The sequence below is a fragment of the Kogia breviceps genome, chromosome 7, assembly GCF_026419965.1.
Source record: "Kogia breviceps isolate mKogBre1 chromosome 7, mKogBre1 haplotype 1, whole genome shotgun sequence".
NCBI lineage: Eukaryota > Metazoa > Chordata > Mammalia > Artiodactyla > Physeteridae > Kogia > Kogia breviceps.
In genome coordinates, this window is record NC_081316.1 from 98,891,813 (window position 1) to 98,963,901 (window position 72,089).

Consider the following 72,089-nt stretch of genomic DNA (forward strand, 5'->3'; position numbering starts at 1 on the left):
TAATGCAGAGCCAATAAGATAGTGCAGAGTCACAGAAACCAACTGAAGGAGATAGGGTTAGGGAGGATGTGTTTGTCACCAGAAAGATCGGGGAGATCAGAGAGACAACGAGCCATTGGGAATGAATTAAGATGTTAGGACCTGGAAAGCCTGGGTGAGAGTTGACTGAAACAGCTGCCTCAGCAGTTCTTTGTGCCTCTGCTTGACGATCTTGGCAGGTCTGCATGACGGGCACCTCATGGCAAATGCCACACTCATACAAGATGAATCATGTTTTCTTCCTGAGAGGTAGCTCACATGCACTCCCAAACAGTACAGATGTAGGTCATTTTAAATTTCAGCAGGAACTGGAGTTTGTTTCCAAACAGAATGGGAATTTTTTCTAACCTTGCTATTGTGAGAGCTCAAAGTCACCCACTGAATTTAGTTCTTTCCTGTGATCAATTATTTATGACAGGGAGATATCCAAATTTCCATTTGGATCAACTACAGAAATCAGGCTTACAGCAACAGAGGCAGCTGGGGGCCTGCATGCAATCAGAGACAGGGCCATGGGTTGACCCCTGAAGTGTGTGCACAACACCACTGTGCTGTTATTCAGTCTCAGCTAGTACTGCCTGTAGACACAGCTCAAGGGCAGACTATCTGGGTAAATAATGGGGGACAGAGAGTGCAGCCAAATCCCAGGACACACCCACGTGATGGAGAGTCAACACGCCCCCTCCTTGGGCCTTTTGGTGTGGAAGTTTTAAGATATCTTTCAAAAGGCCCAGCTCTTGCCAATCTTGCAGCATACCGTACCTGTACTTCTTTAAAATTACAGTTTAAAAATTTGCCCCATTTCTTGTAGCTGTGTGATTCCAGGCAAATCTATTAGCCTGTTTTGGTGAGGCTGTTGCCTCATCTATAAACAGGAATAAGAAAATGCCATCTTGCAAGTAAAATATCCTGCACAAGCAGATGCTTGAGAAATGGAAGTAGTATCATTATTGTTAAAAAGCAGCTCTTCATCCTTCCAGCCTTAGCAAACAAACATTCCAATAAAAGAGAGTACACAGACTGTACAAAGGGAGATTTAACACTTGGATGTTTGATACATCTCCTACAAAAGAGCAGTAAAATGAGTGGAAAGAGGCTGGCTGTTGAGTCCCCTGCATTACTTACAGAAAATGCCGAGGGAGGATGATTGCCCAGGGACCCACCAGAGTTTCAGTTTCCAAAGTGTCAAATCGAGAAGTCAGTCTTTGTTTTGATATAGTGTTCCTAGTGGATTTAAATTTTTTTAAAGAAAGAAAGAACAAAAGCCTTAAACTACTAAATCATTAGGGGGGAACAGGGAGGGAAGATGAATCCCACATAAACTGAAGAAACTTGAAATTAAAGAAGCAGTTGAAGTATGAAATCCAACCAAGCTGAAGGAAATCCCAGACTCCTTTTAGGGTCAGATGTGTCCAGTTACTGTATGAAAGTCAGGGACAAAACTTGCTGAAAAAAGTAAAAGAAAATTATGGTTTCTAAAGCTGATTGTGCACCCAATCTATTGACATTTGCTCCAGGATTTTATATACCACCATTTGAGAACCATGAGTATTTCTCACTATAAAGACCTGAGTGGATGTCTTGTGTCTCCTGCCTTCGGAGGTGCTCAAGTCAGCTTAAATTACCCAGGGCTTAGCCTGGAGCCAGGGTGGAGAATAGGAACCAGCTGAATTTAAAATGTCTAGCTTGGAGTTTACAATCCCTTTAGCCTTAAGGGATGTTGGCTGAAATAGTCCTGAGCAAAACTGGTGGATGCCTTTGCCAGCAGAGAATAAATCTGAGAAGAAAAATGCATTGGAGAAGAGGAAAGTGAGAAAGAGAATACAGACAACATTAGTCAAGTGATTTGGTTGCAAGTAAAAAAAGACCTCTTTGAGCTGAACTAAATCAAGAAAAGTGTGAGAAGTACTGGAGGGAGTTGAATACACGAACTGCCACTTGAGGGTCACCATACCTCAGGACAGGAAGCCTTGCAACGGGTGTTTGTGGACCTTCCCACTGGACAGGACCCAGCTATCAATGTCCAGTGTCTGTGTATTTCAGTGTTGACCAGCCAAAGTCAGGTCAAGTGTTGATTTTGCTGGAGAGTGGGGGTGGGGCAGGAGGTACCCTGAGAAGATGCCTGGGTTACCCGGGACCTTCCCTGAGGGTAAGCACTTCCCAGAGAACAGGAGTCAAACAGCTTCCCAGTGCTTGTCTACCACTTAGAAAAATGGAGAAAGAGATGGGCCAGAGAAGGAATCCTCTGTTGACAAAGTGTCTCCAACAACTGATGATTACTTATGGCATAAACTTTTTAAATCTAAAAATGGCATTTAAGAGATAAGGAAGGTGGAAAGGACCCTAATGTTCATCAATACATGAATGCATCAACAAAATGTGTATACAAAAACATGGAATATTATTCAGTCTTTAAAAGGAAGGAAATTCTGATACATGTTACAACATAATGGACTTTGCAAACATTATGCTAAGCAAAAGAAGTCAAATCCGAAAGGACAAATACTGTATGTTTCCACTTATATGAGGCAATTAGAGCAGTGAAATTTATAGAGACAGTAGAATGGTGCTGATTAGGGGCTGAGGGAGAGGGAAGAATGCGTTGTTGGTTAATGGGTACAGAATCTTAGTTTGGGAAAATACAAAAAGTCCTGGAAATTGATGGTGGTGATGATTGCACAACAATGTGAATGTACTTAATGCTGCTGAACTGTATACCTAAAGCTGCTTAACATGGCAAATTTTATGTTATGTATATCTTGCCACAACACAAAAGAAAGAGACAAGGAAACTACTATGTATGTTATGGCAAAGGGAACTGTCAAAGAGAAAGCAAATATACATGCAAATCTCTGAAATAGCCCATAAGAATGTTTTCTGTAAAAAGCAGGCAAATGTTCTGCCTAGGTCTACACAAACCTGTCATCACATGCTTTGTTTAAATCCAGGCACCAGTCATTTAGGGTTTACATAAGCCATCATTTCCTGTTTTCTTGTGCTTTCTTTGGTACTCTGGAGAGTCTGCAAAAGCTCTCTGCAAAAGACAACACCAGCACTTGAGTGTCTATTACACAGAGAGCCCAGAGCTAGATAAGTAAGTAAAACTTGTCCTTTTTCCTTTTCCCATTACAGCTCTGAAGAATTCAGAAGCCCCAGAGCCTTGCAGGAGGAGTCAGGCAGATTTCTAAAGACTGGTCAGGCCTGATCCAGAGGAGAGCAAGGCTTCAAATTGTAGGAGAAAAGAAAGCTTGATGTAAGATTGGGGTGGATTTCTTAAATTGATTTTTTAATGCCAGGAAGTGACAAGAATGGAGTGGGAAAGGGAGCCTCAGCAGACCAGATTGAAAGGCAATGTTGACAAAAAGCAAAGTTGCTTCCTACTTGCACCCTACTAAATGCAGCTTGCTCAACAGCTGTGGTCAGCTCACATCTAATCTTTTCAGTAATCCTAAAGAGACAGAGATTATTAAACCTTTTTACAAAGAAACCAAGGTTCAAAAAAGTAAATTAATTTACCCAGGATCTCATTAACAAGTTAAAGGGCCAATGTCTCAAGCTTATATTTTTCCCATTATGCTGTGCTACCTATATTAATACACTCGAGTGTATTAAATACTTGTAATAAGCCAGTAGATGAGTATGCAAGGGACAAGAATCCTACAACACCTCCTTTGGGGGTGTTTGCTAGGAAGGAAACTTGGCAGTGACTTTGGGCAACACAGTGCTGCAAACGAGATCAGTTTGGCCTCCAAAATGAATTTTTCTGGAATGTAGGATCTGAGGGGTTATTAGTATTAAGCAGAGACTGCAATTGCACTACAAGTGTTTATAAGGTTTATCTTTCTATTCTGTCCTCATTTAGCGGGTGAGTTGAATAATGGTCGGTGCTTTGCAAGTTTGTATGGCTAAAGGGATGGATGGTCTGAACAATTGGAGGTCTGCACCATCCATTCGTTACCTCTGAACTACATATTTTCCAGGCTCAACTCTGAACTTAGGTATTTTCAATAGATGGCAGACCCCCCTTGTTCTACATACTGCCATATTTATAGCCCCTGTCTCCCAAATCCTCACTTTTCCTTCTGATATCAATGATAGCTCCATTATCCCCAGAAAACTACCGTGGAGGAGGAGGGGGAATAATGAGAGTATTATGACTTTTTTTGCCTTCAACTGCCTGCTCTGTGTCACTCTGCCTGTGCAGTGGGGTAACATCCCATCTACCAATTCACTTGTTAAATTCAGATTTCTTAAAGCCTCAGATTCCAAACAGCCTGTAGGTGTTCCTTCCCCCCACACGTCACCTATCTCTTAGTAACTCTGTTCAGTTCTATTTCCTTTCCCTGAATGGCTAATAAAAGATCCTTTCCCTAAATGGCTAATGGCAAGAAGTTTTTCCAAAGACAAGCTCCTCCACTTATGTCAGCTATACTTATCTCTCAATACTTCGCCAAAGGTCAGCATTAATAATTCACGTCTCCCAGTCCTGCTACAACTGAGGCTAGTAGTTCTTGATCCTGACTGTACACTAGAATCACCAGGGGTAATGCTAAAACATACTGGATACCACCCCGAACTCTCTGAAACAGAATCTCTGGATAAGTTCCTTGTGCATTGGTAAATATATTGTAAAGCCTCCAGGTGCTTCTAATATATGGCCAGCATTGCACACCACTTTTCAAGGCCTTGACTGCTCAAAGGGCAGCTAGAGACTAGTGCTAGACAGTGAACTTGTTAGCCATTTGAGACAGGATATGAAGTTTATGCCAGCATCAACTATGTCATTACACACTTTGGTTCAGGGGCCATTTTCTTTGTATAGCAAGACTGCCTCAGTGAAAGAAGCAGTTCATCAATCTACTCTCTGGTGAAAGCTCCTCATCTTGTCACACATCTGTAACAGAGAATGTGGAGGTTTGTTTCTTTGAGTAGCACTACCATAAGCCTTTACAGTATATCCAAAAATCTTTGGAATTCATCCTTTTCTGTAGCCTCTTTTGAGCCTGGGCATTTAATCTAAACATTTATTGTTATAGTTCTGAGCAGTACTTACCAAGTGTATTATCAACGTCCACTGAGCTGTCTAGCATCACTTTACTAGGTTGAAATTCTTCTGCCATTTAATGGATATTGTCGTCAGACCATTAAAATGTGCAGACAACCAAAATGCTGGGTGGCTGGGGCACTGTGAGTGGGAAGGGGGTTTGAAGCATTGAGAACTTCAGGGATTCCAGATTGATAACATAGATGGGTTCGGTTTTCTCCTCCCCTCTCCCAATCTCTCTTGTTCTTTCACCTCTTTCCTCTTTTACTCAAGGATGGTTTTAAGAGTAGACATGAAAGTCACTGACCAATATAGAAAAGTACAGGCAATCTCAAGACAGACCCTTCCCATACATCCCCAAACCAGGGCCATTGCTCTGAAATATGTTCTTTCTTGATTTATTGGGGTGAAGGAAGTGTGTTTCAAGTGTTCCAGGTAAGGATGAAAATACTCCTGGAATATGTTAAACCTAAGGAACCACCAGTTTAATGAAAGATAGAAGAGTATAATGCTGTAAGGATTGGAGTCAAGATAAGCATTTTGTAGGGAAAGGAGAGAGTGTAAATAGACATTTACGAGGCCCTTAGAAGTTGGTATGAGAGAAGGAACTCTGAATTTGGAACAAGACCTCATTTTATGTCCTGGATCTCTCTCTCTCTCTCTCTCTTTATATTCACTTGATAATGTTTCTTTACATATTCATTCTTTAGTTTCTACATTTGTAAATGGATCACAGAGCGTCTGCCACCAGATTGTTGTGAAGTTTAAATATGATAAGATATGTAAAAGCACATAGCACAGTGCCTGACACCAAGTTATTCTCTGTTCATTCATTCATTCATTCATTCAATAAATATTCATTGTCAGGCACTGGGCAAGTGACCAAGCATGCGTGGGAGAATACCACAATGTCCCCTCATGGGGCTTAGAGGCACGTGGAGAAGACAGAGAAGAATCATGTAATCATAGACATTAAAGCATAATATATAATTACAAGTGGAAATAAGTAGTTTAAGCAAACATAAAATAGATACCTTATCTTGTTTTGAGGATTAAGAAGCACTTTCCTAAAGAAGTAGTGTTTAAGCTAAGCTGTGAAGAAATCAACTTAGTTTGAGTTGAGGAGGAGATATGGCTGTAGAACAAAGAATAAGATTCCTTCTTATGAAGGAAACTTTTAGTTATGATATTAACTCAATTCAAATTAGCATAGATCAAAAGAGTGTACCGACTCAGGTAATTGAGAAGCCCAAGTACTGACAATAGCTTTCAGCACTGGCCCAAAAACATGTTCCCAGTCATCTGTTTCTTTTCTTCATCTCTTGACTTACTTCTTCTCTGCATTAGCTCCATCTCAGGTAGGCTTTCTCTGCATGGTAGAAAAGACTTGCCCTAGAGGCAGACATAAGAGCTCTTTTCTCAGAAGACAAGAAGTCTTTCTTCTCCTAGGTTGCACATTAAATGTCTGAAAAGGGCTCTCACTGACTCACACTTTGGATATAATGCCCAACTCTGAACCAGTCATTGGAGTACTCTGATGTGCCAGTTGGGTCGCTTGTTCCTCCTATGTAGAAAAGATGGAACTAAGTGATAGATAAACTACCAGATCAGGGAGAGGCATTTCTGAAAGCAAAGAACAGATGGAGGGAAGGAGGAGGGAACCTAATAAATATCCACTGCAGGTAGATTTACAGGGTGTTAAACAATTTGGTCTTTACCATAAGAGCAATGGGAAACAATGCAAGGATTTTAAAGGATGAAGTCAAATAATCATATTTGTGCTTTGATAGAAATCACCCTAGCTGCAATGCAGATGATAAATTGGAGGGGACATAGTAGAAGTGGAGAGACAAGTTAAGCTCTTTCAGGCTGGAGATGATGATAAACTAGAGTGGTGAAAACATAGCTATAAATAAGGAAATAGAATAAAAATATTTAGGGATAAAAATGCAGCTGAAGATGAATTGGGAGTAGGAAAGTGAAAGGGGAAAAAGAGAACCGGCTTATGAGGCTGACCAAGAATGTGATCTTGAACAGGTTGAGGTTGGGGTACCTTGGAGACATCCAAGTGGAAATGATGAATAGGAAGTTGGATGTATATGTATAGAGTTCATAGAAGCAATACAGGCCAGAGATGTAATTTTGGAAGATATTTATCAATTGCTGGTAGTCAAAGCCATGAGTATAGATGAGATTGACTAGAGTGATACAAGGCCTATAACTGAGCTTAGAGGAAATGCAATGCAATAAGTAAATGTTTGCACAGTTTGGGCCAGGGTCAGATTGGTCCTACTCATTTACTCAGATTCCCATTTTTCTCTTCTTAGTTGCACGTCTTTCTGTTCTATACACTCACCTACAGCACGCATCCTAATTTGACCCTTTTAATGGGAATGTTTTCACAGATTATTTTAAATTGCTGAATGAACAACAAATTACAAAGATTGAATATACACGTAGGGAGGTTATTGTTGTAATCAAACAAAGTTTGCAACGGAGTTAATCAGGTGCATATTTTAATGTTGTGCATATTTTTTATTATGCTGCATACAAATTAGTTTTAAATGGCAGGCAGTTCGCAAAAATGACTATAATGAGCATTACTATTACAGCCAAAGCAAATTAAAATTTTAGTTTTTTTCTTTTTACTTCATTAGTTCGCAATATTTGTCATCTTTGTTACTGTTGACCTTTTTTGATGTGTATTTTTCTACCACACACAGGTATATATGCACACACACACACACACACAACCTAAATATTATTCATCAGTGACTAGAATTACCTTGCTACTGGCACTCTCTTATAACAGTATAATAGGTTAGGCTAGGTTGAAGTAAGATAACAAACAACCCAAATCATAGTGGCTTACAAAAGAAGTTTATTCATCGGTAAATAGATAGATAGGGACCCAGGCTAATGAAGAAGTTTCTGTTCTGGATTAGTACTGGTCTTTGTGGCAGAAGAAACAGAGAAAGAACATGGATTACCATATGCTAGCCTCTGGAGATTATTTTCAGAAATGACACCAACCACTTCCATACATTTCATTTACCAACACAATTTGCATGAGTGGCAGTGGGGCAAGGAAGGTGATGCTTTCCCAGGAAGGGCAGCAAATGTTGTGAAAAATAGTACAGTCTATTATCACCCCACTTCTATAACTAATCCTTTGAACCCTCACTCTGAGCCTATTTTGCTCTTTCTCTTACTGTCATCTCACCAGTCCTAATACCAGACACTCTCTAACTCTGTTCTTTGTCCTGGCCACCAGGTGGTTTATAGCAGCAGAGATTCTGGGCCGTGAGGCTCTGGGTTGTCTGTCCAGCAGTCACCAAGATGTGGAGCTGGAGGCAGTGGTGGTGGTGGCAGTGACTGACAGTGGTGAATCAGAGGAAGAGTATAGAGCTGTGAAGATACAGGGAGGGAGCACATGGAGAGAGACATCATGGTTAAAATACGGAGTCAGTGCTCAATGACAACAAGTAAATTATCCCTTTGCCTAGCCTAAAATAACTATATTTTTAGAGGATCCCTAGGTATAGGATGAATTTAGGGTCAAGCACAATATTTTATCTATTTTTTAGCAGGTATTGGAGCTACTATTAAAATACACATTAGCTCATATTACCTAATCTTAGGTTTGCTACCCACCTCCTACGTACTCAACCTCCTCAATCCTTGCTATGCCTGTTGGATTCCATGCCCACCTGGCAGACTATTTTATTTGCACTGCACCCTTTTTCCCCATGCCTGCCTTACCCAAGAGGAAGTTCCAGTTCTCTAGGTCCTGGCCCTCCTAGCTTGCTCTGAAAGTCTATAAATAACCATCCCATGGAATAAAGCATCTTTCACAAAGAAAGGTGTGCTGGCTATGGGGAAGGGCATGGTTCACACCTCTTCTCAGACCGGTGAATGAACTTATGTCAAAGGCTAAGAGTGATATAGATCAATGCTTGCTTTTCTTGGAAGAAGGCTCATAAAGCAGTGAGGTCTTGGTACCCAAGAGTGGAAGAGAACACTCATGAAGATAAAAAGAGTCAGAGAAGGAGGCCAAGCAAACAATTATCTTACTGATATGACCATTTCCCTGGCAGAGGTTGGTTATTTTCTGTTTGTGTGTGTATGTGTGTGTGAGTGTGTGTGTGTGTGTGTGTGTGTATGTAGGGGAGGGAGGTGTGCTATGAGTATGTGGGGGGCAGGGGGGGCAGTGTAGCATGTAACAGATTAGGGTGCAAAGCAAGAGCTTTAAGCCTCACAGAGAGGGATTTGCAGAACTTTGAAGGTCACAGAACTTCAGACATTCTTCTCTATGGGTAATTTCTTGTGAGGTTGTCCAGTCCAGCGTTTGACCTTAATTCTAAAATCTCTCAGCAATTTCTGTTCATGCCAGTGCAGCTTGCTTGGAGTTCCTGCCTGAGCCTGTTAGGGCTTTTTCCAGGGCTCTCTGCTCCCTGTAGATCCCAGTATGTTTGGTGTATACAGGTTTATTATCAAAGGGGACTGGCTTTTTACTGCCCAATTTGTGGCTTCTGTATGTATGATTCTGAGGAGTCTCAGATTTGTTTGGTATTTCTGTCTGAAGCTGTTAGACATCCAATGAATTGTCTCTTTCATGCACATAGTTAGATGACCTGAGTTTTCATGTAATTGGATCCCTGGGACAGTGAAATTTTATAGATCAATTTTAGATATTTGTTGCATATGTCTCCTCTAGAGATTAGTTTATAAAAATACTTTTTAGCTTTAAAAAATACAGTTCAGCCACCTTCAAATTAGGAAACCTTGGAATTACTGTGTCAAAATACTCCCATCTGTTAAAGCAGTTTCCATCAAAATCAAGTTCCATTTCTTGTCATTTCTGTAATATTGTCCAGTTAAGAACAATGTGAAACAAGAAGTGCCCAGAGATGCTTATTCTCATTTTTATCAGTCACAAAGGTCAGTGCTCATTTCATCTAATTCCCCTTCTCTGGTCTGAAACCTAATGCTGCTCTGCAATTGAGCAATCGAGTTATACAAATGCAGTGCCTTGTATAAAAATCTAAAATGATCGATGGTGAATTTCACATTAATTTTTAAAGTGCTTTGGAGACTCTAAGTTATTACAACATTGTGTCAAATCATCTTTTTTGAGATAGACATTATCCTTCTAATTTCCCATTGATTCTTTAATCTGTTGATCAGCTGATCTGTTGGTTCATCTTAGAAAATCACTAGGTAGAGCAGAGGCATTTCATAATTGTCTGTCAATTTTACTTTACACTGCTATTCAAATGGTCAAACCTGTTTCAAACCTGTTTCTCCTTCTGAATCTGACAGAGATTAGCCTGGGTCTAATCTCATCATTTCCCCAAAGTCAATGCTGAGGCCTGTAAGGCCAGGGTTACACAGCTAGCTAATTCCAGATCCAGGTCAAAACATGATGAAGAATAAACGACCAGTTCCAACATCACAAACAGCTTAATTCAAATCCCAACTTTCCACTTATTAGTTGTATAACATTTGATAAATTGATTGACCACCTTGAACATGCCGTCTAGTTTTTAATTATTATGAGGAGCTTATGTGAAACATCTGGCACATAGGAGGAGCTTAATGTGTTATTTCTCTTCATTTTCTTCTCTGTCCTAAGTACTACAGGAAAAATATAAAAGAACATCCTTATTTTCTTTGAGCTCAAAATCTTATACTTCTGCCTCAACTTTCTATCTCTATCCTATTTCGTATTCTTATTTAAAGAAGCCGGATCAAGAATAAGAAAAATAATAAGAAAATCTAAATGAGATTAATTAATTATAGCCCAAACATTTATTTTCTTAGGAACTGTCCTATTAAATTTTAAAGCTACTAGAAGAGGAAGGTGGTGTTACTATCTGAAGGACAGTGTGAATGGATATCTCTTCATTCTCCTTGTCCCTCCTAATGCCCCTGAGATAAAATGAGACAGAATTAAGGAGGCAGCAGAGATAGGGGCTATAATTTCCAAGAGTTTGGGGAAATCTCTGAGTGGGATGCTTTAAACTCCAAGTGACTATATGTTGCTGGGTGGGGATGGGCAGGGCAAGCGTGATATTGTCAACTTTAATAGGAAAAGACAGGACTAGAGAGCAGCAAATCTTGGAAGAATAGACTTTAAATAGGGTCTAGGAGCCTGGCTCTGGGACGAGAGAAAGAGACAATGATGCATTCCTGGGCAGAGACCAAAACGCTAGCAAACGACCTGCAAGAACAGCAGATTGTTGTCAGAGTCCTAAGGGGTGGCATGAAGTTCAGCAGGAAAGAACTTGTTCCTTGAATAATTAAAAGGGGTTTGAAGGAAGTAGCTTAGCCTGGAATTAGAAGACATAAGTTCCTTAAAGTCAGGGACCAGTTGCTATTTATTTTTGTATCTTCAGACCTGCCGCAAAATAGCTATTCAATAATTGTTTGTTAAATGGATGAATGAATGAATGAGAAAACAGCTCTGAGGTCTAGGGCACAAGGTCTGGAAAGATCCTTATGCTTTTGGCCAAACCAAGCAAATAATATGTTTGCTAAAAAACGTTTGCATCCTACAGTAAAATTGGTCAGACAATTAACCCATGTTATGTGGGTAACAAAGGTAACAAAGTGGCCATTTCCACTCTGAGAAGCCAACTTTATCCCCAGCCCTTAATAAGCCTAGAAACTGTACTTCTTCTCTGATACTCTCCCATTATTCCCACACCTCAGCTTTTTATAGAATGCTCCAAACTAGAGCTGATCCTTCTGGGATTCAGCTGGTTCTTTTATCTCATCCTGCCTGATTCCACTGACCACCCATCCAACATCTCCAGTGTACCGGGCATACCTGTGAGACAGACATACAAGCCTTAAGTAATCACAGATATCAGCCTTTGGCTTAGGAACTGTCCCCAGTTCACCACTCCTTTACTCCATGCCCTGTGAGTCTATATCAACACTCCTCTCAAGGGCTTCCGCTCACGCTGGGTCCTCTTGGAATTGGATCTGTTAAATCTCACAGCGAGTTTTAGGACTGCTTAAACATCTCATGTTTCTGGAATCTTTTGTTTGTTTCAGCACTAAAATCTTGCCTTACCACTCTTATTCCCTTACCCTCAACCTACATAATAATTTAGCCAGCTCCTCTGAGCTGATACCAGTGACACAGCACCCCAAGGCAAGCACATGTCCACTTCAAGCCTCTGCACTTGTGTTCTCTATGCCCCTAAATATTCATGTAGCTTACATCTTTTCGAATTCATCTCAATTTACATACTTAATGTAATCATATAGATGATGTCATTTAAAGTTTCTGCTCAAAGGGCACCTCCTCAGAGAGGCCTTTTTTGGCAGCCTTTTAAAAACAGCACTCCCTTCCCTCACGCTATCTCCTTACTCTGCTTTGTTTGCTTCATAGCACTCATCCTGAGCTGGAAACAAGGGACATATACACATTTCCTTCTTTCTTGTTTATCATAAAGACTAGAGAGTAAGTTCTGTGAGAGCAGCAGCTTTGTCCACTTGGCTCATCATCATGTCCCCAGCACATAGAACAGCCTGTCACATAATGAACATCAAATAACTAATAATAATAATAATTAATGAACAACCCTAAAGCCCATATAGAAGTGATCCATGACTATTCAATTGGAGAAGAAAATTGGTGGGTTCACTGACCTGATTTGATGATGGTCAGAGTAAACAAGGTAGTTATACAACTTGAAGACAGATAGCTAACCTCAAGCGTACATAAGATACAGTAGGCTATTTTAAATTATTCTTACTAAAAAAATATTAGAAAATATACTGCTAGCCTTTTTCCCAATTTACCCTTCCCCGGTTGAGAAACCCTGGTGACAAAATTAATTAAATCAGTTCTTTTCTACTACTTACCTGGTATAAATCATCATTTGCTACAGGCAAGTAGAAATCTGGCTACTTTCCAGGAGGCATTAAATGTGACTCTGGCTCATGTGTTTGAACGAGTAATGATAAACATGTATACTTGTTGTATGGAATATCAAGATTTATAGTTTCTTTGAGCCAGTATTGATTTTCACTTCCCTTGAATCTAATTTCTTTTCTTTGTTCAGTGTATTTTGAGAGTTGTCTTACCAGTCACCGACCCCTGCTTTAATTAGGAACTATGGATCTGTCTTCCCACAGCTCCTGGACATTATAAGGGGATGAATTCCATTATGGTAGAGGCTCCTACCTTGAAGGAAAACACTGGCCTGGCATGGGAACATAGGAAGGCTCACGGAGACCCGTACACAGATGCATAAATCCTTCTTCTTTGGAGGCATTTGGTTCCTTACATAAATTGTCTTCATCTGCTCAAAAAACATGTAATTCAGTTAATCATTGCAATTGGAGAACAGCAGCAAATGACACAGAGTATAAATTGTAAATTTAAGACATAACATCAGGTAAGTTTTCCAACATATAAATGACCAGCAAATCTATAAATTGGGACTCTGGATGCACATCTTTTCTGAAAAGAATCTGTGATTGATTGAAGTCAGGCATATAAAAATTAGAAGTGTCAGCATGCAAACAAAGGCTAAATGGATTCTCTGCTTTGGTTATATAGTCTCCTTTACTCACCATAGTTATTTCTATCTGGGTAAAAACTTCTGACTTGAAACAACCAATTGGTTGCAGCCAGCAAAAATACAATGTGAAATTAATTGGACATCTCTCCATGAAAAATGGGAGGAGAGGAGATTATTCAGTGAAGCATGGCATTCTAAACAGCTATTCCACACATTAACTGCAGAATCTAGGATCCTGGAAGATACATACACCAAGGGAAAAAAATCACAGTGACCCTTCAGAAGGGAACCCAGAATTTAGCATTCTTTTTCTGGCAAAGACACAAAATAGGCTTCAAGGAATTAGAAAGCAGGTATCTTGCTTTTTTTTTTCCCCACACCTCTCAAGACTTGGGAAAGAAATCTCCTTTAAAGGGATCATTTACTCTTGGGAAGACACTTTACAAACTTTGACCAGGTGATTGGTTTAAGGAAGCCATTCTGGGAGGACTGATATTCATAAACAAATTATTGAAGCAATTAAATTATATATTGACTGGAATTAAATATTTGCATATAGAGAAGTTAATGAATTATAAGAGTTTCCTGTATTTGTCATATTTGCAGTTTGAAATGTACAGAGGTGGGAAGAATCTTTATTACTTGTGAGAGTAAGTTTAAAATGTGTTAAACTGGTTTCCTCTTTCTGTGGCCCATGTGGAGACTGTCCCTAAGCAATAGAATGTCACTTATTGACTCCAAACCAGAGGATGTCTGTCCTGAAGGGCAGATGCTTTAAAACAACTTTGCATTCCAGGAGTGATCATCATCTGGAGGCACTCCCACTGGCAGGACCACTGTCTCCCCACTTAGAAGTAGGAAACACAGGATCTAGAGAGACTTCTGATGTCAGCACCCGAGCTCCCCAATCCCCACCTGCTGGGATGTTATCAGAAAGGTAAAAATATGTTATGTTGTGTTTGTGCTATAAACCTCCACAACCTGCACTGAAGAACTGGGACTCAGGGATGGTTGGAGTGCTCCCTGCTATGAGTCTGGAACAGAGGCCCCCTTCAGATCTTGCTGCTGTTGTACCCACCCCTATCTCCTTGGCTTTTTGAGACCCCCCCACCCCAGGAGGTTAGCTCTCCTCAGGGTGAGGGGACTGATATGGAATATAAGAGCCTGGCCTGCTGGCCCTCAGGTGGGACACCTCTGCACATGATTTAGACTCAGAACCCGCAGGGATCAGGCCTGAGACCACACCCTTTCTGGGCTCTCACCCCGTCCCTTTCCAGACGCTGTTTGCTCCCTTCCTTAGGTGTTTTCAAAGAGCACTTTGTCCCAGGGCCTGTTTCTAGAGAACCTGACCTGAGACAAAACTATTCCCTCCCAGTGCCAGGGCAGACAAGAGCAGAGGGCAGGGTTCAGCTTGAGAGGAACGTTCTGTTGGGAGGAATCCCTAAAATACCCCAGGAGAGAAGGAACTCACTGATGACTGCACAGTTTCCACAGTCATATCTGGCCAATGAGATTCAATCCCACTGGAACCCAAGTGAGCAGTGGCATCCAGATCTGTACTCCCACATTCTGCCTCTGGCTCTTCCCAAAGGAATAGCACAACCAGGCAAGTAAAAAAGACTGGGAGGGCTTCCCTGGTGGCGCAGGGGTTGAGAGTTCGCCTGCCGATGCAGGCGACACGGGTTCGTGCCCCTGTCCGGGAAGATCCCACATGCCGCGGAGCGGCTGGTCCCGGGAGCCATGCTGAGCCTGCGCGTCCAGAGCCTGTGCTCTACAACGGGAGAGGCCACAGCAGTGAGAGGCCTGCGTACCGCAAAAAATAAATAAATAAATAAAAGACTGGGAATCAGAATTCTAGATGTGCCTCTGTTCTCTTGAACACCTAAGAAGCTCAAAATGGCATAAAGATCAAGTAGACAAACCAGCTAAAAAGATATACTTTTTATCCAGTAGACATTTAAGGCACAGAAGATAATATGCACACTGACAATGTATTTTCTTCTTCTGGAACTGATAATCAGTGTACACTCTAAACTATGAGTTGGGATGGGAGGGATGAACCTCAATTTCCTAACTCATTCTATTTCTACAGGTGTACATAAGCTGGTCCCTAAAGCTGTGGACAGAAGCAGAATGATGTAGGGCATAGAGCATGGGTTTGGTCAAGGGCCCCTGTGAAATGCCCTGACAGCATCCTGCACTTCTCTTTCTCAGCCCCATATACCTCTATAAACGTCTAATTAACTGTTTGAAATACTTTGTCTATCTTCCTTGCTTGAGCATAAACTCTATGTTGGTAAGAAATATGTCTTCTGTTTTTTTTAAAACTGTTTTACTCCCACACCCCAAATAATATGATTCATTATCAGCACAGCTTTTAAGACCTCCCATCATTAGAGTTTGAAAACCAAGCTGTACTGTCAACAGGCTGTGTAATCTTGAGTGAGTTACTCAACCCCTCTGAGCCTCAGTTTCCTAATAAGTAAAATGTGGATTATAATAGTGCCTATTTTGGTGAAAATTAAATGAAATGAAGCCTGTGGGGCCCTTAGCACAGTGCCTGGTACATCATAAGCACTCAATACATGGTTATTATTATTATTTTAATTATTATAATATTACTGCATTTAGGTTCTGTTATTCACAGTACAAACAGCTCCTGTATATAACCCTAGAGTCACACGTATATGTGAATTCTTCTTCACACCCCTCCATAACCTCTTCCTTCCCTTTTTTTTTTTTTTTTTTTTGCGGTATGTGGGCCTCTCACTGTTGTGGCCTCTCCCGTTGCGGAGCACAGGCTCCGGACGCGCAGGCCCAGCGGCCATGGCTCACGGGCTTAGTTGCTCCGCGGCACGTGGGATCTTCCCGGACCAGGGCACGAACCCGTGTCTCCTGCATCGGCAGGCGGATTCTCAACCACTGCGCCACCAGGGAAGCCCTCTTCCTTCCCTTTTAATAATGCTTTTACTACATCACGCCAGAATCTTCCCCACTTAATTTGGACGGTTAATTTTTCCTTCCAAGTACAAAACTTATTTCTCCAGTGCACTCAGCTCCAAGTAACAAGATTTGTGGAGGTCATCTGAGTGGGCAACTCTCAGTGCAATATATAAGAGCACATTAAGGACCCAGTGGCCCTGAGGCCACCCTTACTGTGATTTACAAGGTGCAGTGTGGAAGGCAGGGACTGCGGCTCCGAGCCCACACACTTCCCCAAGGGAATGGTAAATGACAGCAAAGCTTGGCGCCAGGCGTGGATCTCTGCTCCTGACCCCTCAGCCCAGATCGCGCCTCTAGGTAGGGTCCCCTTCCCGCTCCTGAGCATGCTCCTCCTTCATCTCCCAACCAGCCTCCACAGCTCTGCCCAGTGCTAAGAGGAGACTGTAATGGGATTGGCAGATTCAGAAGCTCCCTGCTCACCTGTGAACACATTAATGCCAGAAGCCTCAGAGGGAACACATTCTTTCGATCCTGCTCACCGAGCCCACTTGCGGTATTTTGGGTTCTGAGCTTGCTACACTGCAGGCTCCATTGTCCTTTTCATTATCAGTGAAGATTCCCTGAGAAGATTTATTAAATACTGAGCTAGAGGTCTGCTATCAATTTGGTGTCACAAGAATACAATCAAAGCAGAGAAATGTCTAGGCTGATTTGGTTATTAGTGGTCTGAAAATATACCATAATTGAGTATATTTACCTAGCATATGTGGGGTGAATTATATAGCCATTAATTTTACATTATTCAGGATACCCTTTCTGAGGCAGAACTTGTTCTTCATCACGTCTCTGATTGGGAATGTGCTGTACAATGGCTGCAAAAGATTATGGGGGATGAATATTTAAACTATTTAACAGAGCATAGACCCTCTTTCTTAGGTTATGGTGTTTTTCAATGAAGTTTTTGAGAATATCAAGGCTCTTGGAATTTAAGTCTTCTGAAATACAAAGTTGTATATGATATGTCAATCACTAGATAACTTTTCATTCAATGCCTCATATTTGGAAAACTCTTCCATAAATCAGCTAACTTTTTCCTTCACATGACTTGAAGGACTAAATAGAAACACGAAGGAAGCCAGAACAATACCCGCCACATATATAGAGGTTTTGATGAAAAAATTCAAAACTGAGGTACTATTCTCATTTTACACATGGAACAAGCGCAAGTAAAGAACTCTTCATGATCTTAACTAGATCGTAGAGATTTAACTAATCTCAACCATTTGTACAGTGCTAAATTGTGTGATTTTGTCCTAATTATTCCTAAAGTACTGCACAGCGGCCTTTTCCAAAAGGGGTATCTGCAAAACACTCGTCCAAAATATATCCTTGTTCCTTCTTCCTCTAAATGCTTCAAACTAAAAGCACTCCTTAGTCAAATAAGCTTTGGGAATACTGTATTTTATATGCTGTACTCACATATCCATAACTCATATCATAATTTAAAGACTATAAAGTCCTTTAGTGAAGAGACCTGTTTAATTTTGGATTCCTTGTCAAATTTATTTGACAAGGAAACTTTTGTTGAGTCACACTTATAATGCACTACGAAACCAACTTTAGAGAAAGCACTTTTAGGACATATGCTCGTCATTTACTTAAATGTGAAATAATTCTCAGCATTCTTGGAAAACACTTGAAGAATCATTAAACTAAGTAAGATCAACAAGTGAGTACTTTTTCTTTGACAAAGGGATTAAAAAATGAAGGTCTTTTTATTATTCAGTCTCGTGATGAAGGTAAAGTGTTCATATCCATGTTGTCTGCACAGACTACACAAACCATCTGCTGGGCTTGGTGGTAGTCACTTCTAGCCTCATGCTTCCTTTCCCAAGTGATGTGTGGTCCAGGATATGATTCTCAGAATTGGCTATGGTTACCATGGCTACTCCTGAATGGGCCCTACAAGACTGGTGGACCGGGCAATGCACCTGGTACTGATCCATGGCTCCACAGCCAGCACCATAGACCACAAATGTCTTACATGGTTCTTCCCATCCAGTGAAATAATTGGATCCATTGCTCATCTGTCATGCCCAAAGTAGAAACAGATGACAGGCCATCTGTTCCACCTCTCCAAGTTCTTCCTCAGCATGAGGCACCATCTCTGCTGTTCATTGTTACCATGGTAAGGTGCACCCATGGTAACAATGAACTGTGTGGCCTCAGAGCTGCCCACTTAGCTGCCTGAGTGACACTCTGACTCAGCTTCAACTCCTTCATTAGTTAGAGGGGCTGTTCCTACCCAGATTTGGGAGTAAAGACCTAATGCAAACACTTTCCATTGTCTGGAGGCTCTTTCCTTGGGCTCATTTAATGTATTTTATGGTCCATGTGTCCTTGCAAATGGCTGGATTTGTTTTACCCAAGTGTGAAGAATAATTAAGATCATTCTAAGTCAAATTAAGTGTTGAAACACATTGTCAGAGGACCTCAGCACTGTAAATGTCTTGTTACCTCTGACACTTTGTAATGGGGTATGTAGCTGCTCTGTTCATTTCCACTGAAATGCCCTTTTCCTTCCACAGCTCCCTCCCTGTGTGTCAGGAACTCCCCCCCAAAACACATACACATCTGTGATCCAGGAGTCATAAAAATACATCAGGCTGATGAGAAAGAGACTGGTGCTTTGATGGTGCTCATCAAAGCCATGAGGCACTTTCTGTTGACTCATCCATGAGCAAAGGTGAGGGGCAGAAGCTATTGAGAGAAGACTCACCTCCACAGCAGCAAGACAAATAGCAAATGTGTCTCCTCCACTCAGGTAGTGTGCATCCTCCTTCACATTATGACAGGTGGCCTGTTGATCTGGCTGAGCTATCTTCCCCTTCCTCCTCTCTAAGAGGATTTGCATGGTCCTAAACAGCAAAAAAAAAAAAAAAAAAAAAAAAATGACCCTCTCCACACAGGTGAAAACAACTGATTCTGATTTGAAAATAGCTCTCCTAAAATATATATGAGCTAAGAGTTAATGAGTACTCCCTGCTTGTCAGGAGCTGTGCTAATGCCTTACATACACTGTCTAAGTTTGTCTTAACAGTGACGCCTTCAGAAGGTTGCTATTGTCTCATTTTATATTTGAGAAACTTGAAGCTTAAAAAGAGACTTTCATGTATCCCAAATAATACAGCTTTTGGTTGGTAAAACTGAAACTCAAATCTGTATCTCTGTGACCCCATGGGCCAAGTTCATAACCTCTGTGCTGCCTGATCCTATACTGTCTGTCCCCATAGTCTATGTATTTCCCGATATCCCATTGGTCAGTTTCTATACACATGGATTGTGTGTTCTATATGTCAATATATTTCCCTGACTTATTTCCCTCACTTCTGTGGCTTCCGCACCCTCGGGGACAGATCTTTTTCCAGGCCTCAGCCCTTCCTGTCTGTCCCAACCTGCTCTTGTCAACCAGACCACATCTAGTCAAACTCCCAGGTTTGACATCTCCATTTACAAAAAGACATGCTTGAGATTAAAGAAAGTATGGTGCATAAGAAATTACACACAGAATACTGTGGACCACTGCCCATAAGAATGACTGGTAATGCTTACTTTTGTGTAGCACTTTAGAGGGGCAAAGCAATTTAACATAAAACCTCATTTAATTTGAATGAATAGTTCAAGGTTCAAATAGCAAAATGATTCTCTGCAAGAGAACAGTCCGTTTACAAACTGGCACTTGAGACATTCTCCAATCAAGGAGGTAAATATTTGTACCAACTATAAAGTACATTAAAAATATATTTAAATGTAATTAGTAGGCTTTTTCTTTTTTTAATTCAAAGTTTATTTTTATTCATTGACTGATTACATAGAGACATACAAATTCAAATATGCAGTAAGAACAATTGGCAAATTCATTAAACCTGATGATGTTTCTACTTCTCTTTCCCAAAAGTAACCAATTTTGAGAAAATAGCAACCTTAATTACTGCCAGTTGTTAGCTGCAAATACATTTGCACTTTCTCAGACATGGCATGTTTGCATTTCACAAGTCTTCTGTTTTATAACCTGGAGCAAATCTCCATTAACTTTTTCTGAACAGAATAATTAGAAAAGGCAGTGGTTTAGCAAATAAACAAATAGTTACCTTTGTTTAAAAGTACTCTTTTAGACCCAGTTTGGAGATGTGCTGTTATTCTTTCCCATAGTGGACATTAACATCCAAATAACCTTCAGCTACATCATCAGTAAACTATTTATTCTGATGTTTATCTGTGTTGACATTAATGTGCATCCAAATGTCCTCTTGTTAAATCCCAGAGCAGCCTGTCTTGGCCTCTTATAAGTTGTGTCAGGTTGGCAGTCAATCGGTTGCCTCCACTCCCAGCATCTCTTAGCATCCTTTCTGTTTTACTTGGCTGGTTTCAAAGGATTCATCTGTGGAATTATTTCTAATGCCTCTTCTTACCACTTGGAAGCTTTGTTGGGGGTCTCTATGACCACCCTCTAGTTCAATTATTGCACCCCCTGAAATTTTTCTTTGATCAAGGCAATGTGAGGGGAAGTGACATGTGCCACTTCCAGTAGATGTTTCAAGAGCTACTATGTTATTTGCTGTGCATCATACCCTCTGCTGTGGTGGTCATAGAAGCATCTTTTAAAATGTAGAACCCATCATCCCAGTACACTGATGAGCAGAGTTTCCTCCCAAGCCATGTTAGATATATGGCCCAAACACAAAATAAACCTTTGTTGTTATAAATGACTAAGATTTGGGGCTGTTTGTTGCCACAACATAAAATAAAATTTAACAACCATCTTAATTCAACCTTATTATCCATTCTCACCCTGACCCTCTGAAACCCAGTAGGCTCCTGCCAAAAATTTTAAAAGTTTATAGTTGGTTTTTATCCCCATTAAATAGTTTTGAGTCCTCCGTACTAAAGGGCTAAAGTCTTCAAGAGCTGCCTCACGTATCAATCTACCAAACTCCCATTTTCCCATTCTTCTCAGATTTATTGGTGTCCCATTCCTTACCCCAAAACAGTGATTCTTAGGATGCAAGAACCTTGACTTGTACCCTATCCAGTTGGCCCTCATTGCTGCCAGTCCTATTGTTTGAGTTTCCTAGGTGGCCACAAAAAAGCACCACAGACTAGGCAGCTTAAATGACAGCAATCTATTGTCTCAGTTCTGGAAGTCCAAAGTCCAAGATCAAGGTGTTGGCAGGATTGGTTCCTTCTAAAGACTGAGGGAGAATCTGCCCTCCTAGTTTGTGGTGAGTTGCTGGTAATCTTTAGATTCCTTGGCTTGTGGAAGTATCACTTCATCTCTGCCTTCACATTCACATCACGTTCTCCCAGTATGCTTGCCTTTGGGTCCAAATTTCCCCCTTTTATAAGGACACCAGTCATATTGGATACTCTGCTCCAGTATGACTCATCCTCACTGATTCCATATTCAGTGACCTTATTTCATAGTCATATTCTGAGGTAAGGGGTGTTAGGACTTCAACATATGAATTTGGGGGGATACTATTCAACCCATACTACTGATTCTTTCCTAGATCCACTTGGAACACATTTTCCTGAAAGACCCAGCTCTGTATCTGATAATCCTGTCATTACAACCCTTCACTTCCAAAGTCATACCTTTAGCCTGTTCCCAGGTTTATATTCCTCCTTGGATCTTATACCTTGTTAAAACTAGATTATTTTAGACTTTAAAACAAAGTATAATGCTTTTTATCATAGAATTGATTTGTTTACTCAACAAACATTTATTTTAGTGCTTACTTTTATCCATTGGGAGTTGAATGCATTCCCTGTTCCCTAGGAGTCAACAACTTAAATAGGGAGCAAACCCATTTATATACAATTAAGAGAAAGAGTCTTTCCACAGTTAATATTATGTAGCCCTCAACAACCCCTAGAGAAGGTCATTATTTTCACTATTTTATTTTATTTATTTATTTTAAAATACTTATTTGGCTGTGCTGGGTCTTAGTTGCGACACATGGGATATTTTTTGACAAGGGAGGGATCTTTGTTGCAGTATATGGAATCTTTAGTTGTGGCATGTGGGATCTAGTTTCCTGACCAGGAGTCGAACCCAGGCCCCATGCACTGGAAGTGTGCGGTTTTAACCACTGGTCTACCAGGAATGTTCCTATTTTCACTATTTTTAAAATGTGGGAAAGGAGGTCCCAGTAAAAAGTTCTCAGATGTCATTATGATCCAAAGAATCAGAAGGCACAAAAGAAAGAGTTGGAAAGCTGGACCTTACACCAGATGGGGAAAATGGAGGAAAAAACTTAGTACCAAAACTATTGTCAGAAATGCCAGGGACTGCTCATATAGCACTGTTTTTATTGAAAAAAAGAATCCACCTTAAGACACTGGTGATATTGTGATAATTTCCAGAAACACAGCATGGCCTGTACTTGCAATAATTTTTTCTACATACTCTGCTAATGCCACTGAAAGAAAAACCTCCCCATAAAAACCCTTATTTTTTAGGATAGAAGTAAATCTACTGGACAATTTTTACTTTGTTTGGTGTTATGAACTGAACTATGCCCCTGCTCCCAAATTCCCATGTTGAAGTTCTAACCTCCAATATATCAGAATGTCACTATATTTGGAGGCAGGGTCTTGACAGAGGTAATTAAGTGAAAATTAGGTTATTAGGGTGGGCCCTAATCCAATATGCCTGGTCTCCTTATAAAAAGAGGGAATCTGGACACAGAGACACAGAGAGAGAAAGTGATATGAAGACACAGAGAGAAGACGGCCACCTACAAACCAAGGAGAGGGACCTCTAACAGATCCTTTCCTCATGACCCTCAGAAGAAACCAATCCTGGTGACACCTTGACAGCAGACTTCCAGCCTCCAGAACTGTAAGGAAATAAATTTGTTTAAGCCAGCCATTCTATACTACTATGTTATAGCAGCCCTAGCAAACAAATTCATGTGGTTAATTACTTTTAATTAAAAAAATTAGTAATAGATCAGGATTTAAAGGTAATGCAGTCCCCTTCTTCTTTTTTCATTTTAAGAAAATTTCCACTAGTAAGGTCACTTGTTTGTATATCTATACAATAGCAAAAAAATTATAGACGTGTCATATTGTGATTTATAATAAGTGTATATATTGTCTTCTTCCAGTTCTTGGAAACCTTGGACTTTCCTAAGTGATGAGAGCCAAAAAATGTCTTTTGTTATGTTAATGAAGTGACTTTTGGAAAATCCCTAGGTTACCTAAGGATGGGGGTTGGTTGCCAGGGGAACCAACCCTCTGACTAGAGGGTTGGCACTTTCAACCCCACTCCCAACCTCTGGGGAGCAGAGAGGAGCTGGAGATTCAGTTCAAGCACCAATAGCCAATTATTTAATCAATCATACCTATGGAATTCAGCCTCTATAAAAACCCAGAAAGATTGGGCTGGGAGACCTTCCATAATGGTGAATCACAATGCATCAACATAGTGCCATGCTGGCCCCCAAATTCTGCAACTCCATGCCACAGGGTCAGAAACTCCTGCATTCAGGTCCTCATCATATGTATCTCTTCACCTAGTTTATATCCTTTAATATCCTTTGTAATAAACTGATAATCTGTCAAGTAAACTGGTGTCCTGAGTTTAGTGAGTCAATCTAGAAAATTAATCCAACCCAAAGAGGGGTTCTTGGGAATTTCTGATTTATAGCCAGTCAGTCAGAAGCACAGGTAACAACCTGGACTTTCAATTGATATCTGAAGTAGGGGGTAGGAGGTAGCAGTCTCGTGGGACTGAGCTCTTAACCTGTGGGATCTGATGTGAACTCCAGGTAGATAGCTTCAGAACTGAGTTGAATTGTAGGACATCCAGGTGGCATTGAAGAATTGTTTGGTATGGAGAAAGAACCCACACATAGAAGCTGGTGTCAGATAGGTTTAAATGTTGTTGATACATTTGACAAACACCCCAAGGATAGTAGAATGATTCCTAAAGAGTTAATTTGTTACTTATTTCTAGGAAGAAGGTTAATTTGTGCTACAGCACAATAGCAATAGGATGACAAGTCGACAGGGAGAACAACAAAAAAAAAAGATAGGTGAGAGAATACAAAAGAAGAAAGAAATTTGAGAAGTTATGAGGAAAGGAAGAAATTATCTAGAAAGCAAAGGAATTTAAAGGCCAGGAACACAAGATGGAGTCCATCATTCCAATAAAGGGCCTTAGCCTCTCCATGACATGAGCTAAAATAATCTTAGAGACTGGAAATATTCTGACATCCAGTTTGTCTTCCAATCTTGTGGAATTTTCATTAAAACCATTATGGAGGTGATTGTTAATCTTAATTTAGGTGATGTTTACATGCTAGCAACACAAAACCACAAGAACAGAAAGTTGGTTATCATAGAATTATGGTTAAAGATATACAGTTGACAGATAATCTGGGTTTGAATCCTAACTCCATAGCTTCCTAACTATGTGACCTTGACCACATTGTTTAACCTCCTTCCTTATGGCTCAGTTTCCTCATCTGAAAAATAAAGTAATAATATTACGTCATTCTTAGGGTTAAGATCAAATGAGATGGCAAAATGTAAAGTCCTGAGAACATTGCCTGGAATGTAGTGAGTACCGTATAAATGTTCTTTTTGTTGTTGTTGTTGTTTTTAACTTTATTTTTTTAACATCTTTATTGGAGTATAATTACTTTACAATGTGTTAGTTTCTACTGTATAACAAAGTGAATCAGCTATATGTATACATATATCGCCATATCCCCTCCCTCTTGCATCTCCCTCCCACCCTCCCTATCCCACCCCTCTAGGTGGTCACAAAGCACAGAGCTGATCTCCCTGTGCTATGCGGCTGCTTCCCACTAGCTATCTATTTTACATTTGGTAGTTTATATATGTCAATGCTATTCTGTCACTTCATCCCAGCTTACCCTTCCCCCTTCGTGTCCTCAAGTCCATTCTCTACGTCTGCGTCTTTTTTCCTGTTCTTCCCCTAGGTTCATCAGAACCATTTATTTTATTTTATTTATTTTAGATTCCATATATGTGTGTTAGCATACAGTAATTATTTTTTTTTCCTTTCTGGCTTACTTCACTCTGTATGACAGACTCTAGGTCCATCTACAAATAACACTTTCATTTCTTTTTATGCCTGAGTAATATTCCATTGTATATATGAGCCCCATCTTCTTTATCCATTCATCTTTTGATGGACATTTACGTTGCTTCTATGTCTTGGTTATTGTAAACAGGGCTGCTATGAAGACTGGGGGTGTGTGTATCTTTTTGAGTCATGGTTTTCTCTGGATATATGCCCAGGAGTGTGATTGATGGATCATATGGTAGCTCTATTTTTAGTTTTTTTAAGGAACCTCCATACTGTTTTCCATAGTGGCTGTAACAATTTACATTCCCACCAAATGGTTATTATAATCATCATTACCAAAATGAATTTTAAAGAAATTAGTAGCCGTTAGACAACCGTCATGTGTGTCAATTTTGGGGAGATGTTATCCTCTGTCTTGTTAATGTCCAAAAGGTTTTAGGGGATCAGATTGAAGGCAGAGCAAGAGCTTTTTATTAATTTCAAAGATTAAATTGAAAGAACAATATAATTGAAGGAAAATTTTCCTCAGATCAAGAGAATAAAGTTAACAAATGGTAGAATGAATGGCCTGGCCATATATACCTGCTCCATGCTCTGAAATACCTCATTAAAATTTTTTTTCTTCCTGTTTCTTTAGTATTTTCAGATGAAAGTCAACCATTTGAACCTGGATTTCAAAAAGGAAGAAGCGAGTTCTCATTTTTTAGCTTACAATTCACTTTCCATTTGAAATGCTTTTTTCTCTGACTGGAATTACATTACACATATCACAGAGATTTTGCTCATTTTAAGCAACAAGCTCAGGTATTTAGCCTTTGTTCATAGAGAGAACTGATTGCTGCTCAGTTCATGTGCTGAATGGAAACAGATATTGAGGTAATTATGACCACTTCTGAACCATATTCACAGCCAAATTCAGGCATCCATTTGCTGTGGGCCTGCCGACACCCAGAGTAACATAAATGAAAAAGAACAACAAATATAAAGTGGGGGTGCTTCTTAGTGGGCAAAGATGCTGGCAGGAAAGAAGATAGAGCTGTTGCTGGCCCAGGTCCTTGGACTCTTTAATCAGTAGGAATTGATAAGAGGCCAGACGAGGAATTCAGGCAAGGCTTTATTGGTACTTGTGCCAGACAGAGTGAAAACAAGTAACAGGTTCCCTTGCTAGCTTCCTGAGGAGGGTGAGCAGGTGTCTTACATGGGATGAGGGTAGGAGCAGACCCATGGATCCAGCCAGAGGGGAGGCTGAGGTGGTCAGTCCACCCACTTGGTGGTGCTATGTGCTGAGGTCATGTGCAGTATCCTGCTTTTGCTCCCAACACCTCAGAAGTGGCAGTTGGGTTTTGGTCTTTTGTATCTTGTCAGTAATTTGCCCCAACTGTGCATGCACGCAGTTATTTTTAGTCCCATACAGTTTCTTTGTATTCTGTTGCTCAGAGGTGTTTGTCCAGGTTCAAACAGTACAGCAAAGGGTCCCAGGTCCCAGGTCTCAGCCTGTCTCAGAACTGTCAGGGCCTAATTCTAGACCCTATGAGTGCTGGATGCCTTTGTCTGGGGGATCTTTACTGGACAAGCCCTATCTGTTGGATCTGAGATGAAAGTGGACTGGGGACCAGGAAAGACCCAGGCTTGGAAGAAATACCTCTTCATTGTTATCCAAGATTATTATAATAATAATAACTAAAAATGAAGTGTTTTGCTATGTGCCATTTAAAAATTTAACTCTTTAACCAGCACTACCTCATTTATGCCTCACAACAATCCAATGAAGTAAGTACTATTTCTATCATCATTTTAAAGAATAACTCTCGGAAAATGAGAGTAAGTTTTCCAAAGTGATATAAATAGGGATAGAGGCAAGAATTGAAACCTTGTCTGTCTGACTCCAAAGCCTAAGCTCTTATCCACTGGGCAACCCTACCCTTATTCCCCTATGTCACTCACCATATCTCCCCTGGGCTGTCCTTTCTCTACACTGCCGTCAGCTTTTATCCTAATTCTCATCTCCAATCATATTATTCCTTTGCATCGGACATTCTGATGGCCCCACTTCCTCTCAAGCTCTTGAGCCTGGTCTCCAGGATATTCCGATTTGCCTCTCCAAAGTCATCTAATGGACACTGTGTTCTAAGCGAACCACACTGCTGCTCCTGATCATAACACACAATTCCCTGCCTCTCTGCCCTTGTCCCACAGCCCTCTCAGCCTGGACTCTGCTCCATCATCTCCCCTAATTAAACCACTACCACCACAATGTCCTCCTTACTCTGTACTAACTGTTGTAACCAGCCTTTTACACTGCGAGGTAGCTATTATTATTATTCAAGCTCATCAATGCCTGGTTCAAGGCCCCACAGCTAGTGAGTAGAATGGGGAGGATTTGAACCCAGTTGGCTGATGCCAGGGTCTGAGTTCCCAGCCACTACGCTATGCAGGTGAATGATGTCGTGCCAAAGCTTTGGAGACTCACATGTGTGCAAAGCACTTTGCTCAGCCTTCCTGATCCCGTAGTGAGAATCAGCCATCAGCTCCTGCTTCCTGCAGGGGCCCACACTGTGTACCTCTGTTACAAAAATTACTCCACTGTTTCACTTTAGCCATGTGTCTCGCCTACAAGATGTGCTCTGTTTGAGGCCATGCCATTCAGTTTGTGTCCTTCATGAACCTAGTGCCATATCTGAAGCTCAGCACGCACTTACTTGATGTGTACTGAATTCATTCAATGGCTGTTTATTGAACTCCTGCAGAAGTTATCTCACTCCTGCCTGTAAATTCCCTCGTGCAATTGTTCTTATCCTTTCTTGATTCACACACCCCTTGGACAAGCTGATGAAAGCCATGCATCTTTACAACAGAAAAATGCAACAACCAGTAAAATTTTACATCCTTCTTGTTGGCTCATGGATTCTGGGTTCAGAGTCTAATTGATTTGAATTCAATTATCGGTGAAGTGAATTGTTCTTGTTATTTCCTTTTTTCAAGTTATAGAAATCCAACTTAAGCCAGCTTAGACAGAGAGAGGTTTTTTTAGCCTAGAGAGTCCAAGAAATGGTTACATTAAAAAAAAAAAAAAATAGATGTGTGAGCTTGGCTTGTGGAACAAATGGAGCAAGAGAGTCTAACATTTTCAGGATATGCTTCTATCTGCAGATGGGTACTAATCTCTCAAACTCACTTCCTCCACAAATTGGAGAATAAGCTTGCTGATAGGTCCTGTGCCTCACACCCCACCAGAGAGGAGTTACCCCTTCTCCCTCTTAGTAATACTTAAAAAAAAAATCCCAAGGAAATATTCTGATTGGCCAATTTAAGTGACATGTCAGCTCCCAGACATGGGAGTCATTGGAGAAAGAAAAGCTCCACCAAAGGAATGATATTCTGAGAAGAGGTGAAGAGCAGAGCATCACCACCACTTTTCTCACAAACAACCTCTGGGTATCTGCCCCTGCCATCTCTCCCTGGAAGCTCTCTAAGCCCCCATTCTTCTGTGCCCTCCCACCTTCATTCCAGCACCATCAAAACTTGCCTGCTCTATGCCACATCTTTTCAGGACCCAGCTCTTTGCTTTCTAAGATAACAGCTAACAGTGAATTGATCTAGGCTAGACTATGAAGGGGAAAAACAAAACAAAACAATTACCTGGCTCCCTCTCCTGCTTCAATAAGCTATTTCTTCAGTGGCCATTTATAATAATCACCTTAACCTATAGTAGTTCTAACATGGAATTTTGCCTAATTTTACACATCACAGATTTAGACAACACTGACTTTTAGAGCTGGGAGAGTCCCTTGAGATCATCTTGCCCAATACCTCATTTTATAGATAAGGAAACAGGATTAGAGAGTCACTTATTTAGGTCACACCGCAAACTGGTATTAGGCCCTAAGTCGGAGTTCATGGATGCTAACTCCCAGTCTAGTTATCTTTTTCCTTCATTGTAATGCAGTGAAGAAAATATTTGGTCTGTCACAGGCCCAGTGAGGCTCACTAATCATTGTGCCTGTGTGTTTCCTTACTGGAACAAATCATGACTTCAGTATTCCAGAAAACATATAGAATTAGTTGGCTTTATGGGAGGTTTGTGCTGGAGGTGTTGCAAATATGGGCTTGGTAGCCAGGCTGGTTATGTTCATTCTAAGCCTTACCACTTACATGCTTGGACAGGTGAGTTAATATTTTTGTGCCTCAGTGTCCTCATCTGTAAGATGAATCCTCCTCCAGCTCTTCTAAAGCAACAGCCCCACTTAGCATTTGTTGTTCTTTTGGTTCATGTTCCTCTTGGGTACAAGCTGGCCAAATAGATGCCCAAGAGTTGTACCTACCACATTAGGTTTTAGAAGAATAGATTAATTCATGAAAATCACTTAGAATATGATCTGATGAACTATAAGCATTCCATGAGCGTAACATCTGTAATTAAAATGAAGTTGTCAGGAAAAAGGGAGTATTTTAAAGGCAAAGGCCATAAAAGAGAATTTCCTGTAGGTCAAGTAATTCAAACCCTTAATTAGCCTCAATTTCCTTTCTATCGCACCTTCTTATGAAAACAAAGCAAAGAAAACTGTTACCAGGAATTTCATTAAAAATAATAAAGAGAACAATCCAATATAAATAAACCTAAAATATTCCTATATTTAACCCAATCTGCTAAGCAGGTTATCTGGATCAGCTGCCCTTTGCAATCAAAAGTGACATTCAGAAAAATGATTTGTGTCTTCAAAGACAAAATAATTATAATAATTGCTATCATTTGAGGACTGCTTGCCAAACAACGGGTGAGTACTTAACATATATTATACACCATGCAGACACAGGCATGCACACACACACACACACACACACACACACACACACACACATTCATTTCATCATCTTAACAACTTTGGGGGCATGGGTTTATTCTTCTTTTACAGTTAAAAGTACATTTTATGCTTAATGAAGTTGAAGCTTAGAGAAGAGAAGTGAATTTCCAAGTGTATAATTGGTAAGTGGAGCTTGGATTTGAACACAGAGCTTTCTGAATCCACAGCCAGCACTCTCAACAGCTCTGTTTACAGTCTTAATACTCCAGTTACCAAACAAAGAGAATATGGTGATTTATTTTCCATTTTCAACCAGACAACAACAAAGGTTTCTGCTTGGCTCTTAACTGGCCAGAAACTGAAGCAATTCAAGAACTTCATGCTCCTCTAAGAATCCTCTTACAGAACTTCTATTTCCCAGTGTTTTTAATTATTCTTCATCCTACCATTAGCAAGGAAAGCCAAGAATTAAATGGAGACCATGGACTTTGACTCCATATGCAAAAGGACTGTGTTTTATTCATTTCTGTTTCCTCGAAGGAACCAGGTCAATGACTTATTAGTTTTAGTGGAGAATAAATATTTATTGAACAAACAAATGAGTAAACAAATGTGCATATCAGCCTTTCCATCATGGAGCTATGTTTGAAAGAGGAAAAATGTTCGTCCAGAAAAACAGATTGTTTAATGAAAGAAGTACTAACTCAAGTGCTTACTAGCTGTGTCATCTTAAGCAAGTTACTTAAACTCTCTGACTTTGGTTTTCTCATTTAGAAACTGAGGGACTGTTGCAATTTACAAAGAATATCATGTTATCTTTTTTGAACATCTCAATAGCCTTGAAAGATAAGAAGGGTAGAATAAGCTCATTTTATCTCGTTACAGAGAACAAAACCTATTCTGTTCTCATTTATACAGTGAGTAAATCATAGTACCAAGGCTCATATCTAGATTCACTGACATGAATTCTGAGCTTACCACAGTTCTCCAAATTGCTTTTGGAGAGAGTGAGAAAAACCAAATCTTAAATCTTTCAATTAACTATCATATATGTTCTAAATGTAGAACTCCACACTACCACAATTATCATAAAGCCATATGTATTCTTCAGGTTTAGCCTATAATATCCTTCCTTGTAAAAATACCTTCAATTAATTCTATTAAAAAACAAAATTCAGCCAAGTAAATTTGAAAATCTAATTGATTTATTCAACTATTCATGAATAGGGCAGCATCCTATCTAGCAACTAGAACAGTGTTCAGAGGAGTTGTACAAAACGGAAGTCTTTTATAGGAAAAATGGTGGGTCAAGGGAGCTACTAGCAAAACAAAAGAAATTATTCATTTTAGACCAGGACATCTTTTGTGAAGGGAGGGAAGAGCAAGGGTTTTCTCATACTGATGCCTCTTCTTCCTCTTGGGGATGGAGAGGGTCCCTGTGACAGACTACCTTACTGATGCTTGACCAGAAAATTCCAGACTAGTGAATAAGATTAAATTTCTGTGAGAAGTTGAAACTGCAGTTAGATCAGGTATTAAATCTAGGTTTGGTATCATGGGCTTCTAGCATGAGTGATACCACTAGGGGACTGTGATTTTCTTTTCAGCAGTTCAGATAACCAATTATAGCAATTTTTCACCAGGTGTCACTCCAATGTTAATACCTGATAAGAACTGATTATCAGATTTCCTTAACATAGCCATGAATAAAATTCAGAGCTCAACTCTAGGTAAAGTCAGCTATTGTTCTGTGGAGCAAACTGGATATAGGTAGATAGATAGGATAGATTTTTTTTAAATAAACTCTGGTGTTTACACATTGATCAAGAGAATTTCACTTTTCTTTCTGACTTTTGAAAGTGTAAGAACAAATGGGAAAAATTAACGATAAGATAAAGTTTATTTTGAACTAAAAGGTTATTCCATTTTTATATGCGTTGTTGAAGAGCAAAATGATTTGTACAATTATTAAATTATTCACCACTCCACATCTTTCTAGGGTGCCATTGTATAGGCAAATAGATTTCTCTGTACAGAAGGAAAAATAAGTCAACTCTGAGTCACTTCTGACTAACATTTTTAATAACAGCATATTACCAGCATGTGACATCTATTAAACATCAAGAGATGCTCCAGAGTGTCTATTATTTAGTGAGTATTTCAAAGAACAGTGAGTTATGCTAATCTCAGTTTAAAGATAACTCAGGATATAAATTTGACTGAAAAGGACACAAACTGGAAAAGAAGGAAGAGGATTTATAGACAGAGATAGAAATAATGTCAACATCTCCTTGTCTCTGGTGTCCAGTGTGCTGAAACTTCACACTCATGGAATGAGTGTTTCTGTCAGGAAGACTTTCCTCTACCCTTGTAGGTTCTCCTGGTTGGTCTAAGAATTAAATCAACATAAGACATATTAACAGAAGAAAATCAAATTTAATTTCATATATACCAAAACACCACATACATGAGAGGTTCAGAAACAGAAAGATAAAATGAGGAATATAAGCCACCCAAGCTAAGGAATGAGATAGGGGCCTGGGGCTTCCAAGGACAGGTTCATTCATAGGATGATAAGAAGAGCAGATGTTTGGTACTTAGATGTCTGCCCTGCCATATAGATGGGGCCACTTAGATAAAACTTATCTCCAGTAATAAGTCTGTTCAGGGAAGAATCCCCAATTTAATTTCTCCTAAGTAGTTAAGGGTAGGGCAGTAGTTTCTCTTGAACCTACAGGGTCTCAATTGCCTTTAGCACAAAATAATCCTCATACAAAAATGACACATTCTGGGGAGTTCTGAATCCTTATTTTTCTCTTTAACTTTATTAATCTTAAGAGAAAGTCTCCTTTTAGGATGAGAAAACTGAGGTACACAAATGGATACAAAAACAAGACCTGCAAATATGCTGCCTACAAGAGACTCAATTCAGATCTAAAATCACCCACACATTGAAAGTGAGGGAATGGAAAAAGGTATTCCATGAGACTGCTACAAACAACTATATGTCAATAAAATGCACAACTTAGAAGAAATGGCCAAATTCCTAGAAATGTACAACATCCCAAGATTGAACCAGGAAGAAATAGAAAATATGAAGAGACCAATTACCAGGAAAGAAATTGAATCAATATTTTTTTTAAAACTCCCAATAAACAAAAGTCCATTACCAGATAGCTTCACAGGTGAATTCTACCAAATATTTATAGAAGAGTTAACACCTATTCTTCCAAAATATTGCAGAGGAAAAATGCTCCTGAACTCATTCTATAAGGCCAGCATCACCCTGACACCAAAACCAGGCAGTGATACCACAAAAAAAGGAAAATTACAGGCCAATATCACTGATGAACATAGATACAAAAATCCCCATAAAATATTAGCAAAGAGAATCCAATTATGCGTAAAAAAGATCATACACCATGATCAAGTGTGATTTATCCCAGGGATGCAAGGATTTTTCAATATCCATAAATCAATCAATGTGATACACCACATTAACAAACTGAAGAATAAAAACCATAGGATCTTCTCAATAAAGGCAAAAAAAGCTTTTGACAAAATTCATCATCCATTCATGATAAAAACTCTCCAAAAAGTGAGAATAGGGGGAACATAACTCAACATAATAAAGACTATATATGACAAACCCACAGCTAACATCATACTCAAAAATGAAAAGCTGAAAGCACTTCCTCTAAATCAGGAACAAGGCAAGGATTCCCACTCTCAACCACTTTCATTCAACATCATATTGGAAGTCCTAGCTACAGCAATTAGACAAGGAAACAAAAGGAATACAAATTGGAAAGGAAGAAGTAAAACTGTCACTGTTTGCAAATGACATGATACTGTATGTAGAAAATCCTAAAGATACCACCAAAAAACTACTAGAGTTCATCAATTAATTCACTAAATTTGAGGATATAAAATTAATATACAATAATTTGTTGCATTTCTATACACTAACAACAAACTATCAGAAAGAGAAATTAAGGAAACAATCCCAATTACTATTACATCAAAAAGAATAAAATATTAGGAATATACCTGACCAAGGAGGTGAAAGACTTATATGCTGAGAACTATAAAACATTGATAAAAGAAATTGAGGAAGATTTAAGAAGAGATGGAAAGATAGCCCCATGCTCTTAGATTGGAAGAATTAATATTGTTAAAATTGCCATACTACCCAAAGCAATCTAGAGTTTTAATATGATTCCTATCAAATTATCCATGACATTTATCACAGAACTAGAACAAATAAGCCTAAAATTTATATGGAACCATAAAACAACCAGAATTGCCAAAGCAATTCTGAGGAAAAAGAACTAAGCTGGAGGCATAACACTCCCATACTTCAGATAATACTACAAAACTACAGTAATCAAGAGTGTGGTATTGGCACAAAAACAGACATATGGATAGGATAAATGAAACAGAATAGAGAGCCCAGAAGTAAACCCACACACATATGGTCAATTAATCTTTGACAAAGGAGGCAAAAATATACAATGGAGAGAAGACAGTCTCTTCAGCAAGTGGTGTTAGGCAAGCTGGACAGCCACATGTAAATCAATGAAGATAGAACACTCCCTCACACTGTACACAAAAATAAATTCAAAATGGCTTAAAGACTTAAATATAAAACATGACCCCATAAAACTCCTAGAAGAGAACATAGGCAAAACATTCTATGACATAAATCATATATCAATGTTTTCTTAGGCTAGTCTCCCAAAACAAAAGACAGAAAAGCAAATATAAACACATAGGACCTAATCAAACTTACAAGCTTTTGCACAGCAAAAGGAAACCATAAACAAAATGAAAAGATAACTTAACAAACTGGGAGGAAATATTTGCAAATGATGTGACCAACAGGAACTTAATTTCCAAAATATACAAACAGGTCATATAACTCAATAATAAAAAAACAAACAACCCAATCCAAAAATAAGCAGAAGACCTAAATAGGCATTTCTCCAAAGAAGACATACAAATGGCCAATAAGCACATGAAAAGATTCTCAACATTGTTAATTATTAGAGAAATGCAAATCAAAACTACAAAGAGGTATCACCTCACACCAGTTAGAATGGCCATCATCAAAAATTCTACCAATAATAAATGCTGGAGAGGGTATGGAGAAAAGGGAACCCTCTACACTGTTGGTGGGAATGTAAATTGGTGCAGCCACTATGGAGAACAGTATGGAGTTCCTTAAAAAACTAAAAGTACAGTTACCATATGATCCATGAATCCCATCCCTGGGCATACATCCAGAGAAAAGTCTAGTTCAAAAAGACACATGAACCCCAATATTCACAGCAGCACTATTTACAGTAGCCAAGACACAGAAGCAACATAAATGTCCACCCACAATGAATAGATACAGAAGATGTGGCATATATATATATATATATATATATATATATATATATATATATATACAATGGAATACTATTCAGCCACAAAAAAGAATGAAACAATGCCATTTGCAGCAACATGGATGGACCTAGAGATTATCATACTAAGTGAAGGAAGTCAGATAGAAAAAGACAAAGAGACAGAGAAAGACAAGTCTGTATATAAAATAAACAAGGTCTTACTGTATAGCACAGGCAACTCTATTCAATATCTTCTAATAAACTATAGTAGAAAGAAAAAAAGAAAGAAAACTGATGCACAGAGTGACTAAGGATCTGACTCTTATTCACATGGCTCAGGCCTGGTGCCAGTTGGCTGAAGGCACAGCTCACAGGGAAAGTTAATACCCGAGGCAATTCTAACTCCCCCATCTTCATCTTACCCCTTCTGGTACCTCACACCCCAGCACCAGCCCCAGAGGTAATTCATCTGGCAAAACTCCCATGACAACTCTTCCAAACCAGATTTTCTTATCCCCTTGAAAAGTACAGGTCAACCTCAACTTCCCCCTGATCTATTCAGCTCAAAACAATTGTTAAATGATTCTGAAGATTCAGTCATAGGCAAATAGAAATAAAAGCTGAGAGGCAATTTGTTATTAATTTTGCCCCTGGTTCCTGGTGTGAGTAGAGTTACATCAATTTTGTATATCAGAAAGGTTATTTTTCAAATAAACCAAGTCAGACTTCCCTCACACGTATCTCTGTGGGCCATGGAATTCTGCAGCTGTTAAGGCGTGAAGACATTGCTCAGTGCTGAGAGCTCACCCTAAAGTGATTAAAACAGACTGCAAAATTATCTGCCAAATCTGATGAGCAGGAAAATGAAGGCTAATGGAAGAAGTGCACAAAGTCATATTTCCAGACAAATCGCACAAGCTCTCACTCATTAGGGGATGAATCTACAAAGTGTGCTCTATAGTCAACCACTAGCTGAGATTTATGATATCAATCTAATTTAACCTTGAACCCAGCTCATAGGAATAATGAAGTTAAGAGAAAAGATAGCGCTATGTGTACAGTATAAGATACCTGAATTTTAAGTAGAATAGTCACCTATTCTACTAAAATAGTCAGTATAAGTGATGTGACTGTTGGCTTCCTCTGCCCTCAAACATAAATAAGACAGGTGACTTTATACCTGAAATGTTATGATTTGAGACCTATTTCTATAGTTTAGGCTTTGTCCCTATAAACAATATTCTCTTTTAAAATGCAAGAGCTCCTGCAGGTGGAAAGCAGGAAGTCAGTAAAATACTAGTGTGAATCATTATAGGAAATATTTTTGTTTGTTGTTAGAGGACCTTAAGCACCCTGTGAAGCGCTGGACACCCTGGAAAGTAGAGGACCTGAAAGAAGTGAGGGAGAGGAAGACAAAAATGGGGTAATTTTTCATGTGGCTGTTTATCACATCAGAGGACACCCATTTTCTAACTCCTGGACAGAGTCCTAAAGATGAGGTTAACAATATATAGTGTTTACTCATATACAAATTACACTTGTTAAAAATGTCAAGAAACATAGCTGCACTTTTGTGGTAGAAGAAATATATACCTTTCTTCCATATAGATGGTGATGATTTTATGACATTCCTCTTCTTTGTAAACATATTGTCATTTGGGGGCTTCTATAAAACCGTTTCAATCTGATTTGTATAATTCCACTTAAAAGCATTAGAGGAAACATCTGATACTGCCTCACAGGCCTCTCTGAAATCATCTGTTTCTCTTTGTTCTTGTTCTTTGGGCTTTTGTTGCTCCTGCTTCAGTGCCTGCAGTTTGTAGCTAAAGTAAACAAAATTGCTGTCACTCCTGTCCCCACTACTCAGACTTCCACACCTCAAATGCAGCTCACCAACTGCTTGCACAACTTCAGATATGGCTCCCTGCATGGTGCCAAGGCCGCCTGTGAGAGGGCAGCCGAGGCTGAGCCACAGTCAAGGGATCTGTATCAGCCTCTTAGTTATCAGAGTTTATCAGATGGAAGAGATCAAATTGTTCAGCTGCCTTTTTCATTTTGAATGCTGAGCATCTGGTGTTTGATTGTGTATTGCCATGTAAGAACACAATAATCCTCAAACATTTTGATCACAAATAAATCTGTGGGTGAGGAAAAATGTCTTCCTGCTGGTTAATGTCTCCTTAGCTTTGATAAAAGGTATGGAAGACATTACACAGAACCACAAATTACCAAGGAAAGCAGTGGGTCATAGACTTTTTGGAGTTTGGAGAAGCCTGCAAGATAATCTAATTCAATTCCCAGTCTAATTTACCTCTTTCAACTTGCAAGTGAAAAAGCTGATTCCCAGAGGGGAAGTGATCACCTCCTTACGTAATGGTGGGTAATAGCATCAGTGCCAGAATCAAAAGTCTGCTCCAACTGATAACAGGAAGACTAGGGTGGTCTTGCCTCTGGCTGATCCTGTGGACAAAAGAGCTTTCAACTCCCCCACAGGCCAGTGTGAACTTAAGGGACAGGGCAGAATAAAGAGAAACCAGGATTGATTGTGACTGAGGGCACCATTATTTTCCTGACTCCAACATTCCCGGGAATTGTGAATTGACATTTCTTATAGGTGTCAACTGTTACTTTTCATTAATTATTTAAATCGGCATGACTGGTCTGAAATAATAAGAAACAAAGTGTTATGTGAATTTGAAAACTATTCAAATAGGAGAAAAAATACTAATTAAAACTTTAAAGTGGGGAGGTTTAAGAAGTATGATTTAGACTCTGAGTTGTTGACAAATAACTATTTTTTTCCCTAGATACCCAGCGCTAATTAACTCAGGGCAGCATTCCCTAGTATAATAGGGGTGGAGCTGAAGACTGTTCTGTTGAGAATCTCTTCCCCAACCAAGGAACTCTCAACCTCTGAGCACTTGAGATCCTCCTCCTAAAACCCCATGTCGCAGATTTGATGTGGTTAGACTGGATAATCCACTAATTCATGAGTAGCTAACTTTCACAAATTAAATATCTGAGGGAAATGAATGGAGGAAAAGTAAGATATGGTGATGTTGTATATATGAGGAGATTAGGAGAAAGAAAAAAGTTACACATTAATCACATCAATAATGTGCTCCCCCAGTGTAAAAAAGTGTAGCCACTATGGAAAACAGTGTGATATTTCCTCAAAAATTAAAAATAGAATTACCATATGATCCAAAACTTCTGGCTATATACTCAAAAAAAATTGAAAGTAAGGACTCCAAGAGATATTTGTCTACCCGTGTTTATAGTATCATTAATCTCAATAGCCCAAAGGTGAAAGCAACCCAAGCGTCCTTTGACAGATGAATGGAAGAACAAAATGTGTATACACACAATGGAATGTTATTCAGCCTTAAAAAGGAATGAAATTCTGACACATGCTACAACATGGATAAACCTTGAAAACATTATGCTAAGTGAATTAAGCCAGGCACAAAATGACAAATATTTATATGATTCCACTTGTATGTAGTACCTAGAGTAGCCAAATTCATAAAGACAGAAAGTAAAATGGTGATTTCCAGGGTTTGGGAGGAAATGGGAAATTATTGTTTGATGGGTACAGAGCAATTTAGGAAGATGAAACAAGTTCTGAAGATGGGTGGTGTTGATGGTTACACCACAATGTGGATGGAATTAATTCCTCTGAACTGTACACTTAAAACTGTTTAAAATGATAACTTTTATGCTATGTATATTCTACCACAATAAAAAAATTGTATTTCTTCTTCCATACTGTAGAGTTATCATTGGGGAAAAAGTATCCAGCCAGTAATGACATTCCCAGATCCCCTTGCATCCTGGTGGGCCTTATGAATAGCTCTCACCAGTGGAATGTGTGTAGGAATAACATATATTGCTTTTGCATCAAGGCAGCTAAGAAGCAAATGTGCTTTCTCCAGCCTCTCTTTCACCATTTGCCAGATATAGCAAGAGACTGCTGAGACCCTAAAGGAAGAAGGAGCCACAAGGTGGGTCCCTGAATCACCATATGGTAGAGAATTGCATAAGACTTAGGAGAGTGAGAAATACAATTTTATTGTAAGTTACTGTAATTTTGGAGTTTATTGTTACAGTGACTAGCATTTTCCTAAACAATACATCAAAGAATTTGGTCCCTTTCCTTTCTAACCTAGGAAAATGAAAGGTAGACCATAAGATTGAGCACCACTAATAAAGAAAGGCCAAGAAACACTGCTATGAGAGGACAAAATTAGCTTGAGATCACTGGAAATCAACAGACACAAGGATGGACATAGAGGTTGGATTTTGAACCAAGGGGTGGTCTGATCCATTTGTGATATAAGAGGACTTTTGCAATAAAGATGGGACCAAAATAAAAATTAATGTGACCTTGGGAAATGCTAAGAATTAACTTCTGAATTACAAGAAAGTAGGTGTTGGTGATGCCACCAAGGAGGTCAGTCTCTAAAAATGAATTGTAAATCATTAAAACTACCATAAAAACACCCCCTAAATGTCCTTTCCAACTCTACTTTTATGACTGTGATTCTCACTTAGTTATACAGAGTTTTAGCTTATTTATAAGATGCTGCTGACTCAGATAAACTGCCTCAAGTTAGACCACAGGGAGTTTTGGAACACAAAAGAATTGGTGAACACTAAATTTCACACAATTATAAGTGAAAGTATATGCTGCAATCCTTCTCACAGAATATTATAGTCAACGCTGAAGCTAGGAAGCAAGGCCTCTATGTTTATTGACCCCAGAGCTTCTGCCAATGGGTGTCAGAGTTATTCATTTATTTGTGAGCCACATATAGTATCTTTATCTGGAAGAGCTTATATTTGTAGCTTAAAATAACAAATAGAGCACCCATGTGAATCAGAATCAGAGAAAAGAATGCTTGAATTAAAAAATAGAAAACAAAGCATGACTGGGTACTGTGATGCTCCCAAGAAGTTTCCAGTGCTGTCTTTGCCAGTGCCTGTCTCCAGTGGTCCTTGGAGAGAAAGTTAACAAAGCAAAAACAAACAAACAGAAAAACAGTCTAATTCAAGACAGTAAACCAACAACAACAACAACAACAAAAAGTCATGAAGAGACTAGGGGTAGGATGGGAATAAAACAAAGACCTACTAGGGTATGGACTTGAGGATATGGGGAGGGGGAAGGGTAAGAAATGAAAAAGTGAGAGAGTGGCATGGACATATATACACTACTAAATGTAAAATAGGTAGCTAGTGGGAAGCAGCCGCATAGCACAGGGAGATCAGCTCGTTGCTTTGTGACCACCTAGAGGGGTGGGATAGGGAGGGTGGGAGGGAGGGAGACGCAAGAGGGAAGAGATATGAGAACATATGTATATGTATAACTGATTCACTTTGTTGTAAAGCAGAAATTAACACACCATTGTAAAACAGTTATTCTCCAATAAAGATGTTAAAAAAATTTTTTTTGAAAAGACAGTAAACCAGCAGGAGCTTTGAAAGATGGAAGCTATGATGATTCTTCCAGGATTCCTTACCCCAGAACATAATGCAGGGAGAGGTAGTTCAGAGATAAAGGAGCCAATAGCATCAGAGATTCCTTTTTTCAGTGATACAGTGGAACAGGAATAAACAGAGACCCAGTGCAAAACTAGGTTTTGATCCCATATTAGACACAGAATTGTACACTCCTTTTTAACAATGCTCTAGATGTGAAAGTACTCAATAAGGTTGCAGATATCCAGGTAGGTCACAGCTGAGGTCAGTTTTGTCCACATGTGCTGTTGGAGACACTCCACTGATGCATATCCTTGAAATCCCATTTGGCTGGAACACAGGAACCTCACTGGTAAAAACAGCCCAAGCCCTGACATTAATAAAGGCTTAGGCACATATACACATGTTTAATGGATTTGGGGAATTATGTAAAAGAATCCAACTTTCAGGAAGAAACAAAGCACCTCAGAATGGGAAATCCCCATTTGTGAGGGAGTCAGGCAGGAGGACCCTAGTCAGCAATCACAGTGAGAGGAAGGGTAGCCATGTTTCTAGGAGCAATGTGAGCTGTTCTTGAACTTACTTTGGATTCACCCTTCTAGGGAATATCCAGGCATCCTGGGGCAGAGAGAACTGAAAGAACCCTGACCTTGGGTGACCAAATAACCACACTGGGGCATCACACACAAAAACCATCCCCACAGGACAGGAGAAGAAGATGTATTTCCCTACCTGTTAGAAAGAAAAGCAGCATTTATTGTTTGTAGAATTTTTTGATGAAGGCCATTCTGACTGGTGTTAGATGATTCCTCATTGTAGTTTTGATCTGCATTTCTGGTGTAGAGAAAAGGGAGCCCTCCTGCACTGTTGGTGGGAATGTAAATTGGTATGGCCACTATGGAGAACAGTATGGAGGTTCCTCAAAAAAAACTAAAAATAAAGCTACCATATGATCCATCAATTGCACTCCTGGGCATATATCCAGAGAAAACCGTAACTCAAAAAGATACATGCACCCCAGTGTTCATAGCAGCTCTATTTACAATAGCCAAGACATAGAAGCAACATAAATGTCCACTGACAGCGGAATGGATAAAGATGATGTGGTACATATATACAATGGAATATTACTCAGCCATTAAGAAGAATAATGTCATTTGCAGCAACTTGGATGGACCTAGGGATTGTTATACTGAGTGAAGTAAGTCAGACAGAGAAAGACAAATATCATATGATATCGCTTATATGTGGAATCTAAAAAAATGGTACAAATGAACGTATTTACAAAACAGAAATAGAGTCACAGATGTGGAAATCAAACTTATGGTTACCAGGGGGGAAAGGGGGGGATGGATAAATTGGGAGAGTAGGATTGACATATACCTGCCACTATATATAAAATAGATAACTAATAAGGACCTACTGTATACCACAAGGAATTCTACTCAATTCTCTGTAATGACCTATATGGGAAAAGAATCTAAAAAAAAGTGGATATATGTATATATATAACTGATTCACTTTTTTGTATACCTGAAACTAACATAACATTTTAAATTAATTATACTCCAATAAAAATTAAAATTTAAAAAAAGAAAGAGGCACCAACAGTATCAGAAAAAGACAAATATCTTTATCCCCTCTTTTTCAGATTTTTGGTTTTCCTTAGTTGACAACAGAAAAATTGTGAATTGAATTAAGTAGCCTATACTGCCACTGTTACCCATGAAACAATTGTATTTTCTTTAGATCCCATTTTTCTTAGAACATAGGGGAAGGGTGAATTACAAATATTTTGTAATTTAATGCTGATACTTTTTTATATAACACTATGGTTTTCAATGGAAGAATCAAGTAAAATTATTTGCTCTATTCAGAATGGAATACATAATACCTGTATTATGTAAAGCACTTCTTCATTGCCAGTTATGAATGTTGGAAGCATTATTCTTTTTTCTTGCTGTGTAAGCCTGTAGGTTTCACACTTACAATTTATGTTGGTCACCATTCAACCTACATGTCAGACAATTAAGCTTTATCCAAATTAAAAACTGAAACTTGAAAGAAGAGAGAAAGAAAGAAAGAGGAAAGAAAAATAGAAAGGCAAACACCTATTAGCGAGTGGAAGTCAGGAAGGTGAGGGGGTAAGAGGTGGTACCTCAAGGAATGTTTGAGGATGTCACTGGATCAAGACCACCAAATGGATGCCTGGAGTTCGTCCAGTAAGCAGCACAGAATCAATCCGGGATAGGAGTCATAGGTCACAGGGAAAATTAAGAGTCAAGAAGCACAGAATGACCTAGGCAAGTAATTCACAAACTTTGAGGTTTCAGGGCCCGTTTCAGTCTTAATTATGGAGCACCCCAAAGAAAGTTTGTTTATGTGGATTACATCTCTTGATATTTACTATGTTAGAAGCTAAAACTGGTCTTTTTAAAATATTTATTTATTCACTTAAAATAATAATAATTAAATCCATTACATGTAAACATTTTTATAAAAAATAGCTACATTATCCCTAACAAAAGAGTTATTGAGAAAAGTGATCTTATGTTTCATTTTGCAAATCCCTTTACTCTCTGACTTAAAAGAAGAAGGCACCCGGATTCTCAAGTCTGCTTCTATATTCAATTTTTAGGATATACTGTTCTAGTTGAAAGATATGAAGAAACACACAAATGTGTAGTTGGAAAATGGAGTAATATTTTAATATTTTTTTTTGAGAACTGTGGATAGGTCTTCTTTGATACTATACCAAAACTCAACAAGTAATGGTGTCTTACAGGTTATTTGCAGTGTGGAATCTGAAACATATCATTGAACTTATCCTACTCTGTTCCATTAAAATCTATTGGTTTGTCTTCCACAATGAATGGATCTTTTGCACACACATGATTTTGTAACATCATGTATTGGTCATTCAGAAAATGTTCATATGCTGAGTTATGCCACTTTTCCAAATGTTGAATACATTTTATTATTCACTATCAAAAAAATTACTTTTTTAATGTCTCCCTTCATCCTTTCAGAAAAGTGTTTAAGTATGAAGAAGTAGCCAAACTCACAGTAGCAGATGAAAGTTTTCTACAATTTTAATTTTCATGTAAAAGCTGAAATTTTATCACTGGCAGCAACAAACAAAACTATTTGTCAGTTGTCTTCCTTGAAGGGAAGACTTAAAGACTTACTTTGTTCATTTTTGAAAAAAATATCTGTCAAATAACCAAGTCTAAATAACCATAATTTGCCTGGAAGTCACACTTTCAAGAAAAAAATGTTGTTCCACACACACACACACACACACACACACACAAAATCTAGTTAAGTCACAAGTCAAACAATTGCACAAGTGTTTTTTCTCAAAATGAGCACTGTACTTCAATACATAACAGAGTGCTTTATGTATACATCCCATTTCATCACCCAGGATATTAAAAATAATGGCACTCAAAGTTCAAGATTTAATAAAATTAATATTTTATACTGCTTCATTGAGAATATTCTTCAGTAAAATGGATTTTTTAATGTGAATTTGTGGCAGTGAAAAAATATCTCTAAAATTTTGTGTCACTGTCTTGATTCATGCTAAGTCACCAGTGCTTTTATCCACCTTTAATTTTGTACCATCAGTACAAATGTCATCACAGTGGAAAAAAAAACAAAACAGCTCATACAACTCAATATCAAAAAAATAACCCAATTTAAAAATAGGCAGAACACCTGAATAGACATTTTTCCAAAGAGGACATGCATATGACCAACAGGTGCATGAAAAGATGCTCAACGTCACTAATCATCAGAGAAGTGCAAATCAAAATCACAATGAGATATCACTTCACACCTATCATCAAAAAGAACACAAACAACAAATGTTGGTGAAGGTGTTGGTGGGAATGTAAATTGGTGCAGACACTATGGAAAACAGGATGGGGGTTCCTTGAAAAACTAAAAATAGAACTACAATACGACCCAGAAATTCCACTCCTGGGTATATATTTGAAGAAAATAAAAACACTAATTTGAAAAGATACATGAACCCCAATGTTCATAGCAGCATTATTTGCAATAGCTAAGATATGGAAGAAACCTAAGTGTCCATCAACAGATGAATAGATAAATAAGATGTGGTATATATCTATACACACACACACAAAAAAAAACCACACACAATGGAATATTACTCAGCCATATTGGATGGACCTAGAGAATATCATGGATGGACCTAGAGAGTATTATGCTTAGTGAAGTAAGTCAGACAGAGGAACAGAAATATCCTATGTTATGACTTATATGTGGAATCTAAAAAATAAAACAATTAAATGCATGTAACAAAACAGAAACAGACTCAGATGCAGAGAACAAGCTATTGGTTAACAGTGGGGAGAGGGTATTGGGGAGGAGGAACATAGGAATATAGATTAAGAGATACCAACTACTATGTATAAAATAGGCAACAAAGATATATTGTACAGCAGAGGGAAATATAGCCATTGTTTTGTAATAACTTTAAATGGAGTATAATCTATAAAAATATTGAATCACTATGTTGTACACCTGGAACTAATATAACATTGTAAATCAACTATACTTCAATTTAAAAAAATAACCAAAAATAGATAAGATGATCAAGTGTACTTGCTGTGGTTTTTTCAAATTTTAGAAACTACTTTGAATCTAAATTTCCTATACAATTGTGTTTCTACCACTACCTATTGCCAGCTCACCAAACCAGACTTTCCTTTCTTACTCATACTGTGCATTCTGCCTGAAAGGCTCTCCTTTCTCTTTCTTCCTACCCAGTCTCTGTTTTCTCCCAAAGCCCAGGTCCCGTCCTAGCTCCTCCGTAAAACTCACATAGATTTTCTCTTTTCTCAGCTCCTACTGCTCTATGTCTGATAAGATATATTTATTTGTACATTGTCACATTTTTTGCTGATTGTTTTTGACTCTCTACACTGAATTCTCACAGGGCATGGATTTTCTTAATTTATTTTTGAAATGAAATGTCTTATTGTACAATTTGTAGTAAAACATAAATAAAATAAAATATGAAGAAGGAATTAAATTCAGTGTCCCATCAACCAGAGAAATAACCATACTAACATTTTAATACGTTTATAGACAACTCACCCTTTACACACATGCATACATATGTACGCCTACATAAAATTTTAAATGAATTGGTTCACATAATAAAAGCTGTTTTTAACCTTCTTTTTATTTTGTTTGAACCTTCATTTAGTAATTATTTATGGATATATTTTCATATTGATAAATATAGCATTATATCAACATTTTAAATGACTGTGAAGTTTACAATTGTATGGATAGGCAATGATTTATTTAGCCAGTCTCCCATTGATGGGCATTCAATTGCTTCTAACTTTGTTATTAGAAACAATGCTGAGATAAACAACTTTATACAGATGCCTTTTCATATTTTTCTAATACTCTCATTAGAATAAATTCCTAGAATTATAACTGTTTGATGAGATTATTTTGTTTTCTTCATTTCATCCCCTATAATACTCGATATAGAACTAAGCACAAAGAAAATGCAAGCCAGAGAGTCTAGGGGTAAATTCATCCTGACAGATAAAGGATGTCTCCAACATATAAACATTGAATACCAAATAGAAATGTAGATAAATTTCTCTGAGAAAGACCTACTCAGTCTAAATCCAAACACTCTGTGTCTTCTCAAGAAAATGTCCTTTTTTCTTCACTCAAGGTAGAATTTTTTAATGTTGATTAAGAAATAGAGGGCTTCCCTGGTGATGCAGTGGTTGAGAGTCCGCCTGCCGATGCAGGGGACACGGATTCCTGCTCCAGTCCGGGAAGATCCCACATGCCGCGGAGCGGCTGGGCCCGTGAGCCATGGCCGCTGAGCCTGTGCGTCCGGAGCCCGTGCTCCGCAACGGGAGAGGCCACAACAGTGAGAAGCCATGTACCACAGAAAAAAAAAAAAAAAAAGAAATAGAGCGAGTAAACAATTTGCTGTTAAAAACAAAAAAATGCTTGAATGGCACTTCTATCAACTAAAACCACTGACCAGAACCTACAGAAACCAGGAAGGGCAGATGATGGCTTTGTATTCTGATTTAGAACCCAAATACATTTTTCTCTAGTAGCATCAGTGACTGACTCAAATATCAGTTTACAAAAACCTATTTAACCTAAAGTGTACCTGTCTATGTTCATAATATAATGTTAACAATATAGATTCAAATTCACTGCATTGTTTCTATGGAAAATATATCCTGCCTCACAACCACTTAAATTAAAAATTAAATATAACCCAATCATAAGCTGGGCCTGCTAGTACAATATATCTATCATTTACTTTGGCCAGATGCCTGTTACTGATGTTTTTTGTCAAAGCATCTCTGCAGGATGGGCCTCAGTATCATCATCATAAAATAAGACTCGCCAAAAGCAAATTCAAATGAACCTTCTAGTAATAAAATGCTATGATCCTATGAATCCTTAAGAAGCAGATTCCCTGGAGAAAACTGTTCATTGAAGAATGTTTACTCTTTTTTGGGAACCAATTAGACTAAATGAAATTAGATTTTAAGTGACTTGGGAGGAGCCCTAACATTAATTGCTAAGTACATTTTTATGCTAGTTATAATTATTAGAATGTAGAAAGGAAGAATCACTTGTCTGTAGTGGAACTGAATTTAAAAAGACAATGTTTGTAAATATTTTCTTAAATAAAATTGTTTGACAAGACTCCCACCATCAACCAAGATAGAGAAACAGGGACTATGTTTACCCTATCACAAGAAATAATTTTAAAACTGGGGAAAAAATATGAAAAGACAGTTTTCAAGATATTGGACATAAAGAAACAAAGTATAGGGCTTCCCTGGTGGCGCAGTGGTTGAGAATCCGCCTGCCGATGTAGGAGACACGGGTTCGTGCCCTGGTCCAGGAAGATCCCACATGCCGCGGAGCAACTAAGCCCGTGAGCCACGGCTGCTAGGCCTGCGCGTCCGGAGCCTGTGCTCCGCAATGGGAGAGGCCACAACAGTGAGAGGCCCGCATACCGCAAAAAAAAAAAAAAAAAAAAAAAAAAAAAGAAACAAAGTATAATGATCTCTGAGAGTTAGGGAATCAAATAAGTGAGCCCTATGATTACACCAACTTACTGCCTGGAGAGAATTCACATGCAGTAGCACAGGGAGGGGAAACCTAAGATTCCAGCAAGCTCTCTGAGTTGAAAAGACAGAGCTGGGAAACAAAGGAGGCTAGACTTCACAAAACATCATATTGAAGAGAAGAGAACTTCACAGAGAGAGAACTCCAGAGATCTATAGAGAATCTTCTTTGAATCTTCAGCTGAGTATTTATCAGCACATGTGTGCAAAGAGACTACTCAATACTTGAGAATAAAACACCCAAAATAATTTATTATAGGAATTGGCTTACACAATTATGGAATCTGAGAAGGCCCAAGATCTGCAATCTGCAAGCTGGGGAATCAAAAAAGCCAGTGGTGTAATTCAGTCTAAGTCCAAAGACTGGAGAATTAGAGGGCAAATAGTGTAAGTCATGGTCCAAGTCTGAAGGCCCAAGAACCAGGAGCGCTGATGTCCTAGCATGGGAGAAGATGGATGTACCAGCTCAAGCAAAAAGAGCAAATTTGCCCTTCTTCTATCTTTTTATTTTATTCATGTCCTCAATGGAATAGGTGGTGGTACCCACCCACATTGGTGAGGGTGATCTTCTTTTTTTTTTTTTTTTTTTCGGTACGTGGGCCTCTCTCACTGTTGTGGCCTCTCCCGTTGCAGAGCACGGGCTCCGGACGCGCAGGCTCAGCGGCCATGGCTCACGGGCCCAGCCGCTCTGCGGCACGTGGGATCCTCCCGGACCGGGGCATGAACCCCTGTCACCTGCATCGGCAGGCGGATTCTCAACCACTGTGCCACCAGGGAAGCCCAAGGGTGATCTTCTTTATTCAGTCTACCAATTCAAATGCTAATCTCTTTCAGAAACATCCTCACAGACACACCCAGAAATCATCTTTTACCAGCTATCTGAATATCCCTAATCAAGTTGACACATATAATTAACCATCACATATAGAGTAAGTGAAAAAGACTTTGCATCAGTGGGGGAGGAAAATTAACCCTAGCTTAAATGAGCTCTGTTCCACATTTAAAATCATTACCAGAAAGGATTGAACTGTTTCAGGGAAAATTAACTGCATCATGGAACTACAACAAGGACATTTATAAGAACAAGGAGTATCCAATATCTAAAATTCATAATGTCTAGCATCAAATAAAAAATTACTTAGCCATGAAAAGAAGCAGAAAAATGTAAATCAAAGTGAGAAGATCAGTAAAATGATACCAATCAGAAATGACAAAGATGACATAATTAGTATGCAAGGACATCAAAACACTTATTAGAACTGTGCTACATATGTTCAAGAAGCTGGAAGAAAAATTGAGCATGTTAATTTGAGAAGACATAAAAAATACCCAAATTGAACCTCTAGAATTCAAAAATATGATGTCTGCACTTAAAAATACACTCAGGTAGATTAACACTAGATTTTGCCCCACACAGGAAAGGACTGGGAAACTTAAGGACATAGCAATATAAACTAGGCAAACTGAAACACAGACAAGAAAGACACCGGGAAAAAAAAATAGCAAACACCCAGTGAGCTGTGAGACAACTTCAAGTGGCCTAATAAAGTGCAATAAACTAGAATCTCTGAAGGAGAGAAAGGAGAGGGAAGAAATAAATATTTGAGAAAGTAATGAAAAATCATAAATACTTAGATTAAAAATCTGAACAGGGGCTTCCCTGGTGGCTCAGTGGTTGAGAGTCCGCCTGCTGATGCAGGGGACACGGGTTCTTGCCCCGGTCCAGGAAGATCCCAAGTGCCGCGGAGTGGCTGGGCCCGTGGGCCATGGCCACTGAGCCTGCGCGTCCGGAGCCTGTGCTCTGCAACGGGAGAGGCCACAACAGTGGGAGGCCCGCGTACCGCATTAAAAAAAAAAAAAAATCTGAACAAAACCCAAGCACAATAAATATGAAGAAAACTTTATTAAGATACATCATTATCAAATTACCAACAACCAGTGATTAAAGAGAAACTCACACATGAAGCAAGCCAACAAACAAAAAGCCCCCCTCCCAGCAAAAAGACATGTTATATAAAAAGGAACAGAGGGAAGGATGGCAGCAGATTTCTTATGCATTGAAACTGCAACTTTCCTCCATCCCACAAGCACTTCTGTTTACACTTACCATGTTCTAGTTCTTTTCTCCATAGCACTTAACACCTTCTAATATACTGTTTAATGTATTGTAGGTTATGTTTATGTATTTACTTTCTCTGTCACCAGAATATAAACTCCATCAAGGCAGGAATTATTTTCTGTTTTGATCATGTGTATATCAACTGTCCACAAGAATATCTGGCACATAGTAGGCACTTATTATATGTTAGATGAATTAATACATATACATCAAAAACTTTATTTTTTCCCACCTGAAACCCCACAGTTTATGTCTTAGAAGCTTTATCACTAGGAAGTAACCAAAAATAGGTACAAACTTACATGTTAGGCTATATAGTGAAGCATTATTTTTAGTAGTAAAAATATTAAACAACCTAAGTGTCATTAGGAAAATATTGATAAGATAAATCTTGCAAATATGATAGGGATACTATACTATATTCTTTAAAGTACCTGATGTTGAATAGCATGTTCAGTATTAGTTAAAGAAAAATGTTTTAAAAAGAAATATATAGGATTTTCACATGTGAATAAAACGTGGATTATGGCATATCACCATTTCTATGCAAGAAATAAAAGATGATCCAGACTATTTGAAAAAGAAAAGGTATTTTTAAAGACATTCAAGAGCAATAGCAACAATAAATATTCAATAAACTAAAATTCCTAAGAGAGAAGAGTCTTCCTAATGTGAACAGTCCTTCATCAGCCATTTCCTTCCATTACTAGATTTGCTGATTCTGCGTGTGAGCTGAGGATCAGCTTTAGTCCATGAAGAGGGAATCTACTAGAAGGAAAATAAATCAGTAAACCCTTTTAGTAGTCATGGATTTGGAAGCTTCAGGAACTGTAAGTACCCAACTTGTTTCTCCAGAGTATGTTAACTAAGTTTTGAGTCTATTTGGAATGTTTTCAGGCTCTGTAAGGCAGATTCAAATCTCCTGCAGTCTCACAGTCTTTAGGAAAAAGAAGTTTCACTTAAGGAACGATTCCTTCTTCAAACATACTGCTGTCTTCTCCTCAAGAATTTTGCTGAAGTTGGAAGTGACATTGGGCAGGGAGCCAAAGGGCATAGATCAAACCTTCTGAAGGACAGAGTCGTCTCTCCCACTCCTTTCACATCTAGAGAATTGCCAGGTTCTCAATCTCCCACGCCCCCAGAAAAGAGGGACACATTTGGTAGAACAGGGAAGAACCAGAGATAGAGGCAGTCTTTTTCAACCTGCAAACCAGGCTTAACACAACTCAATCACTGATTAAACTGAGGAAATCAGCCTCTAGCCTCTACTCCATAATGGGGGGAAGGAGCAACTTTCCCAGTGGAAAAATGCCATCTGGCACCTCTACAGTTTCTTTATATATGAAATACAACATAAAGTTTAGTAGACATAAGACAAAACAGGAAAATGTAATTAATATTCATGAGGAAAAATCATTAGAAGCAGACTCATGGCTATTTCTGATAAAGTTAGTAGATAAGGATTTCAGCTTAATTATATCCAATTTCTTAAAGAAATTAGAAGAAAATATGGACAAATTTGATGAAAAGATGAAGTTTCAACAAAGAATGAAAATCTATAAAATGGGACAAATGGATGTTTTAGAATTGCAAAATATAATATCTGAAATTAAGACTCATTTAATAGGCTTATAAGCAGAATATATAATAAGTGAATTTAAAGACAGGTCAATCCAAACTGAAGCACAGAGAAGGAAAAAAATGAGAATAAAGAATATAAGAGGTACATGAGACGACATGGGAAAAATATCCAACATATAAGCAAATGAAGTCCCAGAAAGAGAGGAAGGAAAATTAAGAGTTGGTGGGAGAGCAATATTCGCATGGATAATGATGATTTTTTTTCCCAACAATTAATGAAAAACTTCAACCCACAAATTTAAGAATCTCAGGGAATTTCAAGCTAAACACAGTTGATCCTTGAACAATGAGGGTTTGAACTGCATGGATCCACTTATATGCAGACTTTTTTTTTTTTTTTTTTTTTTGCGGTACGAGGGCCTCCCAGTGTTGTGGCCTCTACCGTTGCGGAGCACAGGCTCCGGACGTGCAGGCTCAGCAGCCATGGCTCATGGGCCCAGCAGCTCCGCGGCATGTGGGATCTTTCCGGACCGGGGCATGAACCCGTGTCCCCCGCTTCGGCAGGCGGATTCTCAACCACTGCACCACCAGGGAAGCCCTATGCAGACGTTTTTTGATAGCAAACATTACAGTACTACATAATTCATGGTTGGTTGAATCTGGATGTGGAGGAACCATGGACACAGAGGGCTGACTGTAAGTTATTTGCAGATTAACCCTCAAGTTTTTCAAGGTTCAATTGTAAATGCAGAAAGAACCATACATAAGCATATAGTAGTTATGCTGCTAAATTCAAAGCAAAGAGACAAAGTTTTAAGAGAAAAAAAGACATTAGTCCTCAAAGCAGCAACAATAAGATTTATTTTGACTGTGAAACAGAAACCATGGAATGCAAAAGACAATTCTATATCCAGTAAAGAAAAATCTTTAAAAATGAAAAAAATCAAGATATTTTCAGATGAACAAGAGCTGAAAGAAATCTTTGAATATCCACATTACAAGAAATACCAAGGGAAATTCTCCAGGTTGAAGAAAAATGAAACATATGGAAGCTCAGAGCTGCAGGAAAGAATTAAAAGCACTAGAAAGGGTAATTATGTGGTAATTATAAAGTAATACTGCTTGTTTAAAACAAAATATCATATTTATAACATTGTAATAAAAAAACAGGGCAAATGGAGTTAAATTGTTGTAAGATTATTGGATTGCTCAGGAAATGATTAAAGTATTAATTTAAGGTAGATAGTAAAAAGTAACACAGAATAACTATTAAAAGAAGTAGTTACTAAGGAGTTAATAAAAGTATACAATAGTACTAATATTTGATTAATCCATAAAATTCCAAAAAAAGAATTATAAGAAGGAAAATAAATGAGGCAAACAAAAAATCAAATAGCAAGGTGGTAGACTTAAACCCGATTATACAAGGAATTATATTAAATGTAGACAACTACACACTCTAATTAAAAGACAATTGTTGGACTGACATTAAAAAAAAAATACAACCATATGCTACTTTACAGGCTATACATCTTAAACCTAAGGACACAAAAAAGTTGAAAATAAAAGTAAAAAGATACACCATGCAAACACTCATCAAAGGAAAGCTGATGTAAGTATATTAATAGCAAACAAAATAGACTTTAAGTAAGAAGTATTATGAGAAATAAAGTAGCATATTTCATAATGATTAACAGATCAAGTCATTAACAATATATAGTATCAGTAAATTTGTACTTTTCTGATGACATAGTTTCAAAATTTACAAAACAAAGTTGACAGAGTAAAATAAGAAATAGAAAAATACACAATCATTTTTGTAGGTTTTACCACACTTCTCTCAGTTATTGATAGAAAAAGCAGACAAAAAAATCAATAAGGATATGAAAGATCTGAAGAGCTCAGCTGAGTAAAATAACAGTATTCTCAAGTGGTTATGAAATATTTATCAAAATAATTTATGTGTTAAGTCATGAGACAAGTATTGACTATAGTTATAAAACTATAAACTACAAAACTTTTAGAAAAAAACATAGAAAATCTTCAAGATATAGGACTTGATTAAGAGTTCTTAGACTTGACATCAAATACATAATTCTTAAAGGAAAAATCAACAAATTGTACCTCACCAAAATTAAAAATTTTTGCTGTGCAATATATCCAGTTATGAGAAAGAAAAGGTGAGCTATAGACTGGGAGAAAATATTTGCAAATCACATATCTGACAAAGAACTTGTGTCTAGAATATATCAAGAAATGTCAAAACTTAACAGCAAAATAAAAACCCCAAAACAATTAGAAAATGAACAAAGCCAGGAACAGACTTCTTAATGAAGACAATAGGCCAAAGGCAAATAATCACACTAAGATATTCAACATCATTAGCCATTAGGAAATGCAAATTAAAACCATGAGATATCACTACAAAAGTGTCATAATGGATAAGATAAAAAATAGTTATAACACCAAGTGCTGGCAAACATGCACAAAAAGTGGATCCCTCATACATTGCTGCTGGGAGTACAAAATGGTACAGCCACTCTGGAAAATAGTTTGTGAACAAGTGCCTCTTAGGCATTTATCCCAGTGAAATGAAAACTTATGTTCATGAAAAAAAAACCTGTAGGGCTTCCCTGGTGGTGCAGTGGTTGAGAATCCGCCTGCCGATGCAGGGGATACGGGTTCGTGCCCTGGTCCGGGAAGATCCCACGTGCCGCGGAGTGGCTGGGCCCGTGAGCCATGGCCGCTGAGCCTGTGCGTCCGGAGCCTGTGCTCCACAACGGGAGAGGCCACAACAGTAAGAGGCCCGTGTACCACACAAAAAAAACCAAAAAACAAAAAAAAACCTGTAAATGAATGTTTTTAACAGCTCTATTCATAATAACCAATAATTGGAAGCAACCCAAATGGACTTCAATGGATAAGTGGTTAAAATAATTGTGGTAAATCCATATCTTGGAATATCATTCAGCAACAAAAAAGAATGAACTATTGATACATATAACTTGGATGGACTTCTAGGAAATAATGCTAAATGAAAAAAAGCAATGCTCAAAAGTTTTATACTACAAGATTCAATTTATTTAATATCCTTGAAATAACATAATTATAGAGGTAAAAGAGAGATTAGTGGTTGCCAGAGGTCAGGGTTTAGGCAGGAGAGGGTAGTGTGGCTATTAAGAACCATAGAGCCCTGTGGTGATCATATAGTTCTTTATCTCAATCATAAAGGTAGTTACACAAAGCTGCACTTGATAACATTACATAGAATTTACGAAGAACATGATCCCATTCTAAATAAGTGGTGGTAGGAGATGTGAAGTGTTTAAAACATGTCTGAAAATTATTTGATACCCCTCCCATCCAAAAGATGAAATCTAATTTTCTTCCCCTTGAATCTATAGGCCAAAATAATGACTCACTTCTAACAGACATTACAGTGGAAGTGGTGCTGCATAACTACAGCAGAGTGTGTGTGTGTGTGTGTGTATACAAGTATATAACTTACAACAAGTTAGAAAATGTGATACAGCTCCCTCCCCTGCCCCAGATATTACCTATTAGCATCCCATGGGAAATAGAATTGAGGCTGCCTCAACAAAGAATTGATAATACCATGTGTTTATACTTTCAAAATTGTTTAGAACTTTAATTTTAGTTTATTAGAAACATGAATTAGTTTTCTTTGGCTGCATAACAAATTATTACAGACTTAGTGACTTAAAACAATACCTATTTATTATCTTACAATATCTGTATGTCAGAAGTCCAGGCACAGCATAACTAGATTCTTTGTTCAGGGTCTCACATGGCTGAAATCAGGGTGTCAGATTGGCTAAATACCCACCTGGAGCTCAAAGTCTTTTTCCAAATGCAGTCAGGTTTTTGGCAGAATCCATTTCCTTGTAGTTTTAGAACTAAAGTCCCCCTCTTTTTGATGGCTGTCAGCCAGGGGTCGCTTTCAGCAACTAGAGATCCCTCTTGGACTCCCCTGGTGGTCCAGTGGTTAAGACTCCATGCTTCCACTGCAGGGGGCGTGGGTTTGATCCCTGGTCAGGGAAGTTCCCCATGCCACGTGGTGCAGAAAAAAAGAAGAAAGAGAAAAAGAAAAGAGATCACTCTCAGGTCCCAGCCACATGGCCCCTGTGATAAGAAGTTTGCAATATGCTGTTTGCTTTCTTCCCTGAGGTTAGCAGGAGACTGGCACTTCCCTTTATTTTAAAAGTTTCACCTATTCAAGTCAGGCCTGCCCAGGTTAACTCCCCTTTTGATTAAATAAAAGTCATCTGATTACAAACCTGATTATGGAAAAAGAAATCCCAGTATTTTCACACATTCCACTTACTCAAGGGGAGGAAATTATACAGAGCAAGTATATCTATGGAGTGTGGATTGGATTTTAGGGACCATCTTAGAATTCTCCCTACCACAGTTCACCTTTCTCTAAATGCAGGGTCCATCACTGTTAATGTAAACATTGATGTGTGGTTAAAGACTGATAAGATGTTTTTTCTGTGCCTAATACATTCATTTACTTGTTTATTTAGAATTGATTCTGTAGGATTTCAAAAAGCTATTTGAGACAGATTATAATTAGATTAATTTCATTAAAAATGAAAAGATAAAAGGCAAATAACAGAAAGAGGAAAGATGATAGTAGGAAAGTTCTGTCTGAACATAAAACCCAGCTCTATACCTCTTAGTTTCCAAAGCAGAGATGGAAAAATGATGAGCTCTGTTCAAGTATATCTTACTTGCTAGAAGGAAACATCAGATTTCATAGGAAAGACAAACTCTTTTCTGTTTTGAAATGTGAAAGATTTTTCCCTTCCATTCTTCACAAAAGGAAATTTGAATAACAATGTTCTCATTGGCAGTTTCCATTTTACAAAATTCAGATTTTTTCACATATAGCTTTCAATTCTTTATGAAAGCCTAGAGCAAAGAGAACTGCAGTCTCACAAATGTAAATCTATTTGAGACATTGCAAGCTTTTATGTAGGTTAACTCATTGAACCTTCACAATAACCATATAAGATAGGTATTATGATTATCCTTATGTATAGAAGAAGAACCTGAGAGGTTCTTCTTGCTTGATTTCCCCTTGCTTGATTGGATAAAGGGATGAATTTTAGAAAATAAGAAAGAGCTAATATTTCATCAATCTCTTGGACATTGTCAAATATCAGCTGCTTCCATCAAGCTTTTGACAAGAGTTGAATGTCAGTCAATTTGTAACTGAGATCATTAGCACTTCTTAAAGAGCTGATGGTCTCTGCTGTTGATTGAATGGAATCCATGTGATCTGTCATGGAGAGGTAAGATGAAAGGTACTTAAATGTGCAAAGATGATGTTTAGCTGGAAGAATTGAAAACCAAGACTTACATTATTGCCTTATTGGAAAAGAGCCCCATTTCTAGATGGAGGTGAAGAGGTTAGCAAACTGCCAAATGAGAGTAGAGATGGAGGAAAACATAAATTTATGCATGTTTGTGTGCATTGAGGTGCAGAAGATAAGAGTAACCCTAGGCCTCTTTTCAGAGAGTGACTTGATAGAAAAGGAGACAAAAAAAAAAGAGAAGAGGACCACTGAAGAGAAATGACGCAAAGGTATAAAAGCAATAAAAACCATAAAAGTTGTGGTGCTAGTTTGTCCCCTACTCCTACCAGACTAGCAGACAAATATTCAGGTCCTGATTTTGTCACTAAGTGGTGAGGGTCCTCGAGCAGACCCATCCAACCTGCCCAAGGTTCATTTTTCTCTTCACTGAAATGAAGCTTTTATTAATCCTGACTGTTACTTCACAGAGTTTTATTTATATTGTTCATTCATTCATAAAACTTTACCTGACACATTTTATGTATCAGGAGCTATTCTAGTAGTGGAAATATGGAATCCAAAAAAAAAAAAAAAATGTTCGTGAAGAACCTAGGGTCAAGATGGGAATAAAGATGCATACCTAATAGAGAATGGACTTGAGGATATGGGGAGGGGGAAGCGTGACAAAGTGAGAGAGTGGCATGGACATATATACACTACCAAACATAATATAGATAGCTAGTGAGAAGCAGCCGCATAGCACAGAGAGATCAGCTTGGGGCTGTGTGACCACCTAAAGAGGTGGATAGGGAAGGTGGGAGGGAGGGAGATGCAAGAGAGAAGAGATATGGGGACGTATGTATATGTATAACTGATTCACTTTGTTATAAAGCAGAAACTAACACACCACTGTAAAGCAATTATACTCCAATAAAGATGTTAAAAAAATAAAATTAAATTTTAAAATAAATTTAAAAGAAAAGATAAATGACTCAATATTTACCCTGATAGCCTTAAATCCCTTTCAGAAGAAGGCAGATATGGATAGAGAGGATTAAAATAAAATGATATATATGGACAGTCTCTAACTTCATGGTATTCACAGTCTTGGAGGGTAACAGGGAATGGAATGAAAGTCTAAAAGAGGCACATAAAATAGATTGTGACATGTTGAATGTGTATTCAAAAAGGGTGGCTTGGAGAGGCTGATTCCCAACTAAAATACTGAAAATGAGAAGGAATTGATGAAAAATAGGAGGCAGAGTGAATGGTTGAGGGTGTGGAGAAAATGCTGGAAGAATAACAGTGAAAGAGCTAAGCTTTGGAATTAGCAATCCCTGGATGCAAATATAAAATGTATTGTTTACTGCCTGAATAACAACAGGTACTTTGCAGGATTATTATGAGGATTGAAGACAATTTATGGAAAATAGTAAAATATCAATAAATGATAGTTGGTAAAATGATGCTTATTTCAGTGGGTGAGAGCCTGTGCAAAGCATGAGGTCATAAGAAAGCATTGTCATGGATTGGAGAGGTGGAAACAGAGGTGAGATTACCAGGATTCCAGGTAAGAAATGGGGAGGGTTCACCTTAGGTAGTGGAAATAAGATTGGTGACATGGGGGAAGACATGAAAAGATAACGTGTCTAGGACTCGATGAGGGTGACCTCTGCTTAGGTGTGGCCTCCTGGTTATATGTTGGTGCTCTTCATAGAGGTGAAAAATAAGACAGAAGAAACAGGTTTGCTTGGGGGGTACAGGTAGAGGTCAGGAACAAGGGAGAGAAATAGAATTTGCATTTGTACCTGTTGGATTTGAAGTGGCTCTGGGACATCTAGGAGGAGCTGTTCAGGAATGAGCATCTGAACTGGGGATTGAGTTTTAATAGTCATCAACATGCAAGTAATAATGGAAGCCACAGGTATGGATTAGATCACCTTGGGAAAGCATTTAGAGAGAGATGAGAATAGGATCAAGAACAGAGCACTGAATAAGAACAGTCAATGGTGGGTTGAGAAAGAGAAGCTTCCCCAAGGAGAAAAGACAGTCCATATGTGAGGACTTGGTATAGTACCAGGAACTGATGCTTAGCGTCTTTCTCTTTTCCCTTTCTGGATCCTTGTCTCCTATCTTAGACTCTTAGTCTTCTTTGATTGTTCTACTATACCTCTTCCAAGGGCAACATCTCATTTACCAACCATCCCTCCTTACTTCCTTCTCCCCCTTGACACTCCCATTTCCTCCATGTGCAGGTTTTGGGTTATGTGGTAAGTTAAGTCACAAGCGAACCCCAAAGGAACACTAACCAATGGTGTAGTACAGGCCCCCATGATAAACAGGACTGATAGCAATCTGTGCTTGGAAGACTGTCCTTCCCAGGACACTTAAAATCACATCATTTAGTTCTCCCATGTGCATCTCCAGTCCTTGATAAAAGCATATGGAGAAGCAGAGATGACAAGAACAGAAAGCAGCAAATAGACCAAAAAATATTGCTACAACCCCCACTCCACCCCCTCTTCCATCAGGAATAAGGAACCCGAGGGGAAATTGAGGAGGTGGGAAAATACTTTTAGTCAGAAGATGATTCTTCAGACATACGGAGTCTGATATTCCATTGTTCCCACCTGGTATGCAATGCCATGCTGTTTTTCATGCAAAGCAGTAAGATTATTTAATGTTATCACAGAAGGACCTAGCAAATCATCTGGGCATGTAGGGTATTCAAGATTCTCAGCTAGAACCACACTGACATGAAAAAAATCTAAATATTCATATGTACCAGCATTTGAAAAGTAGACTCCAGATTACACCAGGGGTTCTGGCCACTGACTTAGAAAATTTGTTCCTTGTCTTATTCGGAAAATATGGGAACAGAACCTCACCATTAGAAGTCCCAGAAGATGGCTTGCTCTCCCACTCAAATGAGGGTCCATAATGTTTCTTGCAGCTAACTCATGTCCAGACTGCCCATATGAGAGAGAGACTGAAGTTACAAACCGCACTGTGCACATGTGACCTTTGTACTATTTCATTTGGGGCCTTTTTTTTTTTTTTTTTTTGGTGGTACGCCGGCCTCTCTCATTGCAGAGCACAGGCTCCAGACGCGCAGGCTCAGTGGCCATGGCTCACGGGCCCAGCCACTCCACGGCATGTGGGATCCTCCTGGACTGGGGCACGAACCCGTGGCCCCCGCATCAGCAGGCGGACTCCCAACCACTGCGCCACCAGGGAAGCCCCATTTGGGGCCTCTGTTAGCTGTAGCAGCTGCTGGTCCTCCTTGTGAATGTGATTTCGAATCACTGCCTGGGTGAGATAAGAACTATGTGGACTCTTCTTTCTCCAAGTCCTTCTCCAGTCCTCTAAACCTCAGAGTGTATGTTAGGAAGCTGGCTCAGAGCTGGCATGTAGTAGGCACTTGGTAGATGGTAACTGTTGTGATGTATTCCTGCAACATATATTCTCTGCACAGGTTTCTTTTTTTTTTTTCCTATTTTCAGAAACCTTGCATAGATGTAGGACATATAAAGTCTCAATAAACTACATGGACTATTGTGATGATTCAGTACTACCAGGTCTGATGTTTGGACTTGACCAAGATTTGATGATAGTTCCTGCTTCTCCCAATGATCATAGAGATCCTGGCTTCCACCCATGAAGGCTTCTGCTGGAAATGTCACTAAAACAGTTAGGTGCCAGCTCTAAAAAAGGAGCAAACTAAGACTATGGAGATATTGGCATCCAGATTCCATTGGTTCCCAGTTCCCGGGAGGAGCAAGGTTAACTGCACTAGCAGACAGATGAGCACATATCTGGAAAACTGAGGATGGAAAGAGATTACCAACTACTTGTTACCTTCCTATACATTCTCCTTCCTTCTTCCTTTCTTTCTGTCTTCCTTCATTCCAACAGTAATTACTGCATGCCTGATATGTACCAGATACTCACTATTGTAGGCCTTAGGGATATGAAATTGGACAGCACAAACCAGACCCCACTCTCATGGAACTTACATTCTGGGGTTTGGGGAGATAGACAACAAACAGATGCACCAGCAAACAAATGAATTTCAGATAGCAGTAGGTGCTACGAAAACAAAACTGTTACGATGGTGGAGGGTGACTAGAGCAGACAGGGTGAGAAGGAGAGCTTCTCTGAAGATTTGACATCTGCACTGAGGCCTGAATAACAAGAGGGAACTCGCTTGGAGGTTTGAGGAAATGAGTCTTCCACACAAGGGAACAGCAAGTTCAAAGGCCTGAGGTGGGAATATATTTGGCGAGTTCAAGGAGCAGAAAGGAGACCTGCATGGCTGACGTGTGTTTGGGGTGGTTGGAAGGAGCCGCATTGCTGTGAAAGGCTTGACAAGAAATTTGGATTTAGTTCTAAAGGGAAGCCACTAAAGGGTCCTAAGGAAAGGAATTATGCAATCCAATTTATGTACTTTTAAGATAATTCTAGCAGGTCAATGGAGAATGTAGTGAAACAAACCAGTCTCACCATGTCATAATTATTCCTATTATTGGATTTAAAAATAATTCAGTGGCACCTCCATCCAGGCACACGGCTATTGCCAAGGCTTATCACCAACTTCCACACACAAAGTGTGGTCCCCACAGCAGAGGTTTAAGAGAACGTGAAGTAGACCCTAAAGACAATTCCAAGAGAGAAATGCTAATTTGAATGTGCACATTCTAGTACATGATTTATTATAAAGTTCTCCTATTTTAGCCTCACCTACATTTTAATTCCCACAATACAAACAGTCTCAACACTACACCTCCCATGCCACTTAACCTTGGTTGTATGTTAGAATTATCCAGGGAGCCCAGTCTACACTGTGCTGTGACCCATTAAATCAGAATCTCTGGGGTGGGTCTCAGGCCTTGGTGTTTTTTACAACTTCTCCAGGTGACTCCCTTGGGCAGCAAAGGCAGCCACTGCCTCACAATAGCAGGCATTTCAGAGCATATGGTGGTGATGACAAGTGGCATGAGACCACAAGAAATGTGCTCTCCCGCTGCTGTGTCCCTGGAGGGCCCAAGAAAAGGCAATGATGAGCTTGCAGCTGCCGGGTGGCACATTGCAAAGCCTGAACAAAGGAACACAAGCTCACATGGGAGGCCACGCTGCAGTCAGCAGCACGTTGCTCTGCAGTGGAGCTCCCGGATCTACACATGGAACTAGCAGACATACTGCCTCTTTAGAAGGAACTTTGGGGACTTTGGGGACCTTAAAAATCATAAATGAAACAAAGGATGATTACATCCAAATAGAATGTCTGTGCAAGTAGCACCACAAAGATAGATGCCACCCAGGCTTTAAAGTGCCTGACATCCTACAGAGCTCAAAATGTAAAAGCTAACACATCTTTGTCAAGCTCTAAAATAGGGAGGCAGCTTTCCCACTTTCCTATTTAGTTTTTTTTTTTTTTTTTTTTTTTACATTTGTTATGCTTAGATGCTAGGTTAAAAAAAAAAGAGAGAGAAGATAGTTTAAAAAAAAAAAAGCTCTAGCAGGGATGGTGTATGGCATAATCCAATCAGCAAGTTTTCATTGTTTTCATAGTGGTACTTGTTTTGGTTTACTTTTGTGTGTGTGTGTGTGTGTGTGTGTGTGTGTGTGGTACTTGGGCCTCTCACCGCTGTGGCCTTTCCCGTTGCGGAGCACAGGCTCCGGACGCACAGGCTCAGTGGCCATGGCTCACGGGCCCAGCCACTCCGCGGCATGTGGGATCTTCCCGGACCGGGGCACGAACCAGTGTCCCCTGCATCGTCAGGCGAATTCTCAACCACTGCGCCACCAGGGAAGCCCTGGTTTACTTTTTGATGGACACAGAGAAGACAATGCTATAGCATCCCAAAACACTTTATTGTATAGCCTTTTCCACGTATTTTAACACTTAATTATATTCTGCCTTATACAGTTTGCTATTATTTCAGATGTGCTAATCTTGGCAAATCTGGTAAATTTCTTGAGAACATGTTTCTTCTGTGATTTAAACAGCATCTGTTCACATGTTGACTAGTGATCACAGATTCCATATTGAACAGACCAGGTAATACTTGTACCTATTTTTATTTTACTTGTTTCCTCCCAGCACCCAATCCCCAACCCTTCATCTTTTCTCTCTGTGTGTGTGTGTGTGTGTGTGTGTGTGTGTGCACGCACGCCCACATATGTGCCTATGATCCTCTAAAGGAAACACAGGGCTCTATACAGGCACCCTTGTAATTATGGAACTTCAGTGTAGGATACCAGGGGTCTTAGGTAGTAAGGACACTGTGTGTTTACAAGTGACACACTAATCTAGCTTAGAGCTAGGTTCCTTGTGTTAAAGGGGAATGGTTCCTACACTGAGGGAAGCTTAGTGAGTCAGTATCCCAACACACAATGGACCATAAAGTTTCTGGGAAAAGAAGTTGTAGAGTCAAGGATGAATTCTCCCCCACAGATCTAGTTCACTACTCAAAGTGATCTAGAGTAGTGATCTACTTTGAGTAGTGATCTAGATCCCTCAACAAGAGTAACCTGTTATATTATATATTATATTATAACCTGAAAAAGAGCAAGGCAAGCTTCAGATGGCAAAGCCTATTGTAATTCTTAGCAGCCTAGGGGTGGGGAGTGGGAACAGCAAGCATCATTAGGTAAAATGAAGAGATTTTTTTAAAGTTCTCAAAAGACAGCACATTTAGTAACTTATGAGTGGTGCCCTTGGAATTGTCCAACCTGGAAGGACCTCCTGATAAGGGATGGGATCATGAAATTACCTCCTTTCTGATGTGGAAGACAAAAATCAATATCTATCACTAACTGCAGGACTCATGAGACCCAAGAACCTGGAATCCTGCTGAGTCCTGGAGCTTGGAAGTCTATAGGCCTTGATTTTCTACTACCCCTGTGGCCTAAGAAAACAAAAATCAAGGTCACTGTCCTGACTAGAAGTTAGAGAAGGAGATAATTCAAAGAGTGTGAAGATTAAATGTCTCAAGAATTATATCATCTCCCAAAACTTTAGTAATTCACCTCATCAGGATGATTATCAAAATCAACTGAGGGACTTATAACAATGATACAGAGTTTCTGGATCCACTCTGTGCCCATGAGAATCTCCAAATGAGGGACCTTTGTACTCTTGTGGCAGGTTTGGAAAGCAACCATTTTATATTCACCAAAAAATGAGTTTTACCCAGCCAACTGGCCCTTGACTACTTAATAACTAATAAGAAAGTCATTAATTAGTTTCCTCAATCATTAATCAGAAGGTCTTGGTATAATTGTCAGGAAAAACAGATCCTTAATAATTAATCATTCTCCAATTTTGCTGCAGAACAGGAGCTCCTTGGTGAGGAAGGAGTAGAGCTCATGCATTGCTTTCTTTCCCACTGAATGTGGCAGCCTGGATCCCACACTGAGAGCATGTCTGAGATTAACATAATAAAAATAATCTACTCTTGCCTCAGACAGGTAATAAAATAATAGGCTCTTTGGCTAACTTCTAAATTATTTCTTCTTTAAACCACCTCTGTATGGGACAAAACTCCAGTGCAATCTTCCAAACATTCTGTAAACTTTAGCGGTGATCTCAACTTCTATAAACCTACTGGAAAGAGGAGTTAGGTTTGGGGCTAAAAGTAAAGAAAGGAGCCTGGTAAGAAGTTTTCTACCAGCAGGGCCACAGAAGTTAGAAATAATTTATTTAAAAGTAGGGGGGTTATGAGGGAGTGGGAACATGGGATGACAATATATGGCCTGGGAAAAAGAGGCCAGGAGTAATGATACCAACAAGGCATGTGGAATGTGGCATGCTTTGGTTGAGTGGGAGCAGGACACCAGGTTGAGGCTTGACTGTACCTCTTTAGATAGCACCTTGTCCATTGTTCTGTTATGGCACTTCTGAAGCTGAGTTGTGTTTCATGTCTCTCTCTTCCTCTCCTGGGCTGTGAACTTGTTGAGCTCAGGGAACATGCATATTCATCTCTGGATCCTTAGTCTTTAACAGGATTCCTGGCACATAGTCAGCTCTCAATAAATGTTGAATGAATAAAGCAGATGAAGCCTTGAGGGCATTATCCATGGAATGGTCTTGCATATGTTCTAAGAGTTAACAAAGTGATAAAAAAAAACAAAATTGTGTCTCGAAAATAAGGTCAGAGTCTTGAGCAGTCTCTCTAGAATAAAATGTTTGGATTTTATCCATAAGAATTTATTAAGCTATGTGTTTTTAGTTTTTTTTAGTAAAGCTGTATTTTTAAGCATTTAAGATACTATAGCTTGTCCATTGCAGTCATATTTCTTGGGTTTAGGCTTTACTGATCATCTCATTGCACTACACTTATAAGATCTAAGTTAAAAGGATGGGTGTCTGTGACTGGTTCTGTTAAAAATTGTTTCCTTTTCTCATTATACGTTGACTTTTAGAAGCCAAACACTGTTGTACATTCTATTAGTCTCTTGTACTGGACTGGCACTGAGGTTTAGAACTAAGAGAAAGTAAAAATGGAAAAACATATAAGACTGAAATGACACAACTAGGATGACAACTTTAGCTCATTCACCTGCTGACACCTGAAAATTAAGGGACAGTCACTTACCAAGAGAGATAAAAAGAATGGTGCAGAGAGTCAAAGATAGAGCAGGCCTGCCACAGATACATTGTATTTTTCACAATGGGTAGGTTTTCCCTTGTCACTAGCATTGTCAGTTTTCACTGTATCAATCAGCTACTGCTGCATAATAAACAACCACTAAATTTTGTTGGCATACAGCATTAGGGTGTTAATTTCAATTGCATATGGCTGATATAAGCTGGACTTTGCTGGGCAGCTCTGAGCTGTCACTGGGCCCCAGTCTGTCTACATGTCTCACCCTCCTTGCACTAAGGGCTACCCAGGAGATGCTTTACTGTGGCAATGGCAGAGGGAAAAGAGGGCCCATACAATCAGGCAAGATCATTTCAAACTCCTGCTCGTGAAATTGCTGACATCTCATTGGCTAAAGCAGATCACATGGCCAAGCCCACACTCAAAGTGTGGTGAAGTGTATTCTTTCCATGGACATGACAGAGGAGGAAGTAAATAACTTTTTAATGACAGTTAAATGTTCACAGGCAGAGCTGCAAGCTGATGCATTTCAAGAGTAATGGAGATAATTATTTTAAGGAGGTCAAGGGTAGGTGATACTTGTATCATTAAGTCCCAGATGTCTTTACTCTCATACATTTCTGATAGAACAATGAATTAATACAATCTTTCTACAATATAAATTATCAAATTCTTACCTATTGACTTCTAAGGATTGTCCCGAGATGCATAGAAAGATTTTTATATAATTGATGGATTTTTACATCCATCTTACTTTTATATTAGTGAGATACTGGACACAACTACAAGGGGTTGAATGATAAAATTTGGCACATCTGGGTGATGGAATATCTATTCCATATAACAGTGATGTTATAGCAGAATATTTAATTTCATAATTGCCAACGTACTTACTTAATGAAAACAACATATTAGAAAACAGTAGGTATAATATAATCCTAATTTTGTTTTTAAATCATGTGGGTATAAGTATCTTATAAAGATTCTATAGACATATAAATTAAAATATAATAATAGTTATTTTGGGTGGAGACAGTTTTCATCTGAAATCCATTCTACCCTGTCTCCTTAACACTAGGAGGGACCATGTGACTTAGATCTTGAAAACAATGTGAATAGAAGTAGCTTGTCCATAAATTCTTGCACAAGGTTCTTTCCTCTCTTCTTAATGGCTGGAGTGGTAATGGCTAGAATAAACTTGGATGCCACATTGCGGATGACAGAACTACCACCATATCTGAAATGTTCTCATCAGAATTCTTATATGAGAGGGGAATTAATTTTTATAATTTACTCAATTTTAGGATGACTTTATTACAGCAACTAGCATAAACTCTAACACAGTGGGGTTACTAATGATTTTTATTCTCTTGCATATGGTTTACTACATTTTCCAAATTTCTAATTTGGATAAATAGTAATGTGTAATTAATGCAAGAAATAATAAATATTATTTTTCAAACCTAGACATGTTACTCCAATACTTCCTCAAAATAATGAATTACAAGTGTTTTGAGCAGGTACTATTTTTCTCTCTTTCATTAAGATTAAATTGATGGGGCAGGAAAGCAATATAAATTTCTAGACCCTGTCATTTCTGATGTCTTCCCATATTTTGAGGTCCTTTTTTAACTAAGAAAATTTGGATGTAGAATGTAGAGTTTGGGGCTAAAGCCAAACTGGGTTTGAAATTCCTTCTGAGATTCGGATAAGTTACCTAACCTCTCCGAGTCTCAATTTTCCTCATCCGCAAACTTTGCAAGATTATTGTGAGGATTAATTAAGTGTGTGAGGGAATAAAAAACACCCCAGGGAGTAGCACACCATTTTGAATGCTCTTATGAAATGTAAGTTTCCTTTATTTCCTTCACTTACAAAAATTTGAGCACTTAGACCAAACACTTGTTATTGAGAACTATGTGAAACATACAATTTTGTCTTCTTAAGCTTGTAATTTGACCAAAATTTCACACTTCTCTGGAAAGGAGAATTATAGCATTACATGACTAAATATGTCACTGAATTCCTCTTCTCTGTTCATTTTCCCATTAGGCATCTGGCCAGTCACGTTAAGGAGGAAGTGTGCTGACAAGCTTTCAAGGTTAGCACAATATCCCTCCACCCCTACTATAGCTTACATTTTACAAAATACAGCTGAGGCAGAGGATTGTGTTGCTCTCTCGGCAGAAATTAGAGCCTACTTTGTGTAAACACAATTAAAACTAAGGTGGAGGGGGAGATGCAAACAGAAAAAGCTGCAGTCTGCAAAAGCACTGTATGGGAATTTCATTGCATATGTTTTCTGAAAAGATAAGAAATAACAACATGAATAATCATGAAGCTCAAATTAAACTCACTAACACCTACAGCCACCCATAACCTTTCCTTTATGCTGTACCTCTCCTCTCTCATTAAAGAATTTAAAATCTTATATTTGATATCCATGGCAAAAAAAAATACACATACACAAAATACTTTAATGAAATATTTAAAGACTTCAGTTTCTCTTCCTCTTTTTCTCCTTCCCTTTCAGTAGGATATATGATCTCTCCTCTCTCTTCCTCCATCCCAAATCTAGCCCTTCCATAATCTCTCTTGAACTCATCCCTTCCCAACTATTAAGATTCTTCTATCTCATCTTCTCCTTAATATTTTCCTGTCTTGTATAGCCTACATTTTGTATCACACACATTCCTGATCTTATCAAGTCAAGGTGAATGTGATGAGGTTGTCAGAACAGATGTGTTCACTTACTTTTCTCTTAAGCTGCCACATTGCATTTTAAATCACTGTATGAATGTGAGCCTTAAGTAAACTCTTCAAGAATAGCTCTCGATGAAGGAACCAAATAAGGATCTAAAGAGTAGATAGTTTGCATGTATATATAGTTACTGAGACCTGGCTTCTGACAATAATTATAAGTTTGTATGAGATCTTTTTCTCTCTGGGAGTATTTGAGTTCTTGTGCCAGCTAGAAGACAGTGAAACCAGTATAATGAATATTGGTTCATACCCTCTCTTCCATGGCTTTGGACTTGATTTGATTCACTGAATACTTCCAAAGCTGAAATTCCTTGGAGCAAATGGAGTAGTTGGAGAAGAAATCTGGGAACCAGATGTCAGGTCAGGATTTCACAAGAGTTCCAAGTGAGGAAATACAAAATTCATCCACACAAAGACACCCAATTGTTGTTCTGAGGAGGAACAGCTAAAGGAAATGGATCACTGGCCAGTTATGAGAGACAAGCGGGCGGGAAGAGAGGCAACTCACATAAATGTTGAAGACCTTGGCACCTCGGTAGGTGCCTGGGGTTTTGAGGAGCAAACCACATGAATTTGTGAGAAGCTGTACAAGATCTGTCACTTGCAGAGATGTGGTCGGAAAGAATCAGGTAAATACGTCTGCTCCAAAAAGGAAGCAAAGCCCTGCAAAATGGATGGTAATAATAATTAACAGCATCTCTACCAATATAGAGAGGTTCCCTCGAGCTATGTATTATCTTAAATGTATTTCATACATTATCTCATTTAAATAGGGCAAGAATGGCCTACCTAACAGAGGAAAGCAAAGAAGGTTAAAAATTAGAATTCTAGGGCTTCCCTGGTGGCGCATTGGTTGAGAGCCCGCCTGCCGATGCAGGGGACACGGGTTCGTGCCCCGGTTCCGGAAGATCCCACATGCCGCGGAGCGGCTGGGCCTGTGAGCCAGGGCCGCTGAGCCTGCGCGTCCGGAGCCTGCACTCTGCAACAGGAGAGACCACAACAGTGAGAAGCCCGCGTAACGCAAAAAAAAAAAAAAAAAAAAAAAAAATTAGAATTCTAGAAAATCCTGGGAGAAACAAGACCAAGGAGCCTAAGCCATGAATTACAGAAAAACACTTTTAGTAGCTAAAAGTAAACCATTAGATAAATAGATGCTTTTTCTTTGGGCCAATTCTTTCTTGAATAAATACATACACAAGTTGCAAATTACAGCATACTTTTACTGTATCAGCATTGGTCTCAGCAGTATACATACATCATCTCTTTCAGGAAGTCTGAAATGTAGATATCTTACAAAGAAAATGGGGTTCTGAGAATTTTAAGAATTTCCCAAGATTAAAGAGTTAGGAAATCTCCAAGCCAGAATTTGAACCCAGAATGAATTTTCCCCCAGACTCTGACCTTTAATCACTGCAGTACAGGATCTCTGGTCTTGTCTTTTCTAGTACCATCTGGAGCGTCACTGTTGGAGATAATTCTCCTCCACCCTCATCAACAAATCTAACCTTGTTTCCAAATATTACTGTAATAGAAACCATGAAATAAATATTCAATTATTTTCATCAGGACAGAACTCCCTCAATTTTTCTCTTCCTAAGGCACAATTTGACCCCACTTTAACCACAGAAAAAGTATATAACACTCTTTTGCCAAACTTATCCACTCTTCAGATAAGATCAAACTCTTGATGCCAAATGCTTAACACTAAATCATAAAGCTCAGCTTTGTGTCATAATATCAGCTTGCATTTCTTTAGCACCTGTCATCCCCATGGATATCAAAGTAAATTACAACCATGGACCAATATGCATCTATATATAGGTGTCTTTTCCCCACTCTAGGGACACAGCTTCTCAGAATCTTGAAAAATTGTCTGACTGTTCTATAGAAGAATGAAGAAAACAGAATATATCCATTTAAGTCAGAATATCTGTTATTCTGTATATCCATTTAAAACAGAATAAGTTAAGCTAGAAAATATTATAACTGTATATAAATCTTTAATGCTATGGGGGTTAAATGTTGAGTCTGAAAAATAATTCTTTGAAAAGTAGCACTGTGCTAACAGCCTCTCTCTCTAATTTTATTTTCTGTATTAAAAAATCAAATGCTCATTTGCTTAATGAGTCGTGTCTCTCTACTGTCCTGAATGACACATATTCCATTTGAATAATGACAATGTTCTTCATCACAGACTCAGAGAAAAAGTCTTTCCACCCATGACACTCAATTTTTTAAATTACAAATATTGAATAATTCAACATATATTGAGCACCAATTATTTTAAACACTTTTCTAGGTGATGGGATGTAAGGAGCAGGGGTAAGAGCATAAAAGATGGATAAGCTACAATACTTGCTCTCAAGAATCTCACAATATAGCAGGAGAAACAGATATAAACCACCTTTACACATATTACACATGATATATTTACAATAGATACAAAGGTTTGTGGGTCACAGAGGAGGAAACAATGAATTTCCCCTGGAGGAATAGGGAATAGCTAACAGAGGAGATGACACAATATTTTCTGACAATAATAGTGTTGGGAGAAAGTTTCCCATAGGAGTCTCTCATATTTCTATACATCTTGTGAGTAAGGAACTGCCCTTTTGTTCTGGATTATCTTTTCAGAGATGTTTATATAGTAAGCACCCTTGGAAGATAGAGCTAGTGTCTCTGTCCTGAGCAAAGGGCAGGTTTTCTTACTTCTCAATAAAATAAAGTTAATGTCTCTCTTGAAGACAAAGAGCAGGTCTGCATACAACCCATTATAAAGGGACATCTTACCAAAGCTTGGGATTCTTCAGTTTTGATATAAAAGCTGAGTAACAGCCACCTGGGCCCCTCCACATCAGCCCCATAGAACTTGGAGAGGAAGTGATACAAACAGGACACTCATGGTCTTTGTTCTGCCATGAGTATTAAAGTTCTTTGTCTCTCACCAGGAGTCTTGTGTCTCTGACATCATCCATGAAACAGTAGCAGGCTAACTTCTTAGCTGGTAAGTAAAGTCAGTCTCAGACCCTTCACAGTTCCTTACAAATAGCTTTCACTACAGGCTGGATACTTGTCTAAGCACTTTATATTTATTAACTCATGGTCAAAATAGTGCTCTCATATAGGCACCATTCTTATCATAATCCCTATATTAGAAGTGAAGAAACTGA

General features: G+C 38.8%; 1 long non-coding RNA gene across 1 annotated transcript; it reads left to right on the forward strand.

Annotated features, from left to right (window-relative positions):
* Nucleotides 1-13,409: 13,409 nt before the first annotated feature.
* LOC136794586 (uncharacterized) lies at nucleotides 13,410-15,735 on the forward strand. The gene is made up of 3 exons (XR_010841571.1): nucleotides 13,410-13,497; nucleotides 14,420-14,560; nucleotides 15,716-15,735. It is a non-coding gene; the product is annotated as an uncharacterized lncRNA (long non-coding RNA).
* The last annotated feature ends 56,354 nt before the right edge of the window (nucleotides 15,736-72,089 follow it).